The sequence below is a fragment of the Juglans microcarpa x Juglans regia genome, chromosome 8D, assembly GCF_004785595.1.
Source record: "Juglans microcarpa x Juglans regia isolate MS1-56 chromosome 8D, Jm3101_v1.0, whole genome shotgun sequence".
Classification (NCBI taxonomy): Eukaryota; Viridiplantae; Streptophyta; class Magnoliopsida; order Fagales; family Juglandaceae; genus Juglans; species Juglans microcarpa x Juglans regia.
In genome coordinates, this window is record NC_054608.1 from 19,256,341 (window position 1) to 19,328,429 (window position 72,089).

The 72,089-nt window shown below is 36.8% G+C and overlaps 1 protein-coding gene across 1 annotated transcript; it reads left to right on the plus strand.

The window, feature by feature from the left end:
* Positions 1 to 23,114: 23,114 nt before the first annotated feature.
* On the plus strand, positions 23,115 to 24,653 carry LOC121241883 (probable 2-oxoglutarate-dependent dioxygenase AOP1). Its single transcript, XM_041139747.1, has 3 exons — positions 23,115 to 23,528; positions 23,650 to 23,974; positions 24,407 to 24,653. The coding sequence occupies exons 1-3, from the start codon at positions 23,161 to 23,163 to the stop codon at positions 24,650 to 24,652; spliced, it is 939 nt and encodes a 312-aa protein (XP_040995681.1). The 5' UTR covers positions 23,115 to 23,160; the 3' UTR covers position 24,653.
* Positions 24,654 to 72,089: the final 47,436 nt, after the last annotated feature.

Genomic DNA, 72,089 nt, shown 5'->3' on the forward strand with positions numbered 1-72,089 from the left:
GACAAAATACGAACTGAAAATTGAAAAGTCCCAAAATCAAGATTCTAGGGTTCATCCTTGTGTTCAAATCACCAATTCTCAAAATTAATCCATAGCAATTGTAATCACTGTTAAATGAAAGCTCAAAAGAGAAAGGAAAATAACGACATTAAGTAAAATAAATAACAAATAAATTACCCAAACTTCTAAGCTAAAAATCTCAAAGATATTCCATAAACTTTAAACTGAAATTAAATAAAAAGTAGGGAATGAAAAGAGCAAGCCAAATAAATGGAGATGAAGATGAAAAGCAGTGGAGGAGGCTGGCCAGCGGCAGTGGACCCTTCAAGGTTCTTCAACGGCACTGTGTGCGTCTCTGAAAAAGTATGTTTTCCTTTTTGCATATGAATAGTGAATGAAAATGAAAATTTCTTTTCTTGTGCATGCTTCACCTATATATATATATAATAAAAATCAGAAAAAAAAATGAAGAATAAAATATCAAAACTATGTTATACATGTAATATATATATATATATAATTCAATTAAATCATAAGTTATAAAATTAAGCATTAACCATGCTATAAACCAATTTAAATCACAACTCGGATTTATGCATTTTAACCATTTTTACATCTAAAACCAATAATAATGTAATGCAATAATTAAAATGTATTGGTTCTAAATATATAAAATATGCAATAACTCAGCTCAATCACTGGCCTGGAGTAAGACATGCCACCTTAATGCACTAGCCAGTTAGAAGGACTTGAACTATTATTAAATAAGCCCCCCACAAAAGCTGGGGAACCAAGGCTCTGATCACAACCAGATTCTATTTTTTTTTATCAGGATTTGTGTTGAGTTTGCCAGTAAAAAACAAAGGAGAAGACGATAAGACGAAATTAATTATCGCCTGCTTTAGAAAACTACAAGCAACTACATCAACAATTTCTTCTTGCCACAAAGCAGCTACATCAACAACTAGGAGGATTGGCATTTGGCCAAGATGTATGATCTATTTCTTTCTTTGGTTGTATTGGAACTTTGGTTTTCTTTAGTGAGGAACCGTTTCACACTAGATCCGAGACACCCCAAAGGAAAGAGCTTGATCCTTTAACCATGTTTTGAAATTAGGTTTTGATTGGCAGGCTTCGTTTGGATCATCAACTGATCTCAACTCATCATTACAACTTTTTCAAATTCTAACACAAAATATAATAAACAATTCAACTTTTTCAAATCTCAAAATAATAATAATATTAAAAAATAATATTTTAATAATATTTTATCATCTCAACTCAACTCAACTCAACTTACTTCAACATCCAAACGCAGCCTTAGTCTTCAGTAAGCCTGAAAGGTCTCGGCTAGTTAGACCTCATCTACTATGCCCTCCTCTTGCACTTAAAGCTCAGCTTAACGCTTTCTTTCTCACATTCTACTAATTGAATCAACTCTTTTTAATCAACTAATTAGAACTAATTACGTAGATGATCTACTTGCTCCTACTAAGTCGCTAGCTATATATAATATATGGGTAATACTGCTATGACCCCTCAATTTGCCCACTTGGTGTGCCCCTAGTGCAAATTGCACTTTTTTTTTTTTTTTGTTTTCAAACATTTTTTAAACATGTTTAAAATTTTAAAAAAATAAAAAAATACTAATATACTAATAGTCACTTCCCTAATCAATAAGCAATTTTTTTTAAAAAAAAGATTAAATTCATGAGCAGTCAAAATATATATATATATATAAATATATATATATATATATAATTTTCTCAACTGTGAAACCGAAAGGTCCAACACATAAAAAAATATTCCACTTTAGAGAATAATAGAATTGGACAAAGAAAAGAGAGTGCCCGATAGGAGCAACAACCAACAAATACTTACATAGATAACTGCTCCTCCCCTTCTCTGATCCCTTTATATTATATTTGTGACATCAAGCATGATTAGAATCATGCATCCCCCAAGAAAAACACATTCTAGAAACATGCATGCAAAAAATCCACGCAAATATATACATTTATATAGATTAAGTTTGGAGTGCAATTGGCTCATTTAGTTGGGAATTCAAAGAGACAACTAGCACATGCAAGAGGAAAAAGAGGTTCTAGAATTAATTAAGAACCATGTATGTCACTAACATCAGCTACACACATAATTCAAGAACATATATATTACAAAATTATGTGCTTTTGCACTAAGATTCGGGGGGAATATTAAGACAGTTCATCCGGCCCAGTCTGGAACTCGGATAATCGGGTTCGGGTCTGGAACAAACCCAAGCCGGTACCCGCATAGTAAAAACCAAATTTTGAACCCGGTATCGATATTTTTTTTTTAACATTAGAATTCACAAATGGATTTTGCAAGGTTCTGACTATCTGCTTGATGTTCTATTGTTGACTGAATCGGCCCACTACGATATCCTAAGAAAGTGAGATCATATATCTCTGGATAGATATTTATTTTGCTTTGGTGAACGCTAACCTGCTCTTGATTCTCCCATTGTAGTTGTCAAAAGAGGCTATCTCTGCACCTCTCTCAAAAATTCAAACTCTTGTATCCTATTTCAACTGCACCTAAGGTGTCCTCGGACCCAACTTTGAAATATGTTACACTCAGATCATTCAGCTAGGATCAGGAGAATGAGAAAGTCAAGGTAATAATTGATTTCTAGAATGAGGAATTTGTAAAACTGCAGCAGGAAAACTCTTTATCCCCAGCCAAGCTAACATGTTTAAATGAAGTTTTGTGAATTCTAATGTAAAAAAAAAAAAAAAAGGGTTCAACCCGGAATCCGGAATCCGAGTTTTGAAAAACTCGACTTCATTCGGGTTTCGACCATAGCTAACCCGATCCGAGGTTGAAACCTAGGTTCCGGTTCGGGTATACCCGGATTCCAAAGCCAGAACTCAGATGAACAGTCCTAGGGAATATGTCTCATCATCTTTCTCTCAGTTTACAACCACTCATGGAATTGATAAAAAGTTCTCCTGCCCATATACCACACAACAAAATGGGGTCACAAAAAGGAAGGGAAGTATAGACACATATCATAGAAACAATTTTTATTCTGATGTTTGACATCCATGTGCCCCCTATCTCGTAAGGTAAGTGGCCCTATGTTAGTTGGGGGCCTTTTCCATCTCGGTCTTTATTATCAACTACCTTCCTCTATGGTTGGCGACATTACTCCATATTAGTGCTTGTTTGGTTCACCACCTGATTATGAAAGTATTAGACTTTTTATTATTGGAGGGAGGTTTTAGCAAGTGGGTAAACTGATGATGACTAGTAAAAGCTTAGGTAGGTCGATCATCGTTCATCCCGCGTTCTCTCCTGTGAAGTGATTAATTCCAAAAATGGGCATGCAATCCCTATTGAAGTCTACAACTGTTCCAACTAGGCTCGGTTCTTTCATGGAATCACTTTCTAAAGCCCAAGGTCTTGGTCTTGGTTTCCCCTATTTTCTTGGGAGGTTTGGCCATATGGATAGCCCAACTGGATGTACAAGTCCAAATTTTGAGGGAATTCCTGCCAAGATGACATATCCTGTTGTAGGTGCCTTTACATGAGCTTTAGGTAACCAAATATGAATTGGTACCATAGGCGCTTTGATGGTGAAAGAGGCGAAAAACGCAATCCATAGAAAGATTTGGCACCGCTCACTAAATTCTTGGTTAACGAAATTTGTAGAAAAAAGAATAAGACTTAGTCTCATTTCCTATAGGGAAACAAGCCATTGGCTGCAAGTAGATTTACAAGATCAAGCATAAAACAGATGGCTCGGTAGACAGAAATGAAGCTAGAAGAGTACTAAATGATTCCTTCAAGGATATTTAGTCGAACTCCTTTAAAGATAGGGAAAACATTTGCCCTAGGTTTCTAAAATGACCACACATTCTTGCCTTGGATGTAATAAAAAAGTGGCACTTATTTCAACTTGATGTGAAGAATGCCTTTCAACAACATAAGGGAAGAGGGGATCCACAAGAATAAGTTTCTATTCAGCCTCCTCCAACTCTTCTAGGCTTATCTTCCAGCATCTACGTTGAGGCCTTGTTAAAACTCCCAATTACGGGTGATAAATCGAAAAGACTGTACATTAGAGATCTGGTGAATTCCCAACTACATGCTCTCAGTTATAGAGTGACTTGGATGTAACACCCAAGCCCAACACAAAACTCGCGTTTGAATTTTTTTTTTTATTTATTTTTTTATATATATATATGGATGAAAAGCTCACTTGGGTTTTAATGAGTAAATTTGGGTTTTAGCTACGGGCCCATTTTATTTACGAAGATCTAGCCCATGTTTTGTTTTTTTTTTAAATGTTTGTTATCAATTTCAAACGGATTAGGGTTACAACTCTAGAGTCCCTTTTCTCTTTAAAATTCTTAAATTCATGTTCTTTTATATTATTTATATATATATTATTTAGCCTCGCTCACCATCCTTTTTATTTTCAAATCTCAGTTGATCTATCTTTAGTTGCTCTTCACCACACATCACGTTATTTTTCTTTCCCTCCCCATGTTCAGTAATGCGGTTGACGCCCATCAAGCGGCAACAACAGCAACCGCTGTCCTCCATGCACGTAAGTTTTCGTAGCATGTAAGTTTCGCAGCATGCATTCACCCAGCCCCCATCTCGCGACAACAACCGAACGGTAGCCCCTAACTTTCACCATACATGGACGATCACCGTAAGCCCCACGCGTGATATCAGGAAACCAACCCCCCCTCACCCCATGTACACCACCCTAGCAGCATGAGGACTCTATCTCCCATGTCCAAAACTCCACCTAGCCACAACTGCCAGCCTCCATCACACGAAAACACCTCCCCCACACAAACAAAAAACCATGGCTTCTCCTTGCACAATATAAACCACCATCACCGAGGCCCTTTGCTAAGCAAGAAAAAACATAGCAAAGTTCCCCCACGGTAGGACCTCCGCACCACATCACCACATCACCCAGCCCAACGACAACTGACCTAAGATGGAAAATCTCTACTTAGCCACCAAAGGCCAAACCCCTCATTTCGAAAAGACCATGAAAACAGCCAACCACCATGAGACGTAGTACCAAACCGAGACTAAGCCATGCCTCAACCTCCGTAGCCTCCACGTAGCCGCTGTGCAATGTCAACATCCTCCTCACTGCTGCCATCTGACACCGCTGCTATGCAGACAACCGAAAACCACTTGTTTTCATACACCCAAAATAGAGCATAAATCTTCCTCTGTGATCCACTGTACCTCCTCAAGTCACCACAGCAGCGACGCGAACCACCGTGCCTGCTTCACACACACGATGCCAACCACCGGAAACCATGAGAAGTCATCTCCCTATTTTACTTACTAAAAATAGAATAAAAAAACCTCCCCCTCACGTCTCAATTTCAGCCCCGTGACACATTGATGAAGCCAACGACGTCGATAGCCCCTCCACCTCGCCTTTACCTCCACTGAAACCACCTCCCGTGCCACCCCAGGTTCGTTGTCCTTCTCATGGTAGGCCAATGGCACCCTCTCCATTTCTCCCTGTCTCAGCTTACTCTCTCTCCCTTACTTCATTTTCTCTCTCATCACTCTCTCTCTCAGTGCTCAGCCGCCAGCTCCCCCGTGTCTCCCCAACCTCGCAACTGCTCTTAAGGTGAGTCTCTGCCGCACGAGTACCCTAGTTCTAGCAAATACTTCTCGGCAACTAAGCTCTGTTTATGTTTTTTTTACGTAAGACCCTTTACGTAGGTGGCAGGAGGGATTAGTTCTATGGAATTACATTTTTGCCCTCAGTTTTAAAACATGTTTAGAAGTTATATTTTAGTGGATTTTTTTTTTTTTTTACATTGCGCCTGTGTCTTATTATAGAAAGCTATTGTTTTTTTTAGGGTGCTTCTACTCACTTTTAATTAGTCTGAAAGTTGTTCAAAAAGAAAATATTTTATACGATTTAAATTATGCTATTAAGTATAGATTTTACATTTTTAATTTCAGAAGTAAATGGTAAATGTGTTTTGCTATTTTGATCACTTTAAACCTAATTTAGTTTATTTTTATTAAATATTTATGGTTTACTTTAATAGATTTTTTATATAGTTATATTATCTAGTATTAAATTTTATAGTTAGACTTCAATAGTAAATAAGTTAGGATTTAACATTTTAGTCGGAGAAATTAAATAGATATTGATGAATTTTGGGAAGTGATGAGTTCTTAGGGTTATGATAAGTTTAGTTTTTGATGAATTAAAATAGGATATTTCAACATTTCAGGTTTACATATTGAGAATACGTGTTTGATTGAAAATTTACGGGAGTTACATGATTATTTTATAGGTGAAGATTAATTTTTGTTTGGTATTGTTGAGTTAATTTTTTAAGGCTTAAAAGTCCAAGTAAGTGGGGTTCCTATACTAGATTTGTATAAAAGAAATGAAATGTGGTTGACTTTGAAAATATGCATGCTTATCTTTGAGAAGATATTTGAAAAATGACCTCAGATGTTTGTTCTGTATATGTGTAAATTCTATATAAGAGAAAGTATTTTTATCATAACTGGTGTAGACATGAACTGATTTTAACATTCTATTTCTAAACTGTGAAAAAGAGTGAATATAAGATCCAAAAAGTTTTGCTTTGATTAAATAAAAAAGTTCTGTGTCTATTATTCTTGGATATGTGAAATGTTAAAAAAATGTTCAGTATTCAGTTTTGATATGAAGTGTCATCTGAAAATCTTGGCATGAACTTCTGATTCTGTATTTGAATATGATTTAGTTCCGATGATGCTCTGTTCTGTTTCTGTTAAGGCTAACCACGGGTATAATAGTGATGGTTTATAACCCTATCACGGGGGTCAAACATGGTATTTGTTCCGATGTGATACTCTGATATGCTACCAAGATAAGGTTTCAGTCTGTAAAATGCCAAGGGATATTTTTGAAATAAGAAAGTTTTTATGAAAGTTTCGCTCTGACTTTTTGATAATGTGTTTCAGTTTATGCATTCTGAAAGTAAATATGTTGTTTTTGTTTTCTGAAAGTAAATGTTTTGTTGTGCATACCGAATTTTGTAAATGCTCATATTTACATACTAATATATGTTCTTTGTTTACTAAGTTGTTGATAACTCACCCTTTATCTCCACAATATTTTTCAGATATTTTGATGGTTCAACTGAGGATCAAGATTATAAAGCATTGAGTTAGATGATTTAAGTATAGTGGATTAAGCATAAAAAGTTTTTATGAGTATTGACGATTTTTATTAAGAAATTTTATTGTGTTATGATGACTTGGCATTTTGAAAAATTGGTTATATTGAGGAAATTAGTTTGAATCAAAATTTCTATATGATATTGGGAATTTGGAGTCTATAATTATATTGTTGAAATGTGAGTTTGAGTGATAGGAAGTAACTCTCCGACCCGTGCAGGACCGGGGCATTACAGTTGGTATTAGAGACAAGTTTGAGATTCTGCATACTATAATAAGTTGTTTGATGACATTTAAGGTTTTAGAATTTTGTAGGCACCAAGATTTGATTTTGAAGATTTTTGGTTTGAACTTTTACAAACTCATGGTAGGTGGCCTACGGAATTTGAGGTTTTAGAGTTATAGATTTTAAGAAATGATTTTTATGACATTTGAGGTTTTAGATTCGATTGGCTTTTACCTTGGACTTTAGCAAATCATTTATATAAGATTTAAGGTTTAGATTTTGAAGGTATGCATAAGCTTAATCGAAAGCCAAGTTTGAGGTTCTGTAGACTATAACACGAGGTTTTGGAAATCTGTGAGTTTAGGAAGTAACTTTAGATTTGAGTTGTAGAAATTTGAGGACTAAGAGAAGATTATGTGGATAATTCAAATTTGAGATTCTGTAGGCTTTATGGATTGAGATGTTGGAACTCTGAGGTTTAGAGTTTTATGATCTATAAGCATTAGTGATTGTGATTTATGAACTTTGAGGTTTTAGATTTGTCAGATGTTTAGAATTGAATGCATAAATTTTTGAGGTTTAGATTCTAAGGACATACGTAAGTTTAAAGCGATGTTAGGTTCGACATATTTATTGAGGATTAAATTAGGCGGGGAAACACTTTACGTTAGGTGCACCAAATTTCGAGGACGAAATTTTTCTAAGGGGAAATGATGTAACACCCAGGCTCAACACGAAACTCATTCGATTTTTTTTTTTTTTTTTTTTTTTTATATATATATGGATGAAAAGCTCACTTGGGTTTTAATGAGTAAATTTGGGTTTTGGCGACGGGCCCATTTTAGTTACGAAGATCCAGCCCAAGTTTTGTTTTGTTTTTTTAAATGTTTGTTATCAATTTCAAAAGGATTAGGGTTAAAACTCTAGAGTCCCTTTTCTCTTTAAAATTCTTAAATTCATGTTTTTTTTTTTTATATTATATATAAATATATATTATTCAGCCTTGCGCACCATCCTTTTTTATTTTCAAATCTCAGTTAATCTATCTCTAGCTACTCTTCATTACACATCAAGTAATTTTTCTTTCCCTCCCCATGTTCAGTAACGCGGCTAACGCTCATCAAGCGGCAACAGTAGCAACCGCTATCCTCCATGCATGTAAGTTTTCGCAGCACGTAAGTTTCGCAACATGCATTCACCCAGCCCTTATCTCGCGGCAACAACTGAACGGTAGCCCTGAACTTTCACCATACATGCATGATCACCGTAAGCCCCACGTGTGATATCAGGAAACCAACCCGCACCCCACATACACCACCCTAGCAGCATGCGGACTCTCTCTCCCACGTCCAAAACTCCACCCAACCACAACTGGCAGGCTCCATCACACGAAAACACCTCCCCTACACAAACAAAAAACCATGGCTCCTCCTTGAACAACATAAACCACCATCACCGAGGCCCTGTGCTAAGCAAGAAAAAACAGAGCAAAGTTCCCCCACGGTAGGACTTACGCGTCGCATCACCACAGACCCAGCCCAACAACAACCGACCCAAGACAGTAAATCTCTACTCAGCCACTGTAGGCCAACCCCCTAATTTCGGAAAGACGATGAAAACAGCCAACCACCGTGAGACCTAGTACCAAACCGAGACTAAGCCATGCCACAACCTTCGTAGCCTCCATGTAGCCGTTGTGCAACATCAACATTCTCCTCACTGCTGCCATCTCGCACCACCACTATGCAGAGAGCCGAAAACCTCCTAAACACCTTTGTTTTCATACACCCAAAACATAGTATAAATCTTCCTCCGTGATCCACTACACCTCCTCAAGTCACCACAACAACGACGCAAATCACCGTACCTGCACCACACACACGTCGCCAACCACTAGGAACCACGAGAAGTCATCCCCCTTGTTTTACTCACTAAAAACAAAACAACAAAACCTCCCCCTCATGTCTCAATTTCAGCCGCATCACACATCAATGAAGCCAACGACGTCGTAGCCCCTCCACCTTGCCTCTACCTCCACCGAAACTGCCTCCTGTGCCACCCCAGGTCTGTCTTCCTTGTCACGGTAGGCCATTGGAACCCTCTCTATTTCTCCATGTCTCGGCTTACTCTCTCTCCCTTTCTTCATTTTCTCTCTCATCACTCTCTCGCTTAGTGCTCAGCCGCCAGCTCTGCCCGTGTCTCCACCACCTCGCAGCTGCTCTCACGGTGAGTCTATGCCGCACGAGTACCCTAGTTCTAGCGAATACTTCCCCACAACTAAGCTCTGTTTATGTTTTTTTTTTTTTCTTTTTTTTTTCTTTTTTTTTCTTTTTTTTTTTTTTTTTTTTACGTAAGACCGTTTACGTAGGTGGCAGGAGGGATTAGTTTTATGTAATTACATTTTTGCCCTTCATTTTAAAACATGTTGTTTGAAAGTTATATTTTAGTGGATTATTTTTTTTACATTGCGCCTGTATCTTATTATAGAAAACTATTGTTTTTTTTTTTTGTAGGGTGCTTCTACTCACTTTTTATTAGTTTGAAATTTGTTCAAAATGAAAATATTTTATACGATTTAAATTATGCTATTAAGTATAGATTTTTATATTTTTAATTTCAGAAGTAAATGGTAACTATGTTTGTTATTTTAATCGCTTTAAACCTAATTTAGTTTATTTTTATTAAATATTTATGGTTTACTTTAATAGATTTTTTATATTGTTATATTATCTAGTATTAGATTTTATAGTTAGACTTCAATAGTAAATAAGTTAGGATTTAACATTTTAGTTGGAGAAATTACATGGATATTGATGAATTTTGGGAAGTGATGAGTTCTTAGGGTTATGAGAAGTTTAGTTTTTGATGAATTAAAATAGGATATTTTAACATTTCAGGTTTACATATTGAGAATACGTGTTCGATTGAAAATTTATGGGAGTTACATGATATATTATAGGTGACGATTAATTTTTGTTCGGCATTGTTGAGGAAATATTCGAAGGCTAAGAAGTTTATGTAAGTGGAGTTCCTAGACTAGCTTTGCACAAAAGAAATGAAATGAGGTTAACTTTGAAAATATGTATGTTTATCTTTGAAAAGAAATCTAAAAAAACACCTCAGATATTTGTTCTGCATATGCATAAATTCTATATAAGAGAAAGTATTTTTGTCATGACTGGCCTAGACATAAGTTGATTTTAACATTCTATTTCTGAACTGTGAAAAAGAGCGAATATAAGATCCCAAAAGTTTTGCTTTGATTAAATGAAAAAGCTTTGTGTTTGTTATTCTTGGATATGTGAAATGTTCAAAAAGTGTTTTGTATTCAGTTTTGATATGATGCGTCATCTGAAAATCTTGGCACTAACTTCTGATTCTGTATCTGAATATGATCTGGTTTCAATGATGGCTTGGCATTTTGGAAAATGGGTTGTATTGAGGAAATTAGCTTGAATCAAAATTTCTATATGATATTGGAAATTTGGACTCTATAATTATATTGTTGAAATGTGAGTTTAAGTGATAGGAAGTAACTCTCTGACCTGTGCGGGACTGGGGTGTTACAAAGTACTGCTTCTGATGATAGCTATGGTGTAATTAAAGAATCTCGATCTGTAAGAAATGCATATGAAAGTTGAATGCTGTCCTAAGCTTTGCTCAACCCCTGAAATGAGGGCAAATGGGCTCAACAAACATGACCGGGCTGCTCGTGAGATAATTTTTGAAACAAAAATAAGACCACTTCCTTACTTTCTTCTTTCTCAAAACGCCTTGATGGAATTAAAACCAAAAAGAAAGAAAACCCTACCCGCTCATGAATACAAGGGTACTTAACTTGCCATGTGCAAAGTGAGGTCCAAATGGGTGGTGGTGATGGTTCCATGTGTTCATGAGCTATCCTAATGTTCCTAGGCTAAATTGGACATCCTACATAGCGATGTGATAGTTGGTTGGTGACGAGACACGCTAGATATGTGGCGTTCTTCGATTGGCTTGTTGGGCACCTTGAAATTATGAAACTTTTTACTACACCATAAAATTCTAAAAGCTCATATGATCAAATGGTACAATCCGTTTTTTCTAACTATGACCCTAAGAACCTTAAAAAAAAAAAACCCAAATGACGCTTAATTCCTTTAGTAGATCATAATTCGATTATGCTAATAAATCGAAACCTAACTAGGTCTTAATTTATGAAATCTCTCCTAAGTTTTCATGACATATTAAAAATCTAACTAAAAGAAATTCTTTCCGTCAAATTTCTTTTGGGTCATTAAACCTCTGTTCTTGTAATTTTCTCTTCCCCCAATTTCTTTCATTTTCTCCTAGCTCAATATTTATTCACAGGCTTGTGACATCATTGCGATTTGGACTTCCTCTAAACAAACACATTGAGATATCATATCATACAACTTGCAGTAGTCATCGAGCAATCTAGCAACCCCACCCTTAGGGACCATTTTAAAATTTCTAAAGTTGGAATGGTTATGTCTAGAGAACCTGACTTATTCAAGAGGCCCAAATCAGTGAAGGCTTTCCCCACCTAAAATTGGTCTAGTTTGAATTGCTAAGGTGTTTTAGGCCAACTCAATTATCATGGCCGAAATGAAGTTTGGAAGAAGGTGACAGTTAAAGTAGTTAGATGAGAAATTGATCAAGGGAAGTTTGAAGAATTAAATGGTGCATAGCAACATTTAGTGAAATAGTGCACAGTGGAGTCTAATGTTTTTAGTGATTGTATACTGTATATTAGTGAAATTGTGAGCTTTGTACAAGTAGTGAAAATGATGCATTTTATCCTTTGGTTAGTTGTATAAATGGCGCCGAAGAAGAAATTCAGAGGTATCTGTGATGTTGAGTTGAATTCTTTGGAGGTTGAACTTTCCCTCGAATAAAAGTTCATTCTTGATTCTTGTGATTCTTGAATTTTCTATCCATTGTTGTTTCTCTTGAATTCTTAGAAAACCTATAACAGTTGGTATCATAGAGGAGAGATCCTCTAATGGTTGAAGGTACTCGAGCAACGACATTGAAGGTTGGTGGAGCATGAAGAAAAAATTGAAGTTTCAATCTATGCTATTTTGGGATCACTAAGTCCAAATGCCATGAGATTGACGGGAATTATTGGGGCTCAACCAATAGTTATTTTGGTTGATTCTGGCATCACCCGTAATTTCTTAGATCCTAAAATTGCTAAGCTAACTAAACTGATGATATGTGAAGGGCCACAGTTAAAAGTTAGAGTGGCTAATGGAGAGAAATTGGTGAGTAAGGGTATATGTGAGAAGTCCAAAGTTAAGATCCAGGGTAATAGATTCCTTTTGTCCCTTCACCTACTGCCATTAGGGGATGTGATGTGGTTCATGGAGTACAATGGCCGAGGACACTAGGGCCTATTGTTTGGGATTTTATAAAGATGACCACGCAGCTTTAGCTTATGGGAATGGATATTAGATTGCAGGGCTTATATGTGGGCAGTACTTTTTTGGAGGATGGAGATTAGTTTTTGAAATGATCCTTAGTAAGAAGACAAGGATTCTTTTTACAGTTGCTATCAATAGAAATTAGTGAAGGGAATGTTGTAATGGAGAAGGACATTGCTTGTTTGTTAGAATAATTTCAGAAAGTCTTCGAAGAGCCATTTGGTTTTCCACCTTGCAGATCATGTGATCACCAAATTACCTTGAAGAGTGGTACTCAACCTGTTTCACTCAGGCCCAACAGGTATCCATTTTATCAAAAAACTGAAATAGAAAAAATTGTACAAGACCTACTGACTCTAGAGTAATTAGGCCAACACAGAGTCCATTTTTATCACATTTCCTTTTAGTGAGGAAGGCTAATGGTAGCTGGAGGATGTGTGTGGACTATAGGTCCTTAAATCAAGAAACCATCAAAGACAAATTTCCAATTCCCTATCATTGATGAGTTACTTGATGAACTATTCAGGGCTGAGATATGTTTGAAGTTGGATCTAAGATCTCTAGATCAAAGTACTGAAGGAAGATGATGTAGCTAAGATAGATTTTAGGACCCATGAGGGTTATTATGAATTTTTAATGATGCCCTTTGGGCCCACAAATGCCCCAACCACTTTTCAAGAATTAATGAATGATGTTTTAAGCCATACCTCAGAAAATTTATACTGGCTTTTTTTTTTTTTTATGACATACTTGTGTATAGTAAGTCATTTTTTGAGCACATGAAGCACTTGAGAGTGGTCTTAGAAACATTGAGACATCATCAATTATTTGCTAAGATGTTGAAATGTAAGTTTGGAGCTGCTAAGGTGGAGTATTTGGGCCGTTTAATTTTGGGGTCAGGAGTTAAGGCTGATCCAGGTAAGGTTGCAGCTATGTTAGAGTGGCCAAGCCCTAGTTCTTTGAAGTCTTTGAGAGGGTTTCTTGGGCTCACTGGCTACTATAGGAAGTTTATCAGAGGGTATGGATCCATTGCAGCACCCTTGACAATTTTGCTTAAAAAGTGAATGCTTTTGAGTGGTCTCCATCAACAGAAACAAAATTTCAAGAATTAAAGAAAGCAATAACACAACCCCTAGTATTGAGATTGCCTAATTTTTCTAAACCAATTACAGTGGAGTGTGATGCAAGTGGCAGAGGGTTGAGAGCAATTTTGATGCAAGAGTGGCAACCCATTGCCTATTTCAGCAAGGCTGTGAGGGGTAGAAGCTTGTTATTGTCTACCTATGAGAAGGATTTCTTGGCCTTAGTGACTGCAGTTCAAAAGTCGCATCCTTACTTGTTGAGGAAATCATTTAAGATCAAGACTGACTAACAAGTTTTAAAGTTCCTTTTAGAGCAGAAGGTTGGTACTGAAGCTCAACAAAAGTGACTCACAAAGCTACTATTGTAACAGCCTGCTAGAAACTTCTTTAGGATTTAGGAACCTCGTGAAAACTCCATAAGTTTTCACGAATTGATCAATTGCGTAGGTTTTAGTCTGTCAGCATAGTCAGTGTTGCCACTCACTATGGTGTTAGAAGCGTAATTTTATTTATTTGAGATAGTTAGAAGTGTTAGAATGCGATATGGTTTGTGCCATTAGACTTAGTTGATTATTTAGGATTTTATGTAGCAATAATCACATTTTCAGTTTATTTTGAGGTGTTTCAAGGTTGAATTTCAATAAAAGAATTGCACACTTAGTTTAGTATATATATTTAGGATTTTTTTAGTGCAAAGTTTATTTTTCACTTTTCCGGAGTGAATAGTAACCTCAATAGTAGCACTTAGTGCATTATTTTTAGAATCACAGTGTTGAATGTCCAAATTAGGTTAGAGAAGTTTTATTTGGACACTTGGAAAGATCTTAACCACACTTGGTGAATATTATTAGACACTTGGCACCAAGAGGAACTATAAGATGGGTTGTGAAGGAAATCAAAGTGTGAGATCATGCCAACTAAGCAAAACCCTATTCCATCCAACCATCCAAAATGTGCCAAACCAAATATGGTTTCAATTCTAGTGAAACCCTAAATGGTTGGAATCCAATTGAAACCTCCAAAAGCTTGGTTGAAACTAAAACCCTAAACGGTTTTCCCAAACCCTAAAGTTGGCATCTAAACCCTATTTGATCCAATTTCTAACATTGTGCTTAATCATTTGATTAAATCACTTCCATATGCTATTAATTCCTCAAATTCATGTTATGACATTATTATCTACCCCTTTAAACCTTGAAAATTTGATTGGGCCAAGAAAAATTAGACTTGGGCTTGATAACATCTCAAACCCTAACCCAACCCTCTTTAAACTCCCAATGAAGTCCACTTGTTTAAGGCCTATTAAGGCCCATGAATTTTGGCCACCTTGGCAAACTTTTTGAGGAAGTTTCCACCCACCCATTGTAGGCCATCCACTTCTCCTAACAGCTCCAAAGTCGTGCATGATGTGAAGGCGAATGGCCACCTCTCCACCACCCTTCTCTTGGAAGTTTCCTTGGCTAAAAACCACTCACTATTTGCACCTTTTTGTAACCTAATCACCATACCTCAAGATGTCATACATGGCCATACCTTCCTTTTCATAAGTACTTAAGTTGTGCAGGTCACCACTTCCCTCACTTCACCATTTTTCGCCTCCATTCTTGGAAAGAAACCCTTAGAAGCTCTCTTGGGCAGATTCCAGAGAATTTTTGTGTGCTATTTTTGGAACATTTGTAAGTATCTTCTCACAATAATTCATTTATAAAAGTTTTTCTTACTTGAGTATAGTTTCCGTGGATATCTCGTTTGTTTGATTTCATGGTCTTTTGATGCGTCAAAAGTTATTTTAACCTTGGAAAGGTCATTCTGGGTGATAATGCCGATAGTGTGTTGTATTTTGGAGTTTTTGACCAAGCTAATGGACAAATCTTGGTCCAAGATTTTTATGGAGTATTATCAACATGTTTATATTAATGTTAGTTGCATGATCAAAGCTTTTGATGAAAGATCTTCTTAGATCTAGAAACTTAGAAACGGGAAAAGGAAAAATAGTTTTTATTTTAAGAAAGTTGGAGACTTTTGTGGTTTAATCTTACTCTAATGGCTTTAATATTTTTATTTGATGACCCTAATCCTTCTATATATATGTTAGTATGTTAGTTTGAAAATATTTGGCATTGACTTCAAAGATGTGAATTTTTATGCAAGAGATTATATGGTTGGATCAAAAGTTTGATGTTTTAGTTAGATCCATGTTTTAAATTATTTTTAGCCATTTGATTTTAAGTTTAATACTTGGATCTACTTTAAAACAAATTTGTAAACCATATGTGTTTTGGTTTGAAGATTTCACCATAGAATACCTTGGATCAAGCGTTTGATCAAAGCTAGCTGGGAAAGAAATTCTGTTTTTGGCTAAGGTTAGGAGCGGAGTGCTTTATGTGCTATTTTGTGATTTTTGGTAACTTTTTTGTGTTGATTCAAAGCATGTTAGTTCTTAAAAATGTGTTACAAACATGTTAGAAGAAAGTTTTGGATTTTTTGGACTTCTTGGAAATGTTTTGAAATAGGTCATATCTTGATATTCAAGAGTTGTATTTTAGTCAAAAAGTTTGTATCTTTTTACTAAAGAGTTTTGTGATTATGCGATGTATAATTTTGTTGGATGTTTTAAGCATGTTTTTAAACTTAGGATATGATGATATTTGTTGCAATATTTTGGTTTGATAATGAGTTTTGGAGTCGGATAAAATTGCAATAAAAATCAAAGAGAAATGCTCTTTTGTTTTTTGAGCAATTGAGGAGGATTCTGAATCAGAACAAGGCCAAATAGGATCAACCTCATTAAATGACTTATGTTATGGGGCCCCCTTTTGATGAATGACTTATTGTGATGACACTTGATGTAATGGTCCCACATTTTGGGAGTCTCCTTTGGAACAATTAAGTCTTTTGATGACTATTATGAAATTTCTACTTTGGAATTTATGTGTTTCAATACCATGATATCTGTCTTATTTATTTGACCTAAGTGGACTTTTTGCTGCGCTATACTGCATACTGCTAGATATCAATAGGTGCATTGCATCTTAATTGTCATGTATGAGGGGTATGTAGTCTTGAGGTACATGTCCAGACACTTCAGTCACCGTTCAATCCCAAGCAGGGGTTGGGGACATCATAACAAGTGCCGTGCACTTCCATTGAAAACAGTAGATAAATATGAGATCTATATAGAAAAATTATTTTTTTAATGGTAGACCACATTCTTTTTTAAATGGAGTGCACGATACTTACACATTTTATGATTGTATCTAATGTTACTCATTAGTGAAAGTCCTCATTCATCACTTGTTTTATATTTTAGGAATGCACATCATAGTTGGTATTGCATTTGAATTTGTTATAGGTCTCTTAACAGTGTGACCAAAAAACATAATTTCCTATTCTATTGAAGTTGCTGGAAGAGTTATATAGGTCGCCAATAAGGCATGGTTAGCATGCACAAACCAGAGCTAAATAAGGGAATATGCCAAATATAGCGTTTAAGATTCAAGAAGAGGAAGGACATTATAATCATGCCTTTGGTTAAGCACTAACACCCCCCTCAACTTTTTACTAAGGCCCCGTTTGGATAGTGAGAGTGTGTTAAAGTGGTTTTCAAGGCTCAGTTCAAGGGGAGATTTCATCAGGAAGGAAGTGAGAAAGGAAAGAGGAAGGGACAATAGGCTAAGAAGGGTGTTAGGAGGAAAAGAAGGGAGGGTATGTAAAGGAGAGCTGATGTGACATAAAAGAGGGTGATGTGACCTAAAGGAAGTGGAGACAGAGGATAAAAGAAAGGGAGCATAAGACTTCAGGGGAACTTCTTCGACTTCAATTGCTTCAGCTTCTTCAACTTCTCGGGAAGGAGACGAGCGATGAGATCTACATTGTACAGAGAGGAAGAGAGACCATGAGAGACTATAAATAAGCATATTACAGTGGGCTCTCCCCTCTCCAAAACCCCCGTGGACGTGTGTTTTATGTCGAATTATGTAAATCTGAGTGTTATTGTCTCTTAATCTTCTCTACTATTTATTTACTGCTCACCACCATGTATGTACGCACCAATACCATACAGTCTCATCGGACTACCGCTCGGAGCTCCACACTATACCAATCAAGACCTGAACAACTTTAGCGGGCCGGGAATGGATCTTTCTTCCCTTCTGGCCTGTTGTGCCCTTTTTAGGCGTTAAAAACTTGTGTTTTATAAAAACAATCTATGTTTAAAACAAAGTTATTAAATGGATTGTCTTAATCATTTTCCATAATTAATAAGCAATGCAATATCAACGTAAGAAGAAAGGGGTACTGTTGAGTTTATTCCCTGGGCCCAGCACTTGACTAGTATTTAGCTAATTGTAATTTTAGGGGTTTGTTAATTAGAAAAATAATCATGTAGTTAAGTGCAAGAGGTTGTATAAAATGGAGAATAAGCCTTTGTATTGATTCATTCAACAGATTTAATACAAAATTACTTTTTCTGTCTCTATCCCTTGGAGGCAGAACCATCCTCAAATTTGGTTTCTTCTTACTTTGTGGTTGACTTTTTGTTTAAGTTTCCATCGATCCAAACAACAATTTAAGGGGTGCTGTTATCATTACCTGTCATCCACAACACGTGGGGAGACAGGCACTATTGACTTCCATTGTCAATTGCCACGACTGCTACTCAAACAACTTAGAAACCCCCATTCAACTCGGAATTATTTTTTTAATTTCAGAAAAAAGAAAAAAAAATCAACTCCACTTGCCGCATGAAATCCAATATCAGCAATATTATATAATAAACATATTTTGTTTTATATTTTTCATGAGTCATGGTGTCTTTGACATTGTGCAAATTAGAGCAAGTTTACTTTTCCTGGCCCGTTTGATTTTTATGGAATCAATATGAAAATTATAGTTGACTAAATTTACCGGTACCTTTGTGATATTCAATCATATATATCCTTGCATATAATATTATGTGTAGGTAATATACAATTTAATCTAATTAATACACGAAATATTTAATCCAAATAATTAAATATATATAAAGCTAGCGTAGAGTGATGGTCTTAATTTATGACCACTGATCTAATAGGTTTTGAAAAAAGTGGTAATTTAATATTTACTGTTTTAGTTTCAGTCTTTTTTTTTTTTTTTACATGATTGACAATTTCAAAAAAAAGCAATGTTATACAGTCCTGACGTATGCAAGTCTTGTACACTCCATTTGAAAAAAGTAGAGTCCACTATGAAAATTAAATCGAGTTTTTTCATCTGGTCCAAGATTTTTCTCACATTTTTCAAAGGGAGTATGCAAACTTTGCACATCCTAGAACGGTATTTAAAACTATTTTTCGTCAATATTATAACTTATATAATGATATATGCATTCATCTTTAATGTAGCATAAAATGATTATCAACTAAATAAAAAATAACACTTGATTTTCTTAATCATGATAATTTGATGCCAAATAATAAAAAAAAAAAACGCAAGAATCATAAAAATGATCATATATAGTTAAAAAGATAATGAATAGAATTACTAATCATTTTCAAGATGGGTAGTTAATGAAAGGATTATTAAGTTGTACGATGTAGTCAGTCATACATGCATAAATTTCGCTGTCCCGAACTAATTTGTTTAAAAAAACTTGAAGAGAAACTCACGGTTATACGTTATGATCCATGTGGTATATTATTGACTTTGGGATTTCAACGTTATAATTATATATATATATATATATATATATATATATATATATATATATATCTCAAAGTAGGAATGAGTCACCGTTTACTTTGCTTTCTTTCTTTGTTGTTGTCCCTCGTAGTACTGATGATCATCTCTTCTTCTTCTTCTTCTTCTTCTTCTTCAGCTTGATTTTGTTTTTTTTTTTGAATTTTCCTCTTCAGTAAATTCTTATTTAGTCTCAAGAGTTCAACAAGCAATCTTTATAAAGATCTTCTGAGACGAAGTATTTCCACCGAACGTGCGAGAAATGTTTGCCGGAAAAGATGTAATCAGCCACAAAAATTATGCTTTTTTGCCGCGAAAAGTCATCGCCGCAAAAAGTCATATCTTTTGTAATGAATTACCACTTTTAAGTTCTAAAATTCGGAAGAATTCTAAAAGATAATATCCATGCTATTATCCGCGTAATAGATTTAATATGATCTCTGCTCCTAATTTGTTATTGTCGTTCATGGATCACTAGTACTCGATTTTTTTTATTGATTACTTATGTCTGGGGGCGGGCCGGCGGTGATGCATGTACCTGGATTAATTTGGAACAAGAAAATACGCTTCTGGAAACAAAGAATGTCCTGATCTGCCGTCGTAAACTATTGGAAGGCCGGCGATTCGGGCAAAGATTGATCAAGCTGGCCGGCAATCCCCGCGCCCACATAGACTACGTAGTATTTATTTATTGAAAAACGGATACTGCAATTTTGTCCAAATTAGAGTAGAAACCAAGCATTTCCAACAACAGTTTTTGTCTTTGTTTTTTTGAATCATCCGCCTTTATTGTTTTTAAGTGATTGCATATATAGCTACATAAATATATATATATATATATATATATATATATATATATACACACATATATTTATAAACCCTTAATTTATAATATTTGCTACATATATATATATATAATATATATATATATGTGTGTGTGTGTGTGTGTGTGGTTAAAGACTTGAAGTTTTTTAGGATATGATATAAATAATTAAATTTATCTTTTCTTATTAGTTTAAAATTTTTGAACAAATTGTGATTTGACACAACATGATTAGTGTAGATGCTTGAGAATACCTAACTACTATTCATTATTTTATTATTACTTTTCACTATTATTCACTACTATTTAATACCTCATTACCCAAACGCAACTTTAATATCAAGGGTGCCGGCGAGTCTAGCTCACATGTTAACATGTTAATGGCCATATTGTATTAAGGATATTATAGTATAAATAATTAAAAGTTTCATAGAAGTTGGCTCCGAAAAAGAAAGAAAAATACTTGCTATGGTAAGTCCAAAAATATAAGACATGTCGTTTACATAAGAACTTTAATGGAGCTATCAATTATTTATTTTATTAATATATATTTGGAGTAATGGATAAAGATAACTATCGATGAGAAGTCGTATATCTTGGGTGATATAAACTAAGTGTTATATCATTTGATAAATGATATCAACATTGTCATAGAAAGTGATGGATGGGTCGCTAACCTATCATGGTAGAAAATAATTTACATAAAACTGTGAAATGCATAAACGCTGTGCAATCGCTTTGAAAAATAGTGAAATCTACTATTAAAAAACTAGTTTTTTCATATGGGTCTCATGTTTTATTCATTTTTTTCAAAGTGATTACTTGACGGTTGTACAATTTACGGTTGTAAATATATTTTCTCTTAAATTCTTGTATATATAGTCTATCTTTATTTCGAAGGTTAATGGCGATGGATAAACTAGAAGAATAATTTCAAAATATGGGTGATGATCTATCTACTCGGGAGTTTCTAATAAAACATTCTTAAACAAATCATTATTAAACATGATATGCACTATATTTCTTTGCCCCTTCAAAAGAACCGTGGAAAAAGACCTTAGGATGATCATGAGGAGATCCCTCAATAGCTATAGTGTACTTGCCCTTTGATAATACAATGATCAATAAGAAAGGGGAGACTTTGATTAAAAAATATGAAAGAAAGCTGAGAGAAGTTCCTCATGTACATGCATGGTGGGGGTCCTCCATCACTTTCATTTGTGTCAAGCTCGCAACTGCAACTTCGATATTTCAATGATGACTTGCACCTAGCTAGCTCAGAGAAAAACCAAAATGAAAGAAAAGTCATTTAGTGGTCGGCATTTTAATTAGATTTCGTACTAATTAATATTATTCACGCACTAACTATGGCCTCTTAATTATCGGCATGGTTTTGGCGGTTTTGACTTTTGCCACTACTCTCTCTCTATTTAAAGGATCGCAACTGCCTCTTGGATTTCATCCATACAACAGCTTTCGGTCTTCGACAACTTTTTTTTCTTTCTTGTGTGCTACTCTGATAACAGTGAGTACCACTTCTCTCTCTCTCTATCTCTTCCATAGCCATGGTTCTCCTGAGAAGCAGCTGCTACCATGCTTATACATACGTACGTACGTACATATATATGTGCATCATGTATATATATATATATATATATATATATATCGTAAATCACTAGACTTTGATATACACACATACATACATATATATATATATATATATATATATATATGTTTTATGTTTTCTTTCGTGTATTATGGTTCAGTACTATGTTCGGAAGAGTGGAAGATATTTCTAGGAAACTTGTCATACTTTCGGTATAAGTACTTGTCGTTCTTATTTTATTGTTGTTGTAAGGTAAGAATAATTTTGAGCACAAAATCTCATATTATATATATATAGCACCAGCAAATATAGAAACATGATGCCTATACAATCCTAGCAGCCAGATTCTTCGTAAATTATAGAGAATCTTCACATAAAATATGATCCCGCAATTTATTTGATAGAATTGTTTCCCAATAGATTTCCATTAATCAGTCAACTCCATAGTGTTTTCTGACTGCAGTTTTGATTAAAAGATAGAAAAAAGGTCATGTCAAGTTGTCAACCATGTAATACAATGCATCTGTCTGGTTGTGATGTTACCAGCCATCAACTGTTTAACTTCCAACTGCATCCATGCTAAATCAGTACTGGTTTTGATTACATAAAATTAAACTATCTTATCTTATCAAATTATTATAATTTTTTTAAATTTTTATATAAAATATAATAAATAATTTAATTTTTTTAAATTTTAAAATAAAAATAATATTATAATAATATTTTATTTAATTTTTAATAATATATATAATTTCATATCATCTGAATTACGTAATCAAACGAGATTTAAAAGTTAGACTTTTTTATGAGCTAAAAAATTGCAGATTTAAGATATGCAAACCTGCATCACCGTCCACAGATACCTTGAACCTTACTCGACTTCACATGAAAAAAAGAGTTCAAAATTGTATCCATTTGTCTGTCAAAGTACTGTTTCAATTTGTCCTTTTTTGTGTGACTTTAACAAAACAGTAGTTTTATAAATAATTAGTTGCTTGCTGTTGATCATGTGCAGGACAGTCAAACGTAAGCTAGACATCAAAGGTAATTCAAAGAAACCAAGCCAAATGCCTTCTCGAAAGCAGGCCGCCAAGCTCCCTGTTATAGATTTTTCTGGTAACAACTTGCAGAGTTATTGGGCATCGACATGTGAAAAAGTCCGGCAGGCTCTTGAAGAATATGGCTGTTTTGTAGCATTATATGAAAAAGTCTCCTCGGATCTTCACAATGATGTTTTTGATTCGTTAGTGGAGTTGTTCGATCTTCCCTTGCAAACCAAACTCAAAAACGTATCTGAGAAACCTTACCATGGCTATTTTGGTCAAAACCCATGGGTGCCACTCAATGAAAGCATGGGAATTGAGGATGCACAAGTTCTCAGCAGAACTCAAAGCTTCACAAACCTAATGTGGCCTTCTGGAAACCAAAATTTCTGGTATATATGTATTTATATATAGAACTCTATTAATTCATTTAGCATGCATATATATATATATATATATACACACATACACACATAAACCTAGCTAATCATTTGAACTTGCTCAAATTCTCAGTAAAAGCATACACTCTTACTCAAAGATGGTATCTGAATTGGATTATTTGGTGGAGAGCATGGTGTTTGAAAGCTATGGCGTCAAGAAGTACTTTGATTCTCACATCAAATCGACAACAAATCTTCTTCGACTCATCAAATATAACGAGCCCAAGAAGAGCGACGTCAATAATATTGGAGCCATATCTCATACTGACAAGAGCTTCATTACCATACTGCACCAAAATGATGTCAACGGTCTGGAGATCGGGACAAAGGATGGCGAGTGGATCGATTTCGAGCCCTTCCCTTCCTCCTTTGTAGTCATGGCTGGAGATGCATCCAAGGTAAGTTGATCTACGTCTCGTTTATTTTCACAGATGAATTGAGATTAAAGTTAAAAGTTAAATAAAATTTTATTAATATATATTTTTAATATTATCTTTGTTTTGAGATTGGAAAAAATTGAATTATTTATTTTATTTTATGTGAGAATTTAGAAAAATTATAATGATTAGATGAGATAAGATGTGATACGATGAGTTGTGAAAACAAACGGACCTTATATTATAATGAATTTCAGAACAACTAATAAATTTATATATATACCGAGACCCTTGACATATTTATATAATGGGGTTTTGAAGGTAAATATATGTCATAGTAATTAATTTACAGTACTAGTCCAACATCTCGCCAATTCTTTGAAGTCAATATGTATAAATCATTCAAGGTTCTGTTCAGAAATTAATATTGCGTGTTTTGCTCGGCCTATATAGGCATGGAGCAATGGAAGGATATACTCTCCCTTTCACAGGGTGATAATGAAGGAAGGCAAAGACAGATATTCACTTGGAATGTTCTCATTCAACAGTGGGACGATTCAAACACCAAAAGAGCTAGTGGACGATGAACACCCACTCCAGTTCAAGCCATTTGATCATCTCTCATTTCTTCGTTTCTACAGCACCGATGAAGGCCAAAAGCATCACTGTTCTATCAAGGCTTATTGTGGTCTTCCCTAGTTCTGATGAACACGCGCATATATATATATATATAAAAGTTCATGGCTGGGCTGTCTTTTTGCTTTTTGGCTGTTGTCTGTTTTTTTTTATTAGTTAGAAAAGACGTGATAATATATATTGTATGTATTGTAATCCTTTTTTCTGGAATATATATATATATATATATATATATATATATATATATATTGTTCTACGCATGGAGCTGTATATATATATATATATATATATATATATATATATATCCCTTTTTTTGTGGTCAACGGTGTTTTGACAAATACTACCAGCTGATTTCTATTTAAATCATATTGTCATGAAGACATTATGATTTGGAACAGTACTGATAGATCAATCCCAAAAGCTTAAGCAATATTAAGTTTAATCATTTGTTTAATAATTTTATGATTAAGGTCAACTACATTATAAATATATTTATAATTACGAATTATGCAACTACCGCGTAATCGCTTCGAAAAAAATAAATAAAACATGGGACTCACATGAAAAAAATTAATTTTTTAATAGTGATCCACACTCTTTTTCAAAACGATTACGTGGCGTTTACATACTTTAGTGTTGTATATAGAATTACTCATATATATATATATATATTATATGAGCCATGGCTTCCTGTGCGACAAGGGTTAATGTAAGCTTTTCTATCTTTGGACAATCCTTACCCAAGGTGGACCATCACAAATAAAGTAGCTTTTATTTTTTTATTTTTTTATTTTTAAATTAAGAGCCGGTAGCCACATGTATAATAGTGGTACCGTCCCAAGTTTATTAATATACCCTTACTTATGGCGGATGAATACTGTGGTTACAAGCCAGGCATCTGGAAGATTACAAATAAGACCAGAAAATCCTCCCAAATACAAACCACCAAAATCAAAACAAAGAAATACAAACCAATAAACCAAAACAAGAGAAACCAGAGTAAACACCTTCATTTACGAAAGTAAGGAATGCCCATCTTTTCACCATGTATAATCATTTTTACACGCTGTGGTAAACAAAGATGCCCTTCATAAATATTGTTCTTTCCCATTTTTCCTTCTCTCGCCAGAAACTCAGTCGTACTGTTACCTTCCCTATATTGATGGACCACCACAAAATTCACTCCTTCAAGCTCCACCTTTACATCGTCCCAGTAATCCCAAAGATACAATAAGGAACATCTTCCTTTTCGAAACCATTCTACCACCAGACTAGAATCACTCTCAATAATAGCATTAAAAAAAAAAAATTGTTTACAAAGACGAATGCCCTCCAAAATAGCCTTTAGTTCAGCCTCTAGTTCGTTCCATTTCCAAAGTGAGTTGAAAACGCTACTTTAATCACGCCGTTATTATCACGGATAATTCCACCACCACTCGAGTTACTCGGATTTTCACGACAGCTCCCATCACAATTGAGTTTTACCCAACTCACAGGGGTTTGGACCAAGATACATTTTTTACAGGTTTCTCCCCATTACTTGGATGTTCAACCTGGAATTCTTCTAAGATTTTAATGTCTTGGGTGGATAATTTCCGGATAGAGCTCAGGTTACTAGCCAATGACTTTACCCAATACCGAACATCTCTCCAAACTTTTCCTGCATGCCTTCCATTCTAGCCTTGCACCTTCTTCTCCATAAACACCAAGTGATTAAGCAAGGGATTAAACCAACTAACATACCTTTGATGGATGATTTTTTTGCATAATAAAACCAGATAATAACTCTGGTCTTCCAAGGCCAATGTTTCATTCCCATCATAGCACTTGCTCAAGACCAAACAGTCAAGGCCATATCTCCTGAAGATAAAACGTGATACGTTGTTTCGGTGGCTTTCCTTGCGCAACAATCACAGGATGAAGCCAGATAAATACCTTTACTCTGCACTTTGTCATCCACGGCTAAACAGTTATACCAAACTTTCCACATACAAACAGAGATTCTTTTCGGCAACACACTATGCCAAAACCACTCATGATACAAAGCGTTCGGACCTTTGGTTCTCACCACCTCCCACAAATAAAGTAGCTTGAATTGGCTATCTTCAGTTGCTTCTCCGCTACTTTGATCTTCCCCCGTTCTTTCGTAATTATGTCATGTATCTCATGTGCATAATTAGACACGTAAGTTTTTTATGATCAAGTTACGTAAGTTTTCTTATGATCAAGTGTAAGATAAGTTTATATGATAATCATTTAGATGCATGGTACCAATGCGATTTCATGGGTGGATGTGCAAGCTATAGACCTAAGTGTGGTCCCCATAGCATGTTAGAATACTATTAGCGGTTTCCCTTATGGCTACAGGATGTGGGACCGGTGTACAACCTTACACACAGGATTAAGTGTGTTGGCCAGTATGATAAGTATGATATGTCAGATAATTTAAGATAAGTCATGTATGACATAAAAATATGCATGAGTGATCACGATTTTAAGTTTTTAGCATGAAATGTTTTATGAAAAATCCTATGTTTATTATGTTTACGTTGTGATGGATTGTTTTACTGAGTCTTGGACTCATTTTAGTCTTATTTCATATTTTTAACCATCAAGGTGAGAATGATCAGTACGAGTAGGCGAGCAAGGCGTAGATGGAGCAATTGAATTTAGTCCCAGGCTTTAAATTATTCATTTATTTTGATTTATTAAATTATAAAATCTCTTGCCGGGTTATATTTTATAAAAAATTATGTGGCACTCCTAACCCTATGGAAGTGGTTGTTACAAATTGGTATAAAAGTCTAGGTCGAGAGATTCTGTAGACTTTTGAAAAGAAAATTGATATTTTATTAATTTTAGGATTATGTTACCTAGGATGCTCCTGGCCTGTCGAGAGTTATTGATATATTTCAGATTAGGATAAGTTGCTTATTAGCTTTCAGTACATAGCACTTCGATGTTGTGGTTGTTTTCATAATTGTTGTTATTATTATTGTTTTAAATGATCAAAATACTAGTTATTGGTTAACGTAGAATATGACACTTGGCACTAGAGAATTTTATGTACCATGGATATTTAGAATTTTATGGAATTTTGGGTGTGGTGAGTTACATGTCAATAATGTTATAACTGTATGATCAATTGAGGTAATTACTAAGTAGGCCAAGCTTAAGAGATTGTGTATATTTTTAGACCAGATGATGGAAGGTGAAATTAGAAAGCTTTCACTTTTAATATTTATGATATATCTTGTTCATGAGAATGGATGGAAACTTCTTATATTTTATGGAGTTTATTTGAGGAAATTAGGAATGTAGTAAGTAGGTTTTGGAGTTATGACATAGATTTACATATGGTTTTTAGTATTTCAAGATGATTAGTGGAAGGTATATTATGTTCTTTAGGTAATATGATCTCTCTTGCCCAGCATGAATGGGAGCATAAGATTTTGAGGAAAATTTCATGTGTCGTGGAGTTATAGAGTTATAGAAAGAAATTATGTAGTCAATATATTTTGAGGTGCAAGAATTTAAAGTTTACGAGTAGAAGATGATTTAAGTACATGTATGCCTTAGACATGCACATTATAGGTTTGATGATTACATGGATGCTAGACAAGCATATTTAGAGTAACAAATTGGAGATATGGGCCCATAACTTATAGGCCTAGGATTCTTGTGGTATTTCATTTTTAAAAATTTTAGGATCGAGATATTTTAGAGATTCCAAACTTTAAAAAGTTTTATGCTGTTATTATTTGATATTATTATTTTATGTAAATAATTTATTTTAGTATGTTATGTGGAGAATCTAGTTATTATTTTTATGTGGAGATTTTTGTTTATTATTTTATGTGGATAGTGTTACTATTTATATGGAATAGATAATGGTTTAGGTGATATTATTATTATTAGATTTTTAATCAATCTTGTTGTCGAGGTTTATATTTTAGGCTTGTATTGTATTTCCGAAGTATGTGATGGTTGACAATAAGTGCGTGAACATCATGTATACGTAAAACTGTAAAAGGATTAGAAGAACATGCGAGGCTTAGGAATGAATATTTGAGGGGGCTAAACTCTTGAAATACTAGGATCGACTATATGGTAAGGATTTAAAATAGAAACATGGAAATGATGTGATGGATAAGTATGTAGGTTGGTTGAGGTACTAGCAAATTTTGGAGACGGAATTTTTATAAGGAGGAGAATTTGTGACAACCTGACCCGATATTGGTAAAGATAAATTTTATTGGGCCTAATTAAGTTAATGGGCCACTTTTAGGTAATCCCACGAGCTATAATTTATTGAAATTGAATGTGAATACTTTTATCTTTAAATTGTTTTATATTACTATATAAAATTTTATTATTGTTATTTTCATATTGTTAACTTTGATTATTATTAGTAGGATCAGTGTAGTCTTCCACGTTCTCCCTCTCCTCTTGCACGTTACTTGTAACTGACATAAAACAGGCATCTGTAAAACCTCCATCAGAGACCGCCTTCTGCTTTCTTAGTGCCAAAGATTTTGGCAATCAGAGTCGACTCACACACCGAAATCCCCACGGTTATAATCTCTCTTTCCCCCGCAATTTTCTTCCCTCACACCAACAATATTCTCACGGCAACGCACCTTCCAGTCGCTCTCGCTCATGAACATGGCAAGAGGCTCGTATGCACGCATGCCCAGCAAACCACAACACTCCAATCACGAAGATCACCCAGGTTCCACCACGAAATACTCCCCACCAATACACAAATAAGCCTCTGCCTTTACACCATGAAAGCATAGCACAACTAAAAGACCACCTTAATCGTAGCCCAATCCACACTGTCAACTCCCTCCACTTAACTACAACCTCATGTAATCCCCTGTTTTAATACACCAAAAAACAGAACAAAATCCATACTCGTGGTATGACATCGAGAGCATTTCATACCAGCACAACAGGTGCTGACCACCATGTGGGTTACTTCCTACATGTCTCCTCGATCCATGCCGTCTCTTGTATTCTACTAGTGTTGCATCGCATGAAGCAACAACCAAAGGAAACAACGCGCAGAACAAACCTCCCATGTTTAGGTTTCCTTCACAAAGACACCGACGTCAGCCAACCACCATCGCTCCAACAGCTCCACCACGGACAGAACAGAGCAAGGCGACACCATGCAACCGCCGTGAGCCTCCCCTTGCACCAGTGATGCACTGAAGAATCACCGCACTGCGAAACTCCCTTTCCACCCCTCGCAAGACTAACTTTCTCCATGGATGGCCCAAATTTCACCCAACTAGTTGTTGCAGCCATTGGACATAAGTCCACTCTCGTTGCCGCCGTTGATCTCAGTCCGGACACCTAGAACCATCGTTGCACGCACCACCCTCAGCCCAGCTCCGTCTCTCTCTCTCTCTCTCTCTTTCTCTCTCTCTCAGTGCGTGCTCTGCCGCCCAGCTCGCCCCCGTCATGGATCTTCCTCCCTCTGTAAGCCCCTGCCGCACCCTTTTTCTCCCTGAAATGCGTGTTACTCTTAAGACAGGCTTGATCGGAAATAATCTACGTCTCATTAGTATCTTTTCCAAACATAATTCAAATAAAATTTTTTTAATTGATCATTATAATTTTTTTAAATTTTCAAATGATAAAAAAAAATAATTTAATTTTTTTAACTCTTTAAACAAAAATAATATTATAACAATATTTTAATTTTATAATATTTTTTATTAAATTTTTTCTCTCTTATTTCTTAAAATTTAAAAATACTCAACTTAAATTATTTTATTATAATTTACAAATTATGTTACTATAATTCATAAATTTTTTATTTCATCGCACTACAAACGAGAAAAGAAGTTTATATATTCTGTAACCCTAATGTGTAGAACTTAAGTTGAAATTTACATTTTCGCCCCTTAATATGAAAGCTAGTATGGCAGCATGATGGTTTGACTAGTGTTCTACGTGGACTTTGTTTTACTTAAGTTTGGGCTATTCATAAGTTTAGCTTATGTTTTTACAATGAGCTTGAATCTTGTTTGAGCTCGATTTAACTGTTACAAAAATTTTATTAAGTTTGGTTTGGGTTACTTTTGTTTAGCCCATGAAATCTATTTTACATAAACTTTATTTTTTCTACGGAAAATAATTAAAAAATTTAAACTATATCAGTAGCTTTACAATTTGATTTCAATAATAAATAGTAAGTGTTTAATCTTTTATTTTAAACACTTCAAATTTATTGTATGAAATGCATCTTTAAAGTCATTATAATAGATTTTGATATATTTATACTGCTGAAGTTTTAAATTTAAAATAAAGAAATATGTTAAGAATATTTAAATAATATTAGTATTTATTAAATTTCTTGTAAAATTTAACAATTATGTTAATTATAAGAAAGAAAGCCTATTTTAAGGGATGGGGTTTTCACGACTTATTTTATTAGAATTGAATATAGCCGAAGTATTATACTAAATTATAATATGAAAGTGAAAATATGTTATTAGTATTTGAATAATTTATGATATTAGCATTCATTCATTTTGGTATTAAACAAAATATTTATTTATTTATTTTAAAAAAGAGCCGGTAGCCATATGGTAGTGACCCCGTCCCAAATTTATTAATAAACTCTCACTTATGGCGGATGAATACCATGGTTACAAGCCAAGTATAGGGGATTTTATAAATAAGAAAATAAAAACCCTCCCAAATACAAACCAACTAAAAACTGAAACAAAAGAAACAAAAGGACGAACAATCTAAACAAGCCTATAAAAAACCACGAAAAAAACTAACAGGCCTAAACCAAGACATAAAAAAAATCTAAACAAGCCTAGCAAAAACAAGAACAAGAAACAAGCTAAACAAGCCTAGAACGCAAACTAACAACGAAAATAAGGAAGGCTTAAAAAATCCAGCTGCACAATACCTTTTAAAAACCTGGGAAGATCTTGGTTACCATTATACGTGACATTCATCCCCATTTCACCATCTCTAGCAAAGAAATCCGTTGCATTGTTACCTTCCCGAAATTGATAAGCCACCACAAAATTAATCCCTCATGCTCCTTTCCTAAAACCTCCCAAAAATCTCAAAGATACCATAAAGTACATTTGCCGTTACGAAGCCAATCAACAACAATTTGTGAATCACTTTCAATAATCACAATGACCATATGAAGCTGTTTGCGCAGTCTAATGCCATCCAGAACTGCTTTCACTTCGGCGCCATTATTTGTACTAGCCCCATTATAAGCAGAAAAAGCCCCTTTAACCCTACCATTCCAATCTCTAATAATGCCGCACCCTCCCGAGTTACAGGATTTCCTCTACAACTCCCATCGCAATTAAGCTTCACCCAACCTGTAGGAGGCCTAGACCATTTAACAATTTTACCAGGTCATATAGAAGTATGAGGCCTCTCTAAATTAAATTCTTCCAAAATCTTCAAATCGTGCATAGATAAGTTACTAAATGAATTGATGTTATTCGCCAATGATTTAATCCACACCCGAACACTTCTCCAAATAGTCACAGCCGAATCATACTTACCCCATCCATTCTAGCCTTACATCTTCTCTTCCAAAGGCACCAAGTGATAATCCAAGGAATTAAACCAACAAGAGTACCTTTAAAAGAGGATTTATTTGCATAAGAAAACCAGGCAACTACTCTATTTCTCCATGGTAAATTGCGCCTACAAGGAATACCCAAAGCAATATTGGCATAAAACCAGACATCAAGAGCCACGGCCCCCATAGAAAAAATATGGTCGATTTTTTCTATACATCTCCGATCACAACAATCACACGTAGAGGCAAGAGACACACCTTTACTTTGAACCCGAACATCCACAGGCAAACAATCCATCCAAATTTTCCACAAACATAGAGAGATTCGTTTAGGAAGAAGCTGGTGCCAGATTCAATCATGCGATGGTAATTCCTGACCTCTTTTTCTCACCACCTCCCAAGCTGTACGAGTAGAAAAACTGCCATCAATGGAAGGCTTCCACACAAACAAATCTGGACCTTGGGTACCATTAGTAGGCATCTGTAAAATTTCCTCAACAACCTCCTCACTAACCAGCTCCCTAAGAATGTCCTCATCCCAGAAATAATTGGACCAATAATCTTGAATGCGCAATCTATTATTAATAACATCTTCAACCCGAATCGAAAGGGGGCCCGATGCCAGCCATCTATCAAACCAAAAAGAAGCATTACCACCACGCACTAGGATAGCACATTATTCATAACTTCCGGCAGCATCTTTATAATCGATCTCTAGAATCTAGAATTAGTTGGTCTCGCCTTGTAAGTAGAAAAATGGCCATGACGAAGGTATTTGGCACACAAAAAATCAGACCAAAGATTGTTGGAGGACAAAATATGAAAGGAAAACTTCATATGGAGTGATTTTTGAATCTCTTTAAAGTCTCTCACGCCCAACCCTTCTTCTCTAGTAGGCAAACAAATCTTATTCCATGACCTCCAATGATATTTTCTTTTACCAACAGTCTCTCTCCAAAAAAAATTAGCTAGCAAAGCTTGAATACGGGACAACAATATGAAAGGCACACTCATCATAGACAATAAGTGGATATGCATACTATTTAAAACATGATTGACTAAAATCAATCTACCACCTGGCGATAACAGCTTAAACTTCCAACCGGCAACTTTTTTCCTGACTTTATCAATTATTTATGGTTCAAAAACCAGGGCTGTCAATCTATCGTAAACCAACGGCACACCCAAATAGGTAACATGAAACTTACATTCCTTAATGTCGAAATAGGTAACAACAAACTCCTTTTCCTTGATGTTGAAATCAATTTAGAGGGGAAAAGAGCAGATTTATCCCGACTAATTTGTTGAACGGACCACTTCTCATAAATATCAAGAGTATGCATCAGATTTTTAATAGACCTCTTACCCCCATTAGCAAAAATAAGTATGTCATCAGCATAAAGCAAGTGAGAGACCAAAGGAGCACCAATAGGATGACTAAATTTACCAATCCGTCCTTCCTCAAAATTTATCCTAAGAAGCCTTGTCAACAGTTCTTCCATGAGGATCAATAGATACGGGGAAAGAGGATCCCCTTGACGCAGTCCCCTAGCAGACTGAAAATAGCCTTTAAAGGTACAATTCATCATAACAGAAAACCACTTAGACTGCACACAATTAGCAATAATCTGGCAAACATTTTCAGAGAAGCCAAAAGCTCGGATCACATGCATTAAAAAATCCCAATTCACCATATCATACGCCTTGGCCATATTAAGTTTAATCAAAACATTACCACCAACAGTTTTTTTATGCAGCGACTGAACCATCTCCTGAACAAGAGTAATGTTCTCAAAAATACTACACCCAGGAATAAAAGCACCTTGTTCATGTGAGAACAAACTATCATGACTAGAGTTTAGGTGATTCACAATAATCTTTGAAATTTTTTTATAAGCCATAGAGCACAAACTAATAAGATGGAATTTATCAAAACTGGAAGGTTCAGACACTTTCAGAATAAGAACAATAAAAGAGGAGGAATAAAATCTGGATAGAGGAGCACCCCCGAAAAAATCTCTAGCGGCCTCCACCACATCCTCCTTGATAATATCCCAGCAAAACATATAAAAACCTGATCCAAAACCATCAGGACCTGGACTACTGTTCTTTGGGATAGAGAAAACCGCTTGCTTCACTTCCAATTCAGAAGGCGCCGCGCATAACCAGCAATTCTCATCATCCAAAATTTTCTTCTCAATAATCATCGACAAATCACAATGTTGCACCGTAGAAGCATCGGAAAGGAAGTTATGAAAAAAAACCGTAGCCTCCTCATGAACCTCTTCAGCAATATTCAACACTCTCCCATCTACAAGGACCATTTTATTAATATGGCCCTTAGTGCGCCTCTGGTTAATGACCGAATGAAAAAATTTTGATCTCACTCGGACAACCATTTCTTCTTAGCAATTTGGCCTAGACGAGAAGCTTCCCTTTTATCCTATAATTCAATCTCGGTCTTAGTAGCCACAAAATCATCCTCAATCTCCTCAGAGAAACCAGATTGAAGTTGGTTTTACAGTAAATCTAACCTCTCCTCCAGCGCACTAATATTGACATCCACCCTACCAAATGCATTTTATTCCATGCATGGAGCGCTAGCTTGGTTCTTTTCAGACGAAGAGAGAGCTTTAAAAGCCCAGACGCCGCATCCTATTTATTCCAAGCTTCCTTCACACACATTAAAAACCTATCATGTAAGCACCACATATTTAGAAAACGAAACAGGGAAGGACCATAGGAAGAAGCAGGACGGTCCGAGAATACTACCATCAGACAGGGATCAGAAGATTTTTGACTCAAATAATTAAAATGAACCGAAGGAAAGAGACTGGCAAAAACATTATTCATGAGCACTCTATCTAGTTTTGCCAACTTTTGGACACTCCGTCATGCCCATTACACCAGGACATGTTCTGACCAGAACTAGATAACTCCAAGAGACCACAGCGATCTATACAATCATTAAACTCTAGCATCAGAATAAGAGGCCGAGGATTCCCACCAATTCTTTTTGAATCCCTGCGAATAACATTAAAATCACCCATAACTAACCATGACTGATCCATATCTATCCTCTCGTCTAAGTCATGCCATAGTTCTCTTCTATCAACATATGAGCACTTAGCATAGACAAAAGTAACAATAACACGATGAGCATCCCATTTACACCAACCAGACACAGTTTGGGACGTACAAAGCACAACTTCAAAAATGTTAGGATTATTCCAAAACACCCACAACTTGCCACCCTGATTAGCATTTGAGACATAATGATTAAAATCCAAAAAACACCCAAGAGAAGCCATACGATTATCAGCAACAAAAGGTTCCGAAAGAGCAAATAAAGAAACCTTAAATTTAGAAAGAAGCTTCTTCAATCTTCCTCTAGAACTGCCCAGCCCTCTAATATTCCAGAAAAAGATTGTATCAGTCATAAGTTCAACTTTTGGGATCGGGTGTGAACCCGTTGTGATTTCCGCAAAGAATTTTCCTCCTTTAGATTTGATTTACCATTTGCCACAAGAAGATCCAGGTCCGAATCATAAACTTTTTTTTTCCCATTATAACAGGAAGGGCACCCTCTTCATTATCAGAATAAAAAACTTGCGCCCACTCCCCCTTGCAGGCTTGCTTACGAGAGTTCTCCAAATCATCATGCAGCTTTTCGGTAACAAATTGCACCTGCGGAACACTATTGCACCAAACTTCCTCGCAATCATCATCACTATCTTGGGTGCTTCTATCAGGCAATTTCTTTCCAGTATCCACTTGTATAACAACATGACCCTCCTCAAGTAAATTACCAACCGAAGTTTCCTACACTGGAGTTTGAAAAACCGACTCGTACTGGACATCTAACACTTCGAAACTTGGCTTCATTGTTTCAGTTGCTGGATTTTTATCATCAAAGGAAACTGAAACTGGAAGAGATGAGCCCCCCTTCCCACTAGCACTCTCCCCTTCTTTGCTAGCCATCTGAATCGGTTGATTGACATTTAGAATTTCTTTTCCACACTCCTTTGCTCTTTCCCAGGCCTTACTAGATTCGACTTTGTTCATAGACCCTGGGTTTGTCTCATGATTTAATTTCACAATGCCTTCCTCATGATTTGTCACAAGTACAGGATTCTTTCGACCCATTTCCTTCCAAGCTTTAACATCTTCCTTGTGCCCACCCACTTTTCCATTCTATTTCCTGTCATTACCACGGTTTACACGTTGAACAATTCTGCAAACCACCTCAGTATGATTTTACCTAAAGCATTTATTACTATAAAAACATGGCTTTTCATAAACCACCGGCTGCCATATCTGGTGTCCCAACCATCACAGGAAAGCCTTTTATCGGTTCATCTCTAAGATCCACTGCAACACACAACCGTGCCCCTGTGGCTCGTGTTCTATATACGGTCGCATTATCCATTCCCAAAAACTTACCGAAATGTGTAGCAAAAGTCTGGAGGCAATCCAACCTATACAGATGCAAAGGAAGGCCAGGCAAAAATATCCATTGAGGAGCAATGGATGGTTCTTTTTTCAGATCAAACCCCACCGACCAATTGAACAAACGAAACGGAACTCCTGCCACCACCCTGCCTTTACGTGCCCATGCATGAAAATAATCCTTCTCATTTGCAAGGTGTAAGAGGATGTGAAAGTCATCCATAAAACTGATGATCGACACCTCACTAAACCCCTATGATTTAATAATATGTTTTCGTAAAACATCAATGGATGGTCTGGAGGACAAAAACTTGAGAACTAAAGCAAATTTTAAATCTTCGGCTGCCTTTTCCATCTTAGTATCTGAGAAAATAAATCCAAGTTCACCATTAATTACCTCAGGACGCCAGACATAAAGCTTAAATTTTGGAGGAGGGATAGGCCGCTACAACGCCTCCACAAACATGCGTTGATCACTATTCTCATTACCGGCCGAATGCTCCAGCCCCACCAGGGGGGCCCTGTTGGATTCTTGTCCAACCCGCCGGTACCAGAGGCCACCGGAGGGCCGCTCATCACTGCCCATGAAGACCTGCACCGCACAGGGTAAACCCTAGCAGAGCATGCAACATTCACATAAGGAAACTCGCTTCTTAAATGTATATGCTAGAATTTAATTACGTGGGATATTAAGACACATTCCCGAGACAGATTTTGTGACATTTAATACTTCGTATAGATGATGAGTTACGAAGTGAGATTCAGGAAGTAATGCAACGAGGTAAGTAATTTGATCACAAATTAGGTCATTACATGTTAGTTTAGATAAATTATTATTAAAGCCAATTCCTTATAGCCTTTTTTACGTACCACGTATGTCATGTTTTATGCAAACATGTTATCCAACATAGCACACAATCATGTCATTTCGCATCATGTTCAGATTTAGAAATTATAATCATGTATGTATGATGTCATGCATCTCATATGTAAGCTTTTTATGATCAAGTTGCGTAAGCTTTCTTACGATCAAGTGTAAGATAATATAAGTTTTATATGATGGCTATTTAGATGCATGGTACCGATGCGATTTTATGGGTGGATGTGCAAGTTACGGAACTAAGCGTGGTCCACCATAGTATGCTAGAACACTGTTAGCGGTTCTCCTTGTGGCCACATGATGTGGATGCACAACCTCGCACAAAGGGTTAAGTGTGTTGGCCAGTATGATAAGTATGATATGTTATATAATTTAAGATAAGTCATGCATGACATAAGCATATGCATGAATGATCTTGATTTTAAATTTTTAGTATGAAATGTTTTATGAAAATTCCCATGTTTATTATATTTACGTTGTGATGAATTTCTTATTGAATCTTTGATTCATTTTAGTCTTATTTCATATTTTTAACAACCTAGGTGAGGATGATCAGTACGGGCAAGCGAGTCAGGCGTAGATGGAGCAATTGAATCTAGTCCCAGGCTTTAAATTATTCATTTAGTTTGATTTATTAAATTATGAAATATCTTGCTGGGTTATATCTTATGAAAAATTACGTGACACTCCTAACTCTAGGGAAATGGGTGTTACAAACGGGGTGCTATATGGGCTCTTACTCATTACCTTTTTTTCACCTTATACTTATCATAGGGATAGGACTTGAGGTTCATAAAACTTGTGAAGTTATGTGATAGGAAGTCTATAACAGGGCTTTCGCACTAGCCATTGTGGAAGGCAAGTCTTGAACTCCTTGTGTTTGATGCTTAAGCCATACCCACCCTTTAAGACCAGGTGTAACTATAACACCCCGACCCGATAAGGTTTTAAAGCTAGAAGAACTAAATGTTACTATCCTTAAAACATCTACATTTTAGTGCCAGGTATAAAAGATCTCATAATCAGTCATGAAAATCAGATTATTTTATTAAGGAAAACATCTCAAAATAAAACTATCAATAACACTAATTAAAATAAATAAGATAGTTATGTTATGCAAAGTCACTCAAACTATAAATAAATAAAAGTTATCCTCAATGTCTCGAGCCTCGATGTCATCTTCTTGAACAACATCCTACCATGCAACATTCTCATAGTCCTCCTCACCTAGGTTAGGAAAAATATGAGAACATGAAAATGACCTAACACAGATGCATAATGTGAAAATAACATTAATGTACTTATATGAATGTCATAATGACTTAGAACTATAAGGATCATATTAAATATGCATCATGCTATGTACAAATCTAAACTTAGGATAAAGAAAGTTAATTGAACTACATCGTTTGACACAGCAACGTCATCAGGGGTGAGGAAATATACTCATGTCATAGTCACTATCTTCTGTCCTCCACTCCTTCCTAATTCTTCGAGTTTTTTTATAGCCCAATCACAAGCTAAATGGTTTGGCTTCCTGCACTTGAAGCACAAGTTCTGGCCATATAAGATTTTTCCCAAATGGTTTTTTCACATGTTTGACATGTAGTATAAATTTGTCCTCCTAGCTGTGTCCCTATATGGTTATCACGGTGAGGCCTTTTGTTCATATTTGGTGTAGTTTGGGGTTGTTCTGCTTGCGCTTCCTTTGATTGTTATATACAATCCTCTCTTGAATATGTTCTTCAACAATAGTGGCTCGGGTCACCAGCTCAAAAAAATTTTGAATCCTAAGGGCACGTATTCGATCTCTAATTCTGGGATCTAGATCATGTTTGAACTCTTTAGCTTTTTTTTCCTCATCAGGAATCAAGTAAATGGCGAAATAGGATAATTCCATGAACTGGTGGCGTATTGATCAAGAATCATCGTTTCCTAAGTGAGGTCCATAAACTGACGAGCTCTAGACTCCCGAAGAGTCTGTGAAAAAAAGCGATCCGGGTAGACCTCTTTAAAGCACTCCCAAGTAATAGGAACTCCTTCCACTATCTCCATCTGTAGAAGTGCCCGTGTTTACTTCCACCATTTGTTTGCCAGGTTTGTTAGGTTGTAAGTTGCATAAATCACTTTTTGATCATCCGTGCATAAGAGCACCTCAAAGATCTGTTCCAAACATTCAATCTAGTTACTACATCCATTACATTTGACCTAACATTGAAGGCAGGGGATGTTGAAGAGAGAATTGCTTTAACGTACAACCAACTTGCGGCACTCTAGGTGCATGAACTCACTGCTAGCCATCGATTGAAAAAATTGGGTCGTTACCGCAACCAGAGCATCTGAATTTTCATTCTTGTGCCAACCATGTTCTGTGGCAAAATGTAATTGAAAACGTTAACTAATACTTTCATAATCAGTAATAATAATACAACAATTATGAGAACAACAACAACATCTTAGTGCCACATATCGAGAGCTATAAAGCATCCTATCCTATTATGAAATATCCTGCTAACTCTCGAGCAGGCCAGGAGCATCCTAGGTGACCTTATCTTAGAATTAATAAATTATTGTTTTTCTTTTCAAAAGTCTGCATAATCTCTCAACTTAGGCCTTGATACCATATTGTAACACTCCATTCCTTTAGGTTCAGAATGTCATATACATACGTAAATAAAGCCAGACAAGAGACTTACATAATTAAATAAAATATTTTTTATCCCATAAAAGAGTTTTAAAAATAAACCATATCTAAAATATAATCATGTCAAAATTCACGAAATAATTAAATAGAAAAGATAATCATAAAATTAGAGGTTCATCGGTCTGCTCTTTCTAAGTTTGGCCTGCTTGCTTGTAATCCTCATCCTCCTCACTTGGGTGATTAAAACATGAAATAAAATTAAAATGAGCCGAGGACTCAGTAAGATACACATCACAATGTAAACATAATAAACGTAAGGCTTTACATAAAATATTCATGCTAAGAGAATGTCATGATGCTCATGCTATGCACGCCTTGTCTTGAATTGTCTGACTGATCTTGTTTATCAGACTAATATGATTAGCCAATACGCTTAACCCTATGTGCAAAGTTGTGCACCGGCCCCATATATCATGGTTGCAAGGAGAGCCGTTGAGTAGTATTTCAACATACTACAGTGGACCACGCTTAGGTCCTTAGCTTGCACATCCACCCATGAAACTGATTGGCCATCTTATAAACTGTCATGAACTTATCTTGCACTTGAACTTGAGAAAGCTTACGTATCTTATGCAACATGAGATACATGACGTACATACATAACTGTAAAATGTTGAATATGAACATGATGCAAAAAAGTTTACTTGATCGTATCCTATGATGAATGACACGCTTGCATATAACGAGACATACATGATACATAAAAAGTGGCTATCAAAGAACATGCTTTAATAATAATCTATCTAACTAACTAATGTGCTATCCTAATTTATGATCAAGCTACTTACCTCGAAATGCTGATTCTAAATATTTTCTTCATAACCCATCACCTAAAAGAAGTACTATATGTGACTAAAAACTCTAGGAAAACGTATCATGATTTTCATTTAATAATTAAATACATACTATGGAGAATAATAATTTTTAATAATTATTATACTAAAATAAATACTAATACTATTTAAATTCAAACAATTTATTTATTCTTCCAAATCATAAATTAGTAGAAATTTACATTAAAACTATCAGAACAATTAGTGGGAAATCATAAACTTAAAACAATTTAAAATGTTCAAAATAAACTTTAACCTATTATTATTTACTACTTAAATTAGTTGTAAAATACTTAATAATATAATTATGAAATTTAATATTTAAAATATAGGTTAATGCCCTAAATATTTTCTGTAGAATAGAGTGAATGGCTAACATATTTTCTCAATTAAAACTACATCTAAAATACTTCTCTAATTTAATATTCACTTAACATAATCCTAACTAGTCTATTTAAAATCAAGCCCATCTCAACATGAGATATTATAGTGGTGTTCTGTAACAAATAAAATCAAACCCAACATCCAACCAAGGCCCATGTGAAAACAAATAAAACAATATGCCATGGCTTACAAGTAAATGACAGAAATGTAATTAACATGTAAAAGAAGAATCTTTTATTGGAAGCTACACGGCAAAAAGGAAATGGGATATGCGTTTGAACTGGGTGTCCTAGTGATTATATATATCATGAGCGATATGGAAATCTCAAATGGCAAATTTGTAAATATCTAAGAGTAAGAAAATGTTTAACCGAAAGATAAGAGTCTGAGGAAAATGTCAAGGCATGGAGTATTCTGCAAAAACAAAGGAATATCAAAACATATATAGATCTCGGTGAGGCTTACCGAGAAGAAAGGGACGCTATGTGTGGCGGATCTGGGTGACTGAGCTGCTATGGGATCTCTTCTGTGGCCCAAGAGAGAAGACCTAAGATGATAATAAGATTTAGTGGCGATAAACCAAAAAGAAATAAAGTAGAGGGAGAAAATGAGTGACCGACGGTCGTGGCTCACCAGAATAGTACAAGATTACTGGAGATGATCGGTCGGTAGTTTCTGGTCCTTCAAGAAACTCTCTAGTTCCATGGCACATCAGGTTTTAGTCAACATTGCTGGCTTTAGCAACTTTAGCTTAAAGGGGCCTTCCTGTCATTAGGATGTCTTGCAAGTATTTTCTTTAGGACCATAAATTCTGTAGAAAATTCTTCAATGCGTTCTTCCAAGAACCCCAACTTCACGAGCACATCTCCCATTCGATGTTTAACCAAAACGACTTGTTCGTCTGTTCAATCATCCAATCATTACATAATCCAAGTGACTTGATCATTAAGACATGGTTTTATGAAATGAACATCCCATATGAAAACCATCTACTCGGTTGTACATATATTGGGGCAGAAGTTGGGGTCCCTTTTGTTGAGAATTCAAGAGAGGTGTAAAGGACATGTCCTACCACCGGTCATGATCGTTAACTTGCAAATCGTTGAGTGGGCAGCGTGGAGCACCTGTGACATCACCGATGCTTAAGTTAGTAATGCGTGAGAGATAATAATTCAAGAATACTTAATTAGATAGATCGAAGGTTACCTGTTGCCCCTATATATATACGTGGAGAATATTGGATGAGTACTATAAACTGATTAACTTTGCACAATGCTTAGCCATTAGAAGGCTTATCCTTGATGTATTGGAATTATCTAATCACTACGTGGTCCATATCCATAATGTGAGGTTTATCCCTCCCTCATAAATAGGGTGGCTAGGGTTTTTGTTAAGCTACACGACTCTTTTGACTCCTCTATGGTTGATGGGCCTTGGGCCCCCAGTTTGGGCCAGACCAATATTAACTCCTCCAGTTACCTTGCTAATTCCTCTCGCATGTAAGCATGGGGAATTCATAATGAAAGAATTACAAATATCTGGCTTTACTCAATTGAGGACGTTTTAGACCCTAGACTACCCCTCTAGCCCATTTACTACTTTACTTGTTGTTTCCACTTATCAAGAGGCATAAATTTCAAACTTGGAAAACGTGCATATGTTATCCAATAAGCATCGCTACGTTCTCTTTTAGTCATGTAATTTAGTTAGATAATAATGGTCTGCAATTATCACCTGTTCTTCATTTTCCTACTCCTTCTCATTTTTCTCCATCTTCTTCTCGATTTCTTCCTTTCTTCTTTATGTTCTTGAGACCCCACTATCTCGAGTTCTTTATATGTGACTCTAACCTTCCCCATTTTCTCCTTTCTTTCTGCTTCTTTGTCATCCTCATGGCCCAATGAAACACATCCCAAACCCTTGTAGCGCCTGAGTGTTCCTCTGCTAAAGACGTTCCTTGTTTAAAAGGTTTTGGATGGTGCTCCACCCTCACTACTAGGGACTTGACGAATCTACACCACACCTATGGGATTTTAGACTCAATACTCCTGGAACTCTCTTGTTGTGGCTGCATCGATGAGGAAGGGTTTGCCGAAAAGGTTGCTTTTCCCGTTTGAGCTCTAGCTCATGGTTTGCGATTCCCAGGAATTGCATCATGAAGAGGCGGGTGAGCTCCTCAAAGCTATCTACTATTCCCGACGTCAGCGACCCAAAACAGGTCCGGCAGCCCCTTTCAATGTCAGTCGGAAGGCTTGGCATGTGATTTCTCCTTGGAAACCATACAGGGACATGTGGGATTTGAACGTTTCCAGGTGCTCCAGTGGGTCTTTGGACCCGTCTTACATTTCCATCTGGGGGACCCTGAACTTGGAAGAAGTGGCACTGCCATGACCCCCGCCCTGTATGGGAGGTTGGTACTGACGAGTAGCTGGTCAACAGTGGATAGTGTCTCTATCTTCGTAGCCATCTCCACACATCTGTAGGGACTTTTCGGGAATCCTCGTGTTCGTTGCCACTCGGTTCCCCCCAACTAGCTTTTCGTTGGTGCGCCTGAGGGCCGCATTCTCCTGGCGTAGCATCCTAGCTTCTTCTATCAGTTTCCTTACTATCTCCTCCATGCTCACGAGTCTCACTTCCATTGTCCCTTCCTCGTTGTCTCCCCTTCGTGTAGTTTGTGACCGGGTCGTTCCTTGCATGCGAAGTACACGCTTCTATGAAAAAATAAATCCCACGGACGGAGCCACTGTTGATGTCGTGTTTCGCAGCCCGAGCACTTCCGCAATAACCAAGCTCACGCCACCTGCAACAAAGGGCTTCTTCGGTGATGTTCGGGGTTACTCTGATGCCAAAGTCAGTGAACAATCCTCTAGTGATGAGAATAACTATGAAGATTAAAAAGAACAATAAAAGATTGAAGAGAGAGCCTCCACATAGAAGGGATGACTGCTAGTTATACCTAATCGAGCTTCACTATCAAGGGCGATCGTGGCATGTCAGGCCGTACCTGAGTTAGACCTACTACCACTCATTCTTTACTACAACAGCGTGTCAGTCCACGGCTTAGGTGGCTGAGGGAGATCGTGGCGTGTCAGAGCTAGGTCAGACCTGCCGCCACCTTTCTGCCAAGACTGGGCGTCAAGTGGTGGCCAAGCCGTCCTATATGCTCTGGGCCTTCTGACACATGCATTGAATGTAACGTGCTTTGGGTCTGACAAGACCACGATTGGGCACGTCCAGTTGTCTGCATACAGTAGGGCATCCTTCTTGGTGCCATTCAATAGGGCTCGGTAGTTTTCGAGTCCCAAAGCTCTCCTTGGCGTATCTGAGCTCGGTGTCGGAAGGCTTTCTCGGGTTGGTTTGAGGTTACGGGCTCAGCGCGGGGTCCTCTGGCCCGGGCTCACAATCGACAACTGGGTTTTGTCTTTGGGCTTGGGGTTTTGTAGCTTGACCTCCTTGGGCTTGGACCCTTTTGGGATGGGCCCCTCCCTCACAGATATGATGAGATAAGAATTTTATGTCTCATCCCACTTGCCAAACATATCTGAGTCACTTTATCTCTAATCTCAAACTCCAAATCTTGCCCCTTCCCATCAACATATTTAATATGGTTTTAAAGAAATAGACTAAAATAAAACGGCACAAAAGTTGAAACAAATTTGCTTAAAAAAGTATTAACAACCAAAAAAATTAATAGTCAAACTTATTTACAAAGATCAAATTAATTAAAATAAGGGATAAAAATTTTAGACACTCCATGTGCTTTTGCTCACTAAGGCTTAGGTCCTTATGCGGTTTTTTTTTTTCATAGAAATAACAGTAACATGTACTTAGACCCTTTGTGGATGATAATATCCTTCTGTTAAGATTTTTTTTTTTTCAAAGAAGAACTCCATTTATAGAACTTCAGTAACAGTTATGAATACAATAGGGAAAAATCCCCATATATCCAGAAGAGATGGAATGTAACCAGTGCATCCCTAGCAAGTTTATGAGCAGCTTGATCTCCTTCCCTCCCAACATGTGAAGTTGACCACTCTTCATGACTATTCAGCTGATTCTTGACATCTTTTATGAGCATACCCATAGCTGACTAGTTCTCCTTTATGCTGTTGATTGCTGAGATGACTATCTTTGAGTCGCCTTCAAGGATGATCCTTTTAATTCCCAATTGTAGACCAAAACAAGAGGCTTCCATAGCTACCATAGCCTCTGCCAACAATGGATCAGGAAAGAGGGCTCTATATTTCATTGAACTTGCCACAACCCTCCCATTCCAGTCCCTGATGATTAGGCCTATCCCAATCTTGCAATGAATTCTATTGACAACAGCATCCCAGTTGAGTTTATATATGTTTTCAGGGGGTGGGGTCCATGAAGGGTTCCTGTGCTGCACAGAAATTTGCTGAACTGGCTCATTAGTAGGGCTAGAATTCAGTTCATTTAGAATTTCCTAAGCCAGTTTAGCTACTGAGTTGGGACAGTTGAACTCTTGTTGGAAAATGAATCGATTTCTCCTCATCCAAACTCTTCTAGCCACCACATCAAACTCTTCAATCAGTTCCTTGCCTCCTGAAGCCTCCAGCTCTGTTATGAGATTCTTGATTGTAGGTTTGGGGGAGGAACATTTTTGAAGTTTCCTTGAGCACTGGTGCCATACATCCTGAGAAACAGGGCAATTCCAAAAGGAATGAATAACATTCTCCTCTTCCAATTGGCATAAGGGGCAGGAAGGCTTTCCAATAACCTTCTTCTTCAAAAGATTCTTGTTGGTAGGCAGTCCCCCATGGCAGGCTCTCCACAAGCTCGACCAAAAACTTTCATCATTAGAGATACTAGAAGCCTGGCCCCTCACAAATCCTATAAAGTCCATATGCAAGTGATAGGCACAGAGAATGACCCATGATTAGTACATGACCAGATTAGTTTATCAGGGCTGTTGTTATAGCTAATAGGGATTTGCTTGATCAAAGTAGCTTCTTCAGGTAAAAACAATTCCTCCACCATACTAGTCTTCCATTGTTTTGTGCCAGGTTCAATTAAGTCACTAACAAAAGCCTCACGGCTCAATACCCTCACTAGACTCATAATTTTAGCATATGGAAGGTTTGGAACCCACTTATCCCTCCCAGATTTTGATAGCTTCACCATTTCCAATCTAGTGCCCCTTTTTACAATTTCTCTAGCATCCATTATACGTCTCCAGATAAATGATGGCCTACTTCCTAGTTTGGCTTGAAAAAATTCACTGTGAGGAAAGTATTTAGCTTTTAGCACTTGAGAAGCTAGAGCTTGAGGCTGATGTAGTAGCTTCCATCCTTGTTTTGCCAGCATTGCAAGGTTGAAGCTATGTAATTCTCTGAATCCCATGCCACTAGCTGCTTTCAGTTTTCCTATAGTCTTATAAGATACCCAATGGATTTTCCTTTCCTCTTCAACCTGACCCCACTAGAAATTTCTCATTACTTTGTTATATCTTTCAGAAGGGACTAAGGAAATTAAAAAACCCCCATGCTATAAGTTGGCAAGGCCTGTACCACTGCTTTTAGGAAAATTTCTTTTCCAGCTTGTGACAACAACTTGACACGATGGCTGCTTAACCATTGTCTGAATTTGTCCAAGATAGACTTGAAAGATTTGTATCTTGACCTGCCTATTAAAGAGGGGAGACCAAGGTATTGTTCATAAGGAAGGCTAGATCTCACCCCTGCAATGTTCAATATAATATACTGGTTTTCCTTTGGAGTGTTCTTGCTAAACTGTTTTGAGGTCTTCTCTTTGTTTAAGCATTGGCGCTTTTTCATAAATGTTTAGCAAAAAAAGAAGCCTGCTCCATTCAAGGGAGTTTGCTTTGCAAAAGAGTATGTTGTCATCTGCAAAGAGCAGATGGTTAAGGTGTATTTTGCCTCTTGCAATGGGGACACCCGATATTGCTTTTGAAAGTTCTGTTTGGTTGAGCATAGAGCTTAACACTTTTGCACATCGGATGAAGAGGTAAGGAGACAAAGGGTCTCCCTGTCTAATTCCTCTACTTGGCTTGAAAGGTTCTTGAGGAATGCCATTGAGGAGAATGGAGTACGACACAGATTCCACACACTTCATCACAAGTTTGATCCAATTTTCAGCAAAGCCCAATTTTCTCATCACTTCTCTTAGAAAAGCCCATTCAATACGATCATACGCTTTACTCATATCCAGCTTCAAAGCCATGAAACCCGCTTTCCCTTTCAATCTGCTATTCATGGAGTGTAAAGCCTTAAAAGCCATTATAATATTGTCAGTGATTAATCTACCTGGGACAAAGGCAGATTGGGTAGGGGAGATAATGTCTTACAGTATAAGTTTCAATCTGTTTGTAATGGCTTTTGAAACAATCTTGTACAAAACATTACAAAGGCTTATAGGGTAAAAGTCAGATACTTTTGAGGGACAATTTAGCTTAGGAATAAGTGCTATGTGAGTAGAGTTTATAGAATGAAATTGGCCATATGGGTTGAGTAAGTAAAGAGCAGCTTCACTAACCTCATGTCCAACCGTGCCCCAATGGTTTTGACAGAAAGCTGGAGGGAAGCCATCTAGTCCTGGAGAACTCAAAGGGTTCATGCTAAAAAGAGCTTCTTCAACTTCTTGTTGTGTGAACTTTCTAAGTAGCTTTGAGTTCATTTCAGCTGTGACAATTTTGTCTAAATACTTTAAGCATAAGGGAATGTCTTCAGGGTTGGAAGTAGTAAAGAGACCCTTGAAAAAGTTCTGAAATTTTGCACTGATCTCCTCCTTTGTTACTGCCTTTTCACCATTTTCATCTGTAATTTTCCTAATAAAATTTCTTTTCTTTCTTTGGGTAGCACATTGGTGAAAGAATTAAGTGTTCCTGTCCCCTTCCCTCAGCCATTTCTATTTTGCCCTTTGTCTCCATTTTTTGCCTTCCTCCTCAAACAGCTTGTCTAATGCTTGTTTTTTGGCCCTTATTTCCTCTGCTAGATTCCCTGTATTAGCCTTCTGTAGGTTAGATAGTTGTTGTCTCTTGGATTGATGTTCTTTTCTTAAGCCATTTGCTATTGCTTTACCCCATTTTTGAGCTTGTCTTGGCATATGGACAGACTTGTAATAGCCAGATCTAGTTTGTTTTGTGCCAAACCACTTCCCTTCCATGCCTACTCTACAATCTTATTGCACTCCTATCTGACTACCCAACAAGCCTCATATCTAAATGGCCTTTGCTCTCTGGTAAAGAATTGACTTCTAGAGGAGATGGATATAATTAGAGCCCTATGATCTGACTTTTGGGCAGCCTCTGTACTCACCCATGTACTTGGGAACATCTCAATCCATTTAGCATTTGCACATGCCCTATCCAATCTTTCCTTGGTGAATTGAGGACCATGTCTGTTATTGCACCATGTGAATTTGTCTCTTGTGTAGCCCAAATCACTCAACCCATTCAAAACTAGAGATTGTCTAAATGCTTCCATCTGAGAGTAAGGTCTCATTCCCCATCCATACTTTTCACCATTATGAAGGATTTCATTATAGTCCCCTACACAAAACCACGGTACATTATCAGTAGGTTTTAATGCATTCAGTAAGTTCCAGCTACTACTTCTCTTGGATGTCAACGGATGGCCATAGAAACCTGTCATGAGCCATTCTCCCTTATTACCTCTTTGTTTGATCTTGATAGAGATATGGAAATGAGAATAAGATTTTAGTGACACATTCAATTCATCTTCCAAAACAAGGCCAGGCCACCACTTGCCCCTTGCTATCCACCACAAAACAGTTTTTCATTTCTAGTTTTAGTTTCACTTTCTCCATCTTAGACCTGGAGCACTTAGTCTCCATTAGAAAAATGAGACTTGGGGCCTTAGTCTTCACCAAGTGGTGGAGTTCGTGAATTGTCTATGGGTTCCCAAGCTCCCGGCAGTTCCAGCTTATACAATTCATGGTAGTTGGTGGTGTTGTCTAGCAGGCACCACCAACATATCTTCTTTGATCTCACCCAAAGATGGTAGATTAAGCTTTTGTTTTTTACTAACATCTGAGAGTTTTTTCTCATCTTGAACAATGAAAAAATTCCTCTTCAGAGGAGTTAAAGAGTGGACCTTTCGGGAAAGATTCTTGATTTTATCAACTGAACCAAGATTGTAAGCCCTTGCTCGTCTTTTCCAATGTGGGTTCTTCTTTACTTGAACTAGTTGATTAATCTTTTGGGACATAAACTGGTATATTGAGTTAACTTGAGAAGCTGGGATCCTTAGCTTCTTTTGGGAAGTCTTCTATGTGACTGGCATGTAACATCACCACATCTGCAAGAGCTTCAGAGGACCCACATCCCTTGTCAACAGATTTCGAAGTTGTGTCAGTAGTTCCTGAAAATCCTCCCTCATAATCTTTTTTGACGATTTCCTTTTCATTAAAAAAAGATCCTGTTTGACCTTTTGCAGCAGTAGGCAGCTCTGGTGAAGTTTCGTCGAGACTTACTACTTTCGGTAGGTCAACTTGCCTCTTGTATTGGTCCCCCATTTTGGGAAGCAAAAAGTATGGGTGCCTGCCTTAAGATCCTAAAAATTAGGGGCCTGATTATGGTTGACAAGAAGGCCTCCCTCCTTTGGCTTGTCTTGCTGCCGGACTGGATGCTCAAAACTCTGGCCACCTCCTTCGTATCTTTTAGTGATTGTGCTGCCAGCCTTTGGAGGATTAGCATGGAGCCAAGGGCCATAATCGTTGCTTGGCTTTCCGTATGTTCCTCAAGATCCTTTCGAGCAACCTCCTTTCTTATGCTTTATGGTGCCACACTGGAAACAAAAGGAACGAAGATGTTCGTATTTGATAGGTAGCCATACCTGCTTATCATCCAGCTTCAGCAGCCTCCCTCTGCATAGAGGCCTTATGATGTCAATCTTCACTTTCATACGTAAAAATGGTCCCCATGCATTACCAGACCCATCGGTGTCCAACTCAAGAACACTCCCAACCCCAGACCCAACTTGCCTTCTATTTCATGGGTTATGCTCACCAAAGGCATGTTATGAATTTGGATCCAAAAAACCTCAGAAGAGAAAAAAGACTCTTCTTGCACTAGAGTCCCTTCAAGGTCCTCCATGCATACCAAGAACCTATCAAAAGTCTAGAGCCTACCCAGAAGCACCTTCTGTTTATCCTGTTGAAGCTAAAACTCAACTAGGAATTTATTATGACCCATCTCTTTGAACTATACCCAACCCACCGTGCTGCACACTTTTACCATTGTAAACTGAAAAGCTTCTTTGTTGACCATTCTCTCAGAAATGACCAGTACCATGATACATAACTTCCCTTTTCCCGCTTCTCTATCAACTTCAGCCTGTGGAATCTCCACCTCAGCTCTCTCTTGATCAGATAAAGAGAAGCTTTCCACATCTTCTTCAGCTCAGTCTCCATTGCACCCCACACCTTAAGTGCAGAGACCACCAATGCTCTCGCAAAGACTAAACCTCACCCTCTAAGAGGAGAAGACCATTTAAAAGAGTTGTCTTGACTCTTTTAAGAATTTTGTCCAACCAATAATGAAAAGATGACATGTCCAGTTACCACTTGCTAGATGTGTACCATGGGGTTGTTACACGTGGCATGCCACTCGTAATTACTAAAAAGCCCATCTACCTTTTGCTTCCACCCTCTTGTTCCAGACACAGGTTTCTGATTGCCATGTTCGTGTGCTCATCATCTCGATCATGCTTTCATCGTAGTTAGGCCAGCCCAACGAACTTGATCAGCTTCGAGTGCAACAGGTATTAAGATGTCGTGCCTGTGCATATGTTTTGTTGTAGGCTGTCAGAGCTGGGTTTAGATTTTGTGTGCTTCATGTCAGCAATTGTTTGCTTTATGTCTCATTTTTACATGCTTGATTTCAGAAGTTGGTTATGTTTAAATTGGTGATACTTTGGACATAACTGATAAGTTGATGTTGTTTAGTTCAAAACTATTCTGGATGCTCATCAAGTGTTTGACCAGATATACGAGCAACAAATTCAATTTGCCTTAAAATAATAAACAAATTATAGAAAGCTTAATAGAGAAATTTTTAAAGCAAAAATAAAAAAAAAACCTAAAAATATAATAAATACAATACAACTAAAACAAAAGCAATTTGAAAAAATAAAAACAAAAACGAACCACGACACCCTTAGATGGTTCTAGATGACCATATCTTGGGAAGCATAGATTGAGTTGCCTATTGGGCAAATTGCCTAAATGCCCTCCATAGGGTGGCAAAACCCATAAGGCCTCCGATTGTGCGTACGCTTTTATTTTTTCAATGTTTTTGTTTTTAGTTTTCCACATAAAGTATGAGAGTTTTCAAACTTCCAAACTCCCTTGTCAAAAACATCAATCAAGTTATGCAACAATACTAGTGGGGACAACAAGACAAAGAAAGAAAGATACACTGAATTTCTTGGAACATGATGGGAAAGGATTTAGGGATTTAGTGAGTTTTACCTATCCTTGCCTGCAAAGCAAGGTTGGAGGCTTATTTAGAGCCCTAAATCTTTAGCTTCACAAGTTCTAAAGTTCAAATATTTTACTGAGATTTCTTTCTTTCAAGCTAAAGTTGGCAGCAAATATGGATGGGCAGCGGGGCCCTGCAGGGCAAAACACTGACGGGGGTGGTATGGCCCCAACGGTAGGCCTGCAACCCGACGTGATATAGTCGGTCTTGTGCCAGACCCGATCCGAGAAAACAGATTTATGGCACCAAACCGGTCCGACCCAACCCCACCAAAATAAAATCGGATCGAACCCGCGTGACCTGTTTCTCTCTCTTTTTTTTTTTTTGAATAAAATTGAAAATCTTGCTTTCTTCTTCATCAGTCTTCTTCATTAGGCTGAAGAACCAGCTTCCATTTTTTAATTGAATACCAATTTATTTTCCCCCAAATCAAACTTGAACTTTTAATCTTATCGACAATTTCTATCATGCTGATCTCTACAGGAATGCTGAGATTAGAAGAAAACAAACAAAAATATTAAGAACAAGAAAAATATTGACATTACCGCTTCCTTTCCCTTCACACTTTCTCGGAAACCAAACAAATACAGACCCACTAAATATTGGATTGAGTTGATAAATACTGGACTCAAATAACCACACTAGACCCACTAAAGATCCTTTAAATCTGGAATAAACACAAGAAAAAGATTCTTTAAATATCTAAAATTGTTTTCAACACAATAGTATTTTTCAGGATTAGCCTCCAAATCGTCCAAAATCACTTGGTCAGCAACATGTATCTGTCCTGCACAACAAAAGAGTTCATACTCAGCAATAGATTTTTTCTTTACTCAACGTCAGAATTAATTTTTTCCTTCGTTTTCTCAAGAGCCAAACAATTAAACCCACAATAGGAACCCATTTCATTTTCTTTACTCAACGTCAAAATTCATTTTTTCCTTTGTTTCCTCATGAGCCAAACAACTAAAGTCACAACAGATTATATTCAAATACGGAGAAAAAACCCAAAAAATTCAGAAACTTGAAGACTACTTGAACCAAAAATACCAATAGAACTCCAAATCTGTAATGGGAATCAGAAAAAAGTTACCCCATGTCATTCAATACAAGAAAGACCCAAAAAAACTTACTCTGAATTTACGTAGAAATCAGAAAAACTTATCATAATTAGAGAAAAAATTATGAACCCACTCCAACAGAGAATAATGTCCAAGATCCAAATGATGAAACATAAGAAGAAAAGAAAATCCACAAAAGTTTTAACCGAAAATTTTGAAAATGCAAATTAAATGTGAAGCCAGAGAAAACCAAACCGAAAAAGATTAACCACATACCATTTCATTCGAAAGTCCTTCTCTGCAAGCCTCCGTTTTCATTCACTTCACTGTGAGCAGAATAAAAAACAACCACATATAAGAATCCGAATATCAAAATAAGCCCTAGATCACGATCCCGGGCATAAAAAACTCAATAACAAGCCTTTAAAGTGAATGAGGCCCGCCACATTCTCTCAAAACGTGAAAATAGTTATTTACTAGCGAGGAACAATGTTTACAGGTATGGAAGGAAGGGAGACGAACGGTGGAGATGAGAGAGAGAGAGAGAGAGAGAGAGAGAGAGAGAGAGACGGAGGGCTTACGCGAGAAAGACCCACGCAAGGTTTGAGTTCTGAAGAGAGTGGCTAGGGTTTGCGATTTGAAGATAATGATGCTTTTATAGTTGGATGGGTTGACACCCAAAACACAAATCCGCTTCTTGTCGGGTTGGAGATCCGATCAAATAGCAACCTGATAAAATACGGGTCGGGTTGGTTCATTTTAATCGGGTCCATCGGTTCTTCAGATTAAATGCATAGCCCTACCCAACGGGGCCCGCCCTGTCCCCCGCCCCACATATTTAAATTTTTTTATATAAATATATATTTATACATATTGATAAATATTTATTATTTTTACTATATATAAATATAGTAATATGTATTAAGTAGAACTTTAATTAATACTTTGCATACGTTGTTGTGTAGTAGGGTGTTTGTTCTATAGGTTGCCTTGACAATATAAGTCTTACACTTAAACAATGTGGAACTCTTGTGGAGAGCATGCTTAGAAGCACTCCCTACAAACTTGAATTTGTCTAGAAAGAAAGTTGTGGAGAACCCAAAATGCCTTATCTGCTTAGGTGAGGAAGAGTCAATGGATCATGCTTTGTGGGGATGCATTGCTACTCGAGATGTTTAGAGTCAATGTACCAAGCAAATATAGAAAAATGGTTTTAGTAAGATGAATTTTCTGTAGTTAATGAAAAACATCTGTGAAACCTTTGAGAATGAACAAATTGAGAAAATTGTTGTGGTTGGTAGATGTGACGCCCCCAACCTCCGCTTGGGATGGAACGGAGAATTAGAGCGTCGGGACATGCAACACAAGGTTACATACCCCCGTACAAGACAGTTATTATGCAATGTATCCTAGTATACAACTAATAGTATGCAACAATTGCAACAAAAATAAAAGTGAAAGTATAACTTATGCCAGAATAACTAAAAACATCCCAATTCATTAGTGATCATCAAGTTCAAAATACCAAATGTAGCATAATCTTAGTACAACTAAGGGTCAAAGTCAAATCATCTGCTTCATGCGTTCGAAAGCATAAAGAACTTGGGCTATAAATATAAAGATAAAATCCAATCTCCTCTCATGGTCCGACTCCTCCTTAATCAGTCAGATCATGAGCTCCATCTAGCTTGTCCTCCTCGAGACCTGACACAACTTCTACCATTTTGAGTGGAATGATAGTGGTCTCACAAGGGATGAGATTTACTCAAAATCTCAATAAGTTAAACAACCAACATGCACAAAGATAAATTAAGCATAAAAATTGATAAATATGCAATGCATGAAATGCAGAAAAATTAGTATGCAGATCTTCCATCCAGATTCCATAACATCTTCAGAAAAAATAAAGGGAGACACATGTTTTCATTCAATGAATATTTTTACTTCCATTTTTGAAAACATAACTTCCTCATAAACGTTCATCATTATTAGCAATTCATATAACATCATAATACGTGGTAATGTCACAGTTCTCCATATGCACTGTGAGTACGTGTTGGTGACCGTAGCACAACTCATGTTGAGATTACGTTGTCTGACTCGTTGTCAATGTATTGGTAAATATAACATAACATCATAACGTGTACACCCACCAACATTAGGTATCATAACATATTGACTTCACTCCGGCATTCTTTAAAAAGAACTCATTCGAAGCCCGTTGACTATTCTTCATTAACCCAAGGATTACCACTCTATTCTTAAACACTCCAGAGTGGACAGAAGAGTTCCACTAGGATAATTCCCAATTCTAACTTTTGGGGTTGTAACAAAAATTATTTTCATACTATGCTAGGAAAAAAATATTTTTTTATGATATGTGCATATCTAGCAAGCTTTCATGTATAGATGCAATATGCAAAAATTGTGAAAAATACCACGTCATGTAAGTATGCACTCAATGTATCATATAACATGATAATTTATGCTCAAAATGACAATTTAAGTATGAATGACGCATTTATCAATAATTCATAGATAACTTATCAATGTGTAAGTTAAAAGCCAACTTACAAACTTCCTTAATAATAAAAAAAATGTCGTAGTAGCTGAAATCAAGTGCATACGAAGGTTAATATTACTATGGATGAGGTTCAAAATCAAAGTCTTCAAAAATAAATATTTACAAAAATACCCCTAGAGTTTCAAAAATTGCCTCTAAGGCCCTGATTTTTCACTAATTGCATACGAACTCTGAATTTAACCAAACTTTATGAACTTTATATTTTTTGCATTCTAAAACCATATATACCCTTTGTACTTCTAACAATAAAAGTGGAACTTGCTCAAACAGTCCCAACCCATGGCATGCACTCTAGTTGATGCCTAAGTGTGTTTTCAACTACTGATCCCTATGAATGCATGCATGAGATTTTCTTTAATGACAAACAATCACTAAGGTATTTAATGACATGATGAAGGATAATTCTTGGATAATTAAGTTCATCCCAACACTTAATCATGGCTAAGAATCCTTAATCTCCAACTTATTCAAACCGATACATGCTTTGATGATCAAAACAAGATAAAATTAAAGCTTATCATGGCATGCTTTTAATAAAAATTAAACCTTCCATAATAATTCTAAGACAATAATAAATCATATCAAATCATACTTAAGACATGCCATAGCTAAATTCTCACTTAAAATCATTTAAACATTCAAACTATCCTTTAAAGACCCAGTTTTGAACTAAGCCTGGTAATCTTCTCAAAACTCAACCATATCTCGTACCAACACTTGAAAAAAAATCTTGACATGCAAACTAAGATCAAGAGCAAGAAAGCTTACAAACTTCGTGGCCTTCAAAGCTCTCAGGACAACCTTTCTCAAGAACACTCAATAACTCACCAAAACTCACTCAATTTTACTCTATTGCTCTCTAAGGGGGAGAAGTGCTCTCAAGACTCAAGAGGAAGCTTGGAGCTGAGGTGTTGAGGAAGTGAGGAAGTGAGGAAGGTATTTATAGGATTCAAGAGGGGAGGAGACATTGGCTTTGGTGCAATGTGATTGGGTGAAGTGGGAGGTGCACAAGTCTGAAAATTTTCCAGCTTGCTTCCATGGGCTTATGTCACCTTGTGCAGGGGGAATAATGGCCTAAAACCACCATGATTTCCTCCTTACTGTGGCTACAATCATCCTGTAGAGGTGCCCAGGTCGTGGGGCATGGTTCAGATGACAAAAGGTCAAGCAAACCTCCCATGCAAACCAGCAGATTCAAGTGATTTTCAGTTGGCAGATTTGAGCTTCAGCTTTGGATGGTTTTGGGTGGGAAAATCTGAGTTAAATTTCTCATGATGGTCATGGGGCCTCTTGGGGATTGGGTGGTGATGGAGTGGCATGAGGTGGTGCTCAACCAAGGAAGATGGTTGGTTAAATCTCAACCCAACCGGTTCCCACTCAAACAACAAGACTAAGGTGCAATCCATTTGGCTTCTTGGTTTGGTTTGTGGAACCAATTTCATCCAAGGCTTATTCTGGGTTTGAACGGGTCTCATGAGGTGTCTAAGGACCATATTAAACTTGAAAAAATGCTACAAAAATATTGGGTCTAAGGGCAAAACAGTCTATGCACTCAAAGGGGATACACATTAGCCGATTGATGAAGTTTTGGAGTTTGATATGTCATTTCCCTTAATGACATGTGGAGAGCTTTATCTAGGGTATTAGTAAGGTCTAAGTATGATGAAATGGAATAATAATTCAATAAAATTTCAGATTAAAAGGTTAAGAAAAGATTAAGACGAAATTAAGCTTCAAATCATGACTTAAAGATCACTAGCCTCATGTATGTTGATTAATGGTCTTAGCCACCTTTCAAAAATTAATTTGGGCATTTAGGGTATGATATGGGCTTAGGAAAACCCATGGTATGGTGCATTGGGCTTTCAACTTGAATAGTGAAATAAAGCAAATCAAGGCTTTGGGCCTTATGGGCTTAAAAGGGTCATGAGTGTTGGTTAAAGGCTTATGGGCTTTCGGGCTTGAATGAATGGGGGCCTTGTTTTCAGATTTTGAGAGATCAGAAGATACCTCAAGATCCACAAGTATGGGGCTTGAAAGGAATTTCCTTGGCCTAATTGGGCCATGGGTCAAATCTATAGCAAGCTTGGCCCAAAGGCTTTATGCCTTCCTTATGCTTAGGCCGAAGCTAGCTACTAAGTCTTGAATCCCTGAGGGCTTGGTTCAAGGCTTCTTGGGCTAGGCCCATGAATATTCTAAGGCCTAAAAGTCTCACTAAATTTGCTAATGGGAAGAAAATTTCGGATAAAAAAGTTAAGAAAAGATTAAGACAAGATTAAGTTTCAAAGCATGGCTTAAAGATCACTAACCACATGTATGCTTATTAATGGTCTTAGCTAGCTTTCAAAACTTAATTTGGGCATTTAGTATATGATATGGGCTTAAAAAAACCCATGGTATGGTGGATTGGGCTTTCAACTTGAATAGTGAAATAAAACAAAACAAGGATTTGGGCCTTGTGGGCTTAAAATGGTCATGAGTGTGGGTCAAAGGCTCATGGGCTTTTGGGCTTGAATGAATGGGGAACTTGTTTTCAGATTTTTAGAGATCAGAAGAGACCTCAAGATCCACAAGGATGGGCTTGAAAGGATTTTCCTTGGCTTAATTGGGCCATGGGTCAAATCTATAGCAAGTTTGGCCCAAAAGCCTTATGCCTTCCTTATGCTTGGGTCGAAGCTAGCTACTAAGTCTTGAGCCCCTGAGGGCTTGGTTCAAGGCTTCTTCGGCTCAGTAGTGCTACAGACAAGTACATATCTATGCTTGTCCGCGAACTCCATTAACGTGGCAAAATGCCAAATCACAATTGTATTAAAAAAAACAAAAAGAAAAAAAAAACAAAACTTGAAGAAGTTTGAAGAACCTAGCGAGAAGAGTGAAAACGCAGCCCAGTTCATTTTCAAGTGGAAGGAGAAAACAGCAGGTGCGATTTGCAATTCAAGCCAAAATAGATCAAGGTCTGGTTCCAGAACAGAAGATAAGGATGGTTGGGTAGTTTTGTAGTCAAATTTTGATTATCCTAATGTTGGGCTCCTTGTTAGTTGCTAGTGAAGGTTGAAAAAGCTCTTTCTGTCTCATTGCTCGAGTTCATTGTTTGGAGTCAGATTTTTTTTTTTTTTTAGTCATGCATAATTTTTTTTTTGTCCGAGTTCCAGGATAAATGGGATTTTTTTTTTTTTTGTGTGTGCTGAATACATAAATTAGCTCCCCCATCATTTGTTGGTCCACATTTCTGTTTATCTTTTCTATGACTTTGGGACTGTGGGATCTATGGATGTGCTCTCATGATGTTTGTGAAATTTCCTGGAAGGAAAAATGAAATTTGGTTCCATTTTTTTGTAGTTGGTGGCATTTCTATGGTTATATATGTGTAATTTGTCCATTTTGGTGAAATGGGAAGAGAATATAGCTTTTTCAAGTGTCCTGGTTTGGTTTTATTCATTTCATTTTATTCCAAATGGCTGCGTTCCATCCATTTGTATGTTTTTTTATGTTGGTCTTACTTTGTCTGCTATTATATTCCCAGATGCAACTAGGGATGGATGGAATGCAGTCGAAGACGACGGATGGAACACAGCCAAATAGCTTCTTGTAGCAAGTATTTGAGATCCATTATTGGATTATGTTGTGTGTTGATGGTGGTGATTTGTTGGAATTTGTATTGGAGGTGGTTTGTTGGCATTTGTGTTGGGGTGATTTGTAGGAATTTGCATGTTGGTGGTGGTATGTTGGAGTATGTTTTGTATTAGTGGTGAAAGTGTACGTTTTGTATCCAAGCGGGTCGTTTTGTATCTTAGTATTTGAGCCCATATTTTGCACATTTTGTATCCAAATACTCTATTTATGTAAATTGGACTTTGTATCCATGTACTCAATTTATGTGGTTTTGATTGAATGTGATTAGTATTAGTTTGAGTTTATGTGCTACTGTGTTTGATACTGCTCCATCTGTCCAGGCGAAAAAAGATAAATCAATAAACCTGTAATTTAGTCTTGTCAAATATTCTGACCAAATGATCAGACTGATAAGTTATTTTCACGTAGATACATACTTTGTTAATAAGTAGCGGCACGTTAAAGTACAATAAAGTCTCGGGATTGAAGATTAAATACAAATCACAATAAAGTCTCAAATACGTAATTTTAAAGTCTCAACTTATAAATGCTAAGTTTGTATAAAATACAAATACAAAGTCGTCATCATTTTGAGTGTATCAAATACAAGTAAATAACTTTGGATATTAGCCATAGTATGATTAAGCAGTGAAATTGAAGCAACTGATGATGACATTCTAAATTTGTCAACGAAATACAACAGCACCTCCAACAATATCTCGAGTATCGACTAGTCAAATTTGATAGACTGTAGTAGCTTCAGTGCGGATGTGCATCACGCCTGACAGTACTCACATGCCCAATATGCTGGTGGTTACCTTCTCCATGAGGATGCTCGACTGGGTTCATTGCCATACCACATACCTTGGGCCAACAGTTTCTCTTCACTCTGAACTTGTGGTATGCATTGCCAGCCATGAAAAGTGGCTTCTCAATTCTCCCTCCTCCAGCAACCTGACCAATCATTGCTCGACAACCACTTGAAACGATTTTCTTGGCATCAAATGGGAGTTTGACCCTGTTAGAACGTAGAAACAAACAAGCTTATGACCTCAGGCTCCTGGCTTAAGATTGTGAAATATCAAAAAGCTTTTTCTTAATATGTAATTGTATTTATTGCATGGGATATTAAATACATAACGCTTTGGTGCCATCCAAAAAATTGTAATGTATGTACCAAAGGTTTTGTCAGAGTAATCAACCTTGGACTACAAAAAGAATATCTTCAAGCACTGAGTATGCAAAGTTACCAAGATATAAAATGCATGCACGTTAGTAGCTACTAGAGAAGTATCACAATGTTTATGCTGCAATAAAAAAACTCATCAGAATTTGAGAAAAAAAAAAATATATTGAATTCAAAGAACCCAAGATATAGAATAAAGACTTTGTCACCTCGTAGTGAATAAGATTCAGGATGTGATCTGGTCGAGCTTCAATAGTTCCTTTCCCTAACCAATAAGCATGTGCACCTCTATCTGCTTTATGTTCATAGTTAAGTCTAATTCTGGGTAGAATAGAGCATTGAAGTTTCTCCTACAAACCTAAATAAAATTCTCACAATCCAAGTATCAAAAAGGATATGTGCCAATCTAAGAACACAACCACCATATTCTAGCACTATTTTTTCCGCTTTTAGAAGGACATTTGTCCTAGGACTCCTCCTAATAGGTACTACTGGGTGTCCTGCACAAGAAGAATATTGACCATTAGAACATGACAACACTCTATATGCAACAAATTTGTAAACCACCAAGGTCACAGAAGGCAACACTGGCAATGCATTTAATACATCCCATAAGAAGGCAGACCATAGGTTCCTAGAAGCCAAGCCCATAAGTCGATGCAGAGAACAAAAATAACTTTCTTCATTATCACAATAGAAAAATGCGTTGTGTTAGATGTAATACCTCATCATACTGTCCATTGTAATTGCAATCATATGGTGTAGAGCTTGATGTAAATATGAAAGAACCTTCACCATTCTAGCTTAATGCAGCCAACGTGCTTAGTACCAGGCCCAAACCAACAAAGCAAAACTTAGATGAGTATATGATAGGATAAATTATAGAAATCAATTTTAACTTCTTCCTGAAAATTATACATTTTTCCAACAACCAAATGGACCAAGTTATTCACACCCCCTTCCCCACCCAAAAAAAAAAAAAAAAAAAGGTTTCCATAGACCACTAGTCTTGGCTTAGTACAAAGATTCCCTTTGATTGTGGAAGATGAAAGTAGCTAATGCACAAACACAACCAATCCATTCACTGTATGAAGGATATATGAACATCTAATCAAATAGAATTTTTGATAGTCAGGCATAGTTTAAAAGAGTATGGAAAGAATTACAAAATGGAAATAATGATTGAATCAACTCTTTGGTTAAGTAGAGATACATCGAGCCAAGACTAACTAGCCCTTTAAAGTTTATCCTATGGCAGTGTCCTTCTAGTACTCGTGGTGCCCCTTGCACAGAGGTTTGGTTCACATAAGAGAACTGTGAAATGATATATTTATTTTTCTTAGAAATTAAAAAAAACAATGGTTTAAGCCGATGAAAATTGAAATCGAACTAGCGAAATACCTCCCGCCATTTTTCTGCGACTAAGTGACCAAGAATGCCCGGTCCCACAATTAGCAGGTCATTCTCTCCCACCAAACCAGATGCAGCAGCCTCCAATCGATGACATCCTCGGCGTCGCACAACTACATTAGGTTTAGGGTTGGGAGAGAGATTGAGCAGGGGGAGAAACCAGTTTAGAAAGGAAGAAAGATTGAGCATGGGTGAGAAACAAAGAAGATCTAGCACAGGAGATAAACAAAGAAGAAGAAAGGTTAGGAATGAAGTAATTGTAGCACAAAAAGCAGAGAGAGATCCTAGGAGAGAGATCGAGCAGTGGCAAGTGTAAAACACACTACTTTGCGTAGCTGAACCCAATTTCTCTGGACTCTAAATGCACCGTTTTGTTTACTCAAAAACGGTGTGTTTGTTTCCACATAGGATGTCATCTGCGGCCAGGCCCGACTCATGCCTGGGTTTAGAGTTTTCCTTTTGGGCTAGGCCTAAGAATATTTTAAGGTCCTAAAAGTCTTACTAAATTCACTAATGGGCTTGCTTCTCTAATCCTTTGCTTAATGATACTAAGTGCCAAGGTCAAGGCTAACCTCACTATCAACATTGATGTTAGTAATAACCTAAAATTAAAAGCTTAATCTAGAGCGTTTAAGGGTTAATCCTAATGGTTAATTAGGCGGAGTGTTACATCCTCTCCCCTTAAAAGAAGATTTCGTGTTTAAAAGCGGGGTATGGATGAATGCGAATGCCATGATGTGATGTCAGACAAATCACACGCCAAACAAATAGAGGTATGTGCGTCTCATGTTAGCTTCTTTTTCCCATGTGGCTTCCTTAATATCATGATTCCGCCACAAAACCTTAACCAAAAGAATTTTCCAATTCCGTAGTTCCTTATCCTTCCAATCTATGATCTGAATAGGAACTTCTCATAGGTTAGGTCGGGTTGGAGTGAAATATCCCTCGTATCAACAACTGCTGGTATCTTTCTCTCGAAACTCTTTTTAAGGGAAGATAAATGGAAAACATTATGAATTCCTTGGAAGTCAGCAGGAAGATCCAATCTGTAAGCTTCTCCAATATCTCATATGGTCCTACATATCTTGGACTTAGCTTCCCCTTCTTCCCGAACCGAAAGACTCCTTTCATGGGTGACACTTTGAGATAAACCCAATCCCCAACTTCGAAGTCGAGGGTCCTTCTTCGATGTTCAGCATAGCTCTTTTGGCTATCTTGGCAGCCTTCATCTCTTGAAGAATCTCCGCACCATAAATTTTGCCTTCTCCTACTTCATCGTAGTATGAGGGAGATCTGCATTTCCTTTTGTATAAAACTTCGTAGGGTGCCATCTGAATGGTGGTCTGGAAGTTATTCTTATAGACAAACTCAATTAATGGTAAGAGCTTCTCCCAATCATCTTTTTCTTGCAAAACACATGTTCTTGGCATGTCCTCCAAGGTCTGAATTGTCCGTTCAGTTTGTCCATCAGTCTGTGGGTGATAGGTACTACTATACTTCAACTTGGTGCCTAGAGCATCCTCAAGATTTTGCCAAAAATGAGAAGTAAAACACGTATCCGTATCAGATACAATCGTTTTTGGTACCCATGTAGTTGCACTATTTTCTAAACAAATAGCCGAGTTAACCTCTTCATGGGGTCGGTATTTTTCACTTCCAAAAAGTGAGCACTTTTCGTTAAGCGATTGACCACGACACAAATAGAGTTGTTTCCCTCGAAGTTCTTGGTAATCCAATCACAAAATCCATGGATATGTCGTCTCATTTCCATTCTGGGATTGGAAGTGGCTGTAAATCTCTAGCGGGTCTTTGATGCTCTGCCTTGACTGTTATACAAATCGAGCATTTATTAACGTACTCTGCTACATCCTTCTTTAAACCTTACCACCAAAAGTGTTGTTTCAAATCTTGATACATCTTTGTGCTTCCTGGTGAGCCTTGAATGGTGTTTGATGAGCTTTCCTTAATATCTTATCCTTGATTTCTTGATCAGCTGGAATAACCTTCCAGCCTTTGTAGTACAGCTACCCATCATTTTTTAGGGTGAATCCTTCTGGTCCCTCCTTCTTTTCTATCTTCTGCCTGATTTATGCCCATTTGGGATCCTCCATCGGGCACTTTTTCACCTCTTCCCATTCCATCGGTACCATCTCTTGTACTGTGGTTAGGGTTGCTTCGGCAGGATGATCCTTGATCAGCAAACTCCTCATGCTATGTAGAAGGGACTCTACTTCTAGGGCGGGGCCTTTGGAATCATCTTCTTGCATCTTTCGACTTAGCGCATCCGCCTCTATATTAGCTTTGCTAGGGTGATACTTAATTTCACACTGGTAGTCGCTAATAGTTTCTAACCACCTTCTTTGCCTCATATTCAAATTCTGTTGATTGAATATGTACTTGAGGCTCTGGTGATCGGTGTAGACTTTGCACTTTGCATCATATAAGTAATGCCTACAAATTTTAAAGCGAAAACTACGGCAGCTAGTTCCATGTCATGGGTGGGGTAATTCTGCTCATGGCTCTTCAATTATCGTGAAGCGTAGGCGACAACCCGCTCTTCTTACATGAGCACACATCCAGGTCCTAATTTGGATGCATCACTAAAAACCATGTAGGGTTTATGGGGTTCGGGCAGGGCTAGTACTAGCGGAGTTGTGAGCCTTTCCTTGAGTTCCATGAAACTCTGCTCACACTTTTTTGTCCAAACATACTTAGCATTCTTTTTGGTTACATCAGTGAGGGGTCCTGATAGCTTGGAGAATCCCTCCACGAATTGCTGATAGTAACCAACTAATCCAGAAAACTCTGAATTTCGTGCATATTAGTAAACTGCTTCCAGTTTACCACAACTTCGATCTTGCTGGGATCAACTGATACTCCTTGACTTGAAATTACATGTACTTAAAAATTTCACCTCCTAGAGCCAAAACTCACATTTGCTGAATTTGGCATGCAAACGATGTTCTTTCAGCCTCTCCAGTGCCAAACAGAGATGCTGCTTGTGATCTTCTTCACTTCTCGAATATATCAATATATCGTCGATGAATACGACAACAAAGCCATCCAGACAGGGTCTGAATACTCTGTTGATCATTTCCATGAAGGCGACAGGTGCATTGGTTAGACCAAAGGACATCACTAGGAATTCATAATGTTTGTATCTGGTTTGAAATGCTGTTTTAGGGATATCCTTCTCCCTAATCTTGAGCTGATAATAACTAGACCTTAAGTCTATTTTTGAGAACACTGATACTCCTTGCAATCAATCTTGTAGGTCATCGATACGTGGTAATGGGTACTTGTTTTTGACCGTTACTTTGTTCAATTCCATATAGTTAATGCACATCCTTAACGATCCGTCCTTCTTCTTGACGAACAGAACTGGTGCTCCTCAAGGTGATGAACTAGGTCGAATAAAGCCTTTCTCCAGTAGCTCTTCTATATGCTCCTTTAGCTCTTTTACTTCTAGGGGCCATACAATAAGGGGCTTTATGGAGAGGTGTTGTAGCGAGCTCTAGTTCTATAGTGAACTCAATTTCTCTTAATCCGAGTAGATTGTAGGTGAAAACCCTAGGATACACCTCAACTACAGGTATCCCTCAAATCTCCTTATTACCACCATAATATTCCGCTATGAGTGCTAAGTAGGTTGTGACACCATTAGCGATGCACTTCCTTTCCTTCAAAGCTAAAATCATAGAGGGGGTAGTCTTTACAGTCTCTCCCATATGACGAATATGTCCACCTTCGGGGTGAATTGAAGATAATCTCCTTACTCCAACAGTCTATCCTAGCATAGTGTTTGGATAGCCAGTCCATTCCTAGTATAACGTCAAACCCTAGTTGATCGAAGATGATCAAGTTGGCTTCCATCAATCTTCCCTTCAAAGTTAGAGGGCAGTTCTTCAACATGCGGGTATAGGTGATCGTGCTTCCATCAGGAATTGACACTACTATAGCTTGAGGTAGCATCTGAGTCGGTAGATAACACATGCATGCAAACGTCATGGACATAAAAGACCTTGTAACGCCGAAGTCAAATAAGGCGCAAGCCATGCGTGATTTTACCTAAGGTGTAATCAACTACTGAGTACTAAACAACTATTTTAAAAAGCTAATTTCTAAAGAGAGGTATTTAAAGAAAAATACTAGTGAAGACTTTCATCTCTTCAACTCCTGGTGCTTCCTCGTCCATATCACCAGGGGTAATAGCGTACACACAAAATTGAGCTCTGATTTGGTCGATTGTTAAGAAAGTTCTTTCCATGTTGTGAATTCTCAGGGCACTCCCGAATCATATGCATTGACTGACTGCATTGAAAACATACTCCTAAGTCCACTCGACATTCTCCATCGTGATTCTTTCCACACTTCTTGCAGGTAGTAGGTGGAGCTATCATAATGCCTTTGCCCTTTCTTGCTCCTTGGATAATTCTTCTTTTGACATTATTCGCTCATGTAGAGAAGGAAGAAGCCCTTTTTCTTTCTAGGTTGATCTGGGCTGCCACATTTCGCTATTCTGCCTAAGTTATTGCAGCCACGTTAACCAACTCCTGAAAATTGTGGATGCGGAACCCAGCTACGTAACTGCGAATCCTAGGATGCAGTCCTCCTTGGAACTTATGGGCTTGCATCTTCTCGGTGGCAATCAAGTGTGGAGCAAACCTTCCTAGTTCCATAAACTTTGCAGCATACTGCTCAACTGAGAGATTGCCTTGCACCAACATGGCAAACTCCTGAGCCTTCTGGGTCTTCATTGACTGTGGGAAGAATCAATTGTGAAACTCCTCCTTGAACCTATCCTAGGTCAAAACAGTGATATTTCCCAATTCTCTTATCAAGAACTACCACTTGGTATCCACCAGATACCGGTTTCACCTTGAAGCAGATGCCTTGCATACAGTACCTTCTGTTCCTCAGTACAGCCGCTGATCTTGAAAGTCCTATCAAGATCCAATAGCCACTTATTGGCCTTCATGGGTCCCTCAGTGCCCATGAAATTAGGGTATCTGTATATTAGAAACTTCTCGTATTTCAATCTGTGGACGTTGTTGGTTTTAACTTCAGATTACCTCCTATTGCTGTTTCATGGCTTCCGTCATCTGACGAATTGCATTCCCCAAGTCACGTCCTCCATCCAAACAGCAGTCCTGATCCTATCAGGCATTGGATCCTTCAAGGTTTCTTTCCCTTCTTTCACGTGCTATTTGTCCTTAATCATCTAACTCCTGAGATGTATGCGTATCAAACCAAGCTCCAACTGCAGGATTCAAGCCTATGCAAAACTAAGACTCAAACCTATATTCTGGCATAAAATTCCTAAGGACATGTGTGTTTACCCAGAGACGTAATTGCTCTGATACAACCTTATGACGCCCCCAACCTCTGCTTGGCATGGAACAGAGACTTAGAGCATCGGGGCATGCAACACAAGGTTACATACTCCCCATACATGATAGTTATTATGTAATGTATCATAGTATGCAACTAGTAGTATGCAATAATCGTAGCAAAAATAAAGGTGAAAGTATAACTTATGCTAGAATAAGTAAAAACATCCCTATTTATTAGTCATCATCCAGTTCAAAGTACCAAACGTAGCATAATCTTAGTACAACTAAGGGTCAAAGTCAAATCATTCACTGCATGCATTCTAAAGCATGAAGGACTTGGGCTATAAATATATGGATCAAATCCAATCTCCTCTTAAGGTCTAGCTCTTCCTCACTCAGTTGGATCTAACGCTCCATCTAGCTCGTCCTCCTCGAGACCTGACACAACTTCTACCATTCCGAGTGGAATGATAGTAGTCCCACAATGGGTGAGATTTACTCGAAATCTCAATAAGTTAACCAACCAACGTGCATAAAGATAAATTAAGCATGAAAAATGATAAATATGCAATACATGAAATGCAGAAAAATTAGTATGCAGGTCTCCCATCTAGATTCCTTAACATCTGGAAAATAAAGGGAGACATGTTTCCATTCAATGAACATTTTTACTTCAATTTTTGAAAACATAACTTCCTCATAAACTCTCATTATTATTAACAATTCATATAACATCATAACATGTGGTAACGTCATAGTTTCCCTTATGCATTGTGAATACCTGCCAATGACCGTAGTAGAACTCATGTTGAGTCTACGTTGTCTATAGACTCGTTGTAACGCCCCATCCCCGAGGGTTCGGAGAGTTAACTCATGTTACCTGATAACCAACTCTAACACTGCTAATATACTTCCAAAAACTCCAAATCAAACTTAAACACTTCCAATTTAAATAATCACACAAACTCATTTATCTAATCCTCGATACAGTAACCCAAAAAATGTCAACTTCTCTACATGTCATTTAAACTCACATTTCAACAATATAATTATAGATTCTACATTTCTAATATTATAAAGAAATTTTGATTCAAACTAATTTCCTCAATAGAATCAATTCTTCAAAAATGCCACGTCATCGGAACACAATGAATTTTCTTAACAAAAATCGCCAATACTCATCGAAACTTTCTACTTTTAATCCACTATTCTTAAGTCATCTCACACAATGCTTCATAGTCTTGATTCTCAGCTGAAATATCCCAAATCATCTGAAAATATTAAAGATAAGGGGGTGAGTTATCAACAATTCAGTAAGCAAAGAACATATACTAGTATGTAAACATAAGCATTTATCAAAATTCAGAATACTGAACAAAATATTTTCTTTCAGAATGCAGGGTCAAAATACTTATTTTCAGAATGCAAAATTGAAACTTGTTACAAAAAAAATAAGAGTGAAACTTTCAGAAAACATTCTTATTCAAAATTTTCTTGGCATAGCATAACTGAAACATTATATCGGAACATAATTTTATGTTTAACCCCCGTGGTAGGGTTATGCATTCTACATAAAGCCAAACAGAACATAAATCACCATGAATATCAAAGCGATTGCACTCAAAATAGAAAACCACTATTATATCATGTGATGGGCCAGTGGTCACTATTGTATCTCGTGACATGGTCAGAAGTCACTATTGTATTCCATGATAGAGCCAAAGGTCACTATTGCATCCCATGACAGAGCCAAATGTCACTATTATATCTCGTGACAGAGCCACATATCAAAGCAAAATAGAATCAAAATTAGAATCAAAGTCAGAACAGAATCAGAATCAGAGTCAGAACAAAATCAGAATCAGAGTCAAAACATAATCAAAATCAGAGTCAGAGTAGAATCAGATAGTCATGCCAAAGGTTTTTCAGATGCCACATCATATCAAAACAGAATACTGAAATTTAGATCATTTCACATTTTCCAAAACAACTTCAAAATATCTTCACGTCACATGCAAAAATTATAAATTTTCATATTCGCTCATATTTTTCTGAGTTCAATAATAGAATATAAAAAATAAGATCATGTCTATACAGTCATACCAGAAAATACTTTATTTTTATACAAAATCTCATGAACAATGCAGAACAAATAACTGAGATCGTTTAACATTTCTTTCCATAACACAATATGCATATTTTCAAAAATTGACCTTAGTCCATTTTATTTTTATGCAAAGTCTAGTATAGGAACCCCACTTACCTATACTTCTTAACTTCTCTGAATTTCCTCACAACAATGCCAAATGCATATAAATCATCACCTATAGAAAATTTATGTAATTTAAATAAATCTCCAATGAACAAATATCTTATATTTACACCTGAAGTACCTATTTTAATTCCTCACTACTTAAAATTCTCTTAACTCTAAATATTATCACTTTCTAAATTCATCAATATCCACCATAACCAATGTCAAACTTAAAACACCAATATTTAAACCTGAAACAGCCAACCAGACTGCAGAAGATTTGTTAGTGCAAAAATATATTTAAATCTCAAGAGATTCTTTGGAAACTTACTTACAGTGCTAAAATATAATTTTCGGAGGATCAAGGAGGCGCTAGATGTAGTGGCACATCAATGCAACAGTGCAAAAATGAACAAGGGTTGTGGGTATAAAAAACTCAACTTTTGAATGGGGACAAACGAAGGCTTGGGATGGCTAGGGAAGGGGATGTTGGTGAAGCTATTGGTGGTGGTGGTTGATCGTGGGCGGCGGTTGAAGGCCAAAACACCCAAATTGAAAATGGGGATAAAGGGGCTTCAACGGTGGCGGATCTAGGTTGAGCGTGGGTGGGTTAGGTATCTGGGAAATTGTCGATGTTGTGGTGAAAAGATGGTGGCTAATGGCAGCGGCACAACAGCAAGGGAGGAGCTAAAAATGAAGGGGGAAGGTCGCCGGCTGGAGGGGAAAAAAATGGGAGGGGCGGTGTCGCTCGTGGACGACGTACGGCGGCACTGTGGGCTGACAAAAAAATGGACGGGGGAGAGGGGAGGGGGTGTAGCTCGGGAGGAGAGAAGCAAAGGAAAGAAGGAGAAAAAGAAAAGAGAAGAAGGAAAAGAAAAAGAGGAAAAAGAGAAAAGGAAAAAAGAAGAAGTGAGGGAAATAAATGAGGTCTAAACCTCACAACTTGGTCACAAAATTGATCCAATGAAAAGAATTTCAAAACAGTAAGCTGAATAAAATAATTTAAACGCAAAGACTAGTTAAAATAAAATAATAATAAAAATCCAACAATACAATAATTTTAAAATCCAACATTGAACTAATTTAAAGTAAAGAGCAATTTAAATGCACATCATAATAAATTTCACAACTTAAAAATTATAAAATAAATCCAACGAGAAATCCAATAAATTTAAAATAAGAGAACCAATATTTAAAGTAATTAAAATAATCATTTAATTAAAATACACTAAAATACAGGATATTACACTCATTCTTAATGCATTGGTAAATATAACATAACATCATAATGTGTATACCCACCAGCATTAGATGTCATAACATATTGATTTCGCTCCGACGTTCTTTAAAAAGAATCCATTCGAAGGCCGTTGAATGTTCTTCGTCAATCTAGGGGTTACCACTCAATTCTTAAATACTCCAGAGTGGGCAGAGAAGTTCCACTAGGATAATTCTCCATCCTACCCTTTGGGGTTGTGAAAAAAAATATTTTCATGCTATGCTTGGAAAAAATGCTTTGCATGACATGTGCATACGTAGCAAGGACAAGCTTTCATGTAAAAAATGACATTTAAGGATGCAATATGTACAAATGGTGAAAAATAAATACCACATATCATGTAAGTATGCACTCAATGTATCATATAACATGAGTAATTAAACTCTAAAGCTTTTGATGTGACAAGTAAATAATAACCTTAAATATTGGAGAGAAGGAAAAAATAATAATCAAAATATTACAATAACTATGAAATAAATCAAAATATATGTTGACGCACCGGAAAGCTGGACAATAAAATGATAGAAATAACCCTTTAAAAAACAAACCACACCAGTACCCTAGCTGGTCAACTGTACGTACGTGTTACCAACGAACAGAAGAAAAATGTGAAAAAGGGAAAAAATAAAAATCCATGACCTTGGAGATGATAGCATCGATATTCAAACAAAAAATAAGTTTGGCCGGGAAAAATTGATACTTTTCAACAACTGAATCGGCATTTCAGATCCCGAAGAGGTTGAGTGGAAAATGATGACAAGCATTATATGATGGAGATGCGTACCTACGCAAAGATTTTTAAATATGATGCACACAGTAACTAATATGATTTATTATCATTTGTGATAAAATTTAACTTATTTTAATAGAAAATAATTGTGTTTTTAATTAAAAAATTAGTTATAAATAATCCTTTTTTTATAGAGTACTACTACTCAACCTCATGAGTTTGCCTCCTCCAATTTACTACTAGTGTAATTGCATTTTATTTTTTATTTTTTAAGCATTTTTTAAACATCTTTAAACATTTTAATTAAAAAAGCATATCACTTACCTTACAATTCTTTAATCATTAAGAAAAAATAAAAAATAAAATAAAATACTAGAGCGATGACTTTGAGGGGGTAAACTCATGAGACCAAATCTCAATTTTTTTATTTATTTTTTATAATAATCCATATTTTAAATGTAGGATAAAATATAATTGTAGGAGTATCATTTAAAATGAAGTTGTAACAAAATTGTAAAAGAGTTTATCCATACCACTACTCAAAAGCTATATGATATGGGGTACGTACGTTGGTCGGAATTGCATTGTCGGAGCTAGCGCCCATTGATGGCTGCAACACAAGAGTTACAAATATATAACCTTCTTTGCATTAAATTAATTTCTAGCTGCAACCATGCAAAGTTGTTGTGATCGATGCCAGATGATTTTGCCGTATTAGTGCCTCACATAGGAAGAAAAG

What these genes read in the sequence shown, in the direction of transcription:
- LOC121241883 (XM_041139747.1), top strand. Translation starts at nt 23,161, where the DNA reads ATGCCTTCTCGAAAGCAGGCCGCCAAGCTCCCTGTTATAGATTTTTCT. An exon ending in TCTGGAAACCAAAATTTCTG is followed by an intron (nt 23,529 to 23,649) that starts GTATATATGTAT and finishes TCAAATTCTCAG; the next exon opens with TAAAAGCATACACTCTTACT. An exon ending in TGGCTGGAGATGCATCCAAG is followed by an intron (nt 23,975 to 24,406) that starts GTAAGTTGATCT and finishes CGGCCTATATAG; the next exon opens with GCATGGAGCAATGGAAGGAT.